The 72,089-nt window shown below is 47.1% G+C and overlaps 1 protein-coding gene and 2 pseudogenes across 1 annotated transcript; 1 reads left to right on the top strand and 2 right to left on the bottom strand.

Moving 5' to 3' along the window:
- The first annotated feature begins 29,670 nt into the window (after nucleotides 1–29,670).
- LOC149369536 (uncharacterized) lies at nucleotides 29,671–31,608 on the top strand (annotated as a pseudogene).
- Nucleotides 31,609–34,528: 2,920 nt separating this feature from the next.
- Nucleotides 34,529–70,229, bottom strand: LOC149369534 (luciferin 4-monooxygenase-like). The gene is made up of 5 exons (XM_089575859.1): nucleotides 70,218–70,229; nucleotides 69,284–69,565; nucleotides 65,044–65,188; nucleotides 47,077–47,346; nucleotides 34,529–34,665 (listed from the first exon to the last, which is right to left on the bottom strand). Exons 1-5 carry the CDS (start codon nucleotides 70,227–70,229, stop codon nucleotides 34,529–34,531), a joined length of 846 nt encoding a protein of 281 aa, XP_089431985.1.
- LOC149369535 (uncharacterized) lies at nucleotides 54,544–61,730 on the bottom strand (annotated as a pseudogene).
- Nucleotides 70,230–72,089: the final 1,860 nt, after the last annotated feature.

Genomic DNA, 72,089 nt, shown 5'->3' with positions numbered 1-72,089 from the left:
GCTGCGAGTCACGTGGTACGTCTCGCGGTTACTTACGCAGCCCCGCTCCACCGTTTCAAGGTCATTCGCGCAGACACGATGAAATCGGCGCCGCTAGGATAGTAAAGCTTTCAGCAAAGCCGAAAGCTAGGCAGTTTGGATAACGTTAAAATAGCGTAAAAAGAACACGTGATACAGAAACGGAACGAAGCAGACAAGCACTTGTCTGCGTCGTGCCCTCTCCGCCGCAACTGTTCCTTTTACGTTATTTTTTTTTACACCACGACAGTAAAGCTTTTGCTTGCAAAGCATGTAAAGCACAGAGACAGGCTATCAAAGTAAAAATACTTGTCCAGTTGTGTTGGGCTGAACAATTTTTCATTATGTGCGATGTGGTTTAACATATGAGGAAATGATTATTTAGTGACCCTGGTGGCACACAGGTTAAGGTGCTCGAGAAACTAGTGTGGGTTACAGATTTGTTCCCAGCTATTGCAGTTGGTCGCAAGGCCTAAGGTTGTCGAAGTGAATCGTGGAAGCCTTCCATTAGAGTGCCTATCGTAGCCACGCTTTTGCTTTATGATGTTAAGCCCTAGAAATATATGAACTGCGAAGTGTCATTGGAAGCTCCTCATATTGTGGAAATACTTATGACGAACCCTGTTTTTTTTTAAACTCGATATTCTGCTCAACGGGCACCTTAGTCTGTCTTGTCAAAAGTAAGTGCAATGGTGTTCTTCTATGCATCCCGTTGGACATTAAAGATTTATTAAGGTTAGAGTTATGGAAACAATTAGCCCCTCACCGCACTCTTCTAAACAGTGATGTGTTGGTCAAAAAGTTTTATTCAGTCGCTCCCGGCCAGCCAAAACGCAGCCGGTGATGGTTGTTGACGCTAACATTATTTCAATAAATATTGGTGGCCCACAGTGATGGCTATGTCCAGCGAAAATATTGCCATAGCAAGTTTGATAATTGTAAATACTGATTGCTTTCAGTCCATGCATATTGTGGTTCAAATTGCGTACACTCCCTGACAAGTCTTCAGGGTACAGATTTTGCTTTTCAGCCAATTAGTGGAATACGCAAATGATCGAAAAAGCTGTGAAAGCCTGATGCCGGTAAACACCCATATCTGAGTTTTTCAACGCTCGTTGGTCTTTAAGGTGCCCATGAGCGCTCAACATGCGACTGAAAAGAAAAACCTTGTGGCGCAAAAATATTCTGTTACCACTAGATATAAATGTGGTCTACCTGATTCCTCACTATAAAAACACACTACCACTGTCGTATATCAATGCAAAAATAAAGCCCATGCTGTGGGAAATTGATCTATGGCATGTCAGGGATACAAACGAGTACTGCAGTAAAATAACGTGTTCTCGTAACAAAAGATTATGTCGAGCTTGTTTCACTCACTCATCATTCATGGCTATTCACTGGCTATGCCGACACAGAGGCGAGTACCTCCGTTTGCAGAGCGTTGGTTGAAGATCTTACCCCCGTCACTGGAACCATGCTTCAGTACCATGGCGATGCAAAATCATCCTGCTAAATAGCAAAGGCTAGAGGTGGTTGAAGCAAACTTGATTTCTACTATACCGCCTCTCGTAGCCACAGTTCTGCCTAAGGATGATGAACATCCACAGAATATGTCAAGTCCTCATTCATGTGCACTGGTTAAACATTTCATACAAAGTCCCATAATGCTATTGCTTACATGATGGCACAGACGAACGTAAGAGCGTTAAGGCATTCTCCATGACACTTCAAAGCCTCGACACCAGTTATCTAAACAGTGCAAACTTAACAAAATGTCTCCACAGTTAATATTCACATCATGTATGCCATATCATATATGCATATGTAATACCGTGTATGCAAGCTGTGTTTACATGCCCGTGAGTAACCTGAATCACTTGAAAGCAGCTGAAGAGGGAACAAGAACTGTGCGAAAATCTTAATCAGCATACATAGAAAAATCGGAGGCAGCATGATACGAGTTGCAAACTAAAGAAGACACACAAGGATATATGCAAAGCAATCACATCTGCAGTTTTAACTCACCTACTTTTGCGTAAATACGCAACTTAAGCAGAAATATTCAAGAACAATTTAGAGCTAAAATTAGCATGCACATCGATGAGCGCACTTGTTCACATTTTCTTTTTTCTCATATTATCTCTTATACAAATGTCACCAAAACAAAAATTTACTTGCCAGGCGGCACTATGTAAAGATTTTGTTCCTGCTTCGGAGTGTACTTTGGGTGACATTGTCTGCTTCATGGTACGTCTGAACTGGATAGTCCGTTTTAGTTCAATGTAAAGTACTGCTTTAAACTGAGTCAGCTTCCTGAAGTTTCTATATATGACCACACAAGAAGCTTTCCACGGCAAGCTTGCTGGCCTGAGTCTGTATATTTATTCGCCCTCTGCAACACTGTGCTTTGAGAAGACATCGATTTTTCAATGGAGTTGTTATATACGCACATGACATTTTTCGAAGCGCTAAAACAACAAGGACGCAGAGGGAACAAACAGGGACCAGCGCACTGAATGAGAATGCGCAAAATGTCCAATGAGTCTGCAGCGCCGCCGTATGCGTGGGACCTACCGGAAACCTAGGGCTTAAAAGGGTGCGCTAGTGGCACGCACACGTTCACAGGCAGATGTGTTTGTCAGATTTGATTTATTGGGGTTTAACGTCCCAACTGTACAAGGGCCTCTGATATCGCCTCCATCGAAATTCAGCCGCCGCGGCCTGGATCGAACCGCGTCTTTCGGGCTAGCAGCCGAGCATCAGAACCACTGAGCCACATTTTTCGGAGATACAAAACATTTGCATAACACCTCGACGACTGCTCCGTACCGCACGCTGTACTGAATCACTGCTCAACTAACAGCGCGAATGCTGCCCAGTGAACACTGGCGGTCTGCAGACGACGCTGAGCAGTGCCACAGTAGGCCAAGGCCAGTACGACCGATGTTGCTCAACGCGCTTAAATCTGTGAAAGCACACTTCGGCGTTCACTCCCAAGAAAAAAAAAGAACATCTACAAAGGGCGATGACGACTGCTCAACGGAACATCGTGTTTTGAACCATCGATGAATGGTACGAATATCACTGCTAACAGAGGCGCTCTCCCTTGTCACGACGACGCCCAGCCATGACGCTGTCGGCTAAATGCCAAAGCAATCGTTGTAAACATGCACACAAATCACTTCATGCACACGCAACTAAGAGGTTTCACCAATTTCACCTTGCGTCATGAGTGAACAACACGAACGTTAGACTGCGAGACCAATTTTGTTGTTTCGCCGGCAGGCCGACGTGACCAGTGGAGACGGGGACCTTGGTAAAAGTCTCTGCTCCTCTGCGCAGTGCCGCGACGTCAAGCACTTGCGGCGACTCTGCTGACGGCAGGGGGATCGTTTTAGTGGTAGATGGCGCTGTGTTCTTGAGTTGCATCAGACTATAACTCCACAGTATTAACACCTGATAAAGACAACGATGCGTAATGCACAGAGCGAGACCCTGGTCCAATTAAACACGAGCCATCAACGGCGGCGGCGAGAGCATAGTGCTCACGTGTAGCGAGCTGATCGGCTCACGCCGCCGGTTCGAATCGCAGTTACGGCAATATTCATTTCATTTGTTTAATTGCTGTTCTGCCAAAGTCACCTTAAATATGAAGCTTCACACAAACTCGAAGAGCCGATTCTACCAAGAAAATCATTGCTTTCGCTCTAAAAGGGCACGTTTTGCTTTTCTTCTATATAGTGTTCCTTGGGACGAGTAGTGGGCTTTAAACATTTTCAGCCGCAGTGGTAAAACGACGGAATGCATACTTCTGCGCAAACTCATTCTTATCTTTCGCACTGGTGCTTCCTGTATGCCCATCGTAATCAACCAGGGGGAATATTTCAATATATCACATTCGTCCGAGTGACGTCATTTGCCAATGGAATTTGCGCCTTTGTTTCGTGTTCTTGTCACGCGCATATTGTCGTAGAGGAGTTCAGCAAAGTGCGAAAACTGGCGCCACAGTGAGCACTGAAATCTCTCTTCGGGTCCTCTACCGACCTCGGGCTCTGTATTTCTGCCGTTGAATACAATCCGCAATAGAATCTGGAACTGTTCTTGTGTACTAGGTGCAAACGCAATACAAGCCGACTGGCACTCTAGGTTGACCAGGAGGTAATACGGGCAGCCTTCGGTCTACGACGCTGTCTATCGCTGCTCTCTGTTACAGAAGAGGCTATGGACACAGGCGGTCTTGGCATTTCACGGCCCACATGACACAAAAGGGATTTGATCTGGTCTTTTCTGTGGCAATGCCACATTGTAAAGCCGTCCCTGGGCCTCTCAAACTACTGCACGCCATGTTACTATAGCCTGAAAGCTTATACGAGTTTTTCCCAGTGAACTCTGCTACATTTCGGAATACTGCGCGTTAGAAAATGAGCCCTATAAGTCTTACATATACTGCTTCAAAAGCTCGACGCCAGAGCTTACGTTTTTTTATATATTAGGATTATGCAGGTTATGTACATTTGAAAGTGATAAAAATCGCCTTCAGCATGTGCCACATAATTCAGCGCATTTTTAAAAAAAGAAACAAAAACATCGCCGCGCGGATGCCTCTGGCCAGCGCGCGTCGTAAAACAGGAGAGAAAGAAACCTCGCTAGCGACTTGCCTTGTGTGAGTGGACTCCGCCTGCACCACCGCTCACCGGTGCAACGCCAAGGTAGTTGCGTCAGCCACGGCGTCGAACCTTCTGAATGTCGGAGACATTTCTTCTCGATGTTGGTGGAGAGGGCGTAGCCTTGCGTGTGCTCAGAGATACCCCCTCCCTATTCACTCTTGCGTCGGCGGCGGCGCCAGACCAGAAAAATCTGGAAGCAACCCGAAGCCGGTCTGAGCGCGCAATCAGTGGGGAGGCGCGCCAAGCGCGAGAAGGCGGTGACTGCAAGCCGATACTGTGTGTATGAGCGCGCCTGCCTTGGCGCGAAGAACAGACAGACGGGGAGCAAGCCTATATGTGAAGGGCGTTATCCACTGTCTATCAGTCCGAGCCGCCGTTTCAGCATCAGAGAAACGCACCCGCTTGACTCCCGGAACACTACCATTCGCCCAGCCGCGGTCCAACAAGGAACGCGCGCCAGTCATCAGGACGGCACCGTCGTGAACCTCTGGTCGTAGGACTCTCGCAGTGCCCGGTGAACAAATTGTGTTTTGTTTGTTTGCCTCTCTCTTTTGTTAGTGCACTTTGGGTGCAATAATTCTTTTGTATTGTTATCTTTCTCGAGTGTAACTTTGTACAAATTGCATTGTTTTGTTAATCACTTTGTATGTGCTTGTACTAGTGACTGGGAAACCTTCTGTCTCGTCTCATTGCTGTATAAAGTTTCTTTTGTTTGTGAACCTTTGGCTCCTGCCCATTCTCTGGCTTGCGACCGGCGAAAGCTGGGCACCAAACGGCCAAACCTCTTGTCATTTGGTAGCTGGCCCCCCAGACCTCGCTACGCTGAGTCGAGGGCATCTCCTTTCATTCGGAGACCACTACCCCCCCCCCCCCCCCCCCACGGAAACGCACGCTAAAGTGCGCGAAGTAATAATGGCAGCATGTAAGCTTTGTGGGTAAGGTTTTTAGGGCCTTTTCGCTAACAAGGTGCCAACTGTGTACATTTCAGTAAAACTATCGGTATACTTGGTTCGTTATGCTATCTCCCCGCAGGGGGGCGTCTGCAGCATGCAGACGTTGGTGAGTGGCGACACCACGGGGTTAGCCCGAGCATCCGCAGGGACATCCGCCCAGGGGGATGATGGTGAACATTGCGTCACCCCGGACCCGAGCATCCGCGCTTAGCCGTGCGTGGCATCGCCGTGTCCGGGGAAAAGGGGATCCTGGTGGTTGAGCCGATACCGAGCGTTTGGACCTTTAAGGCCCCTCGGCGGAGGCAACACACCACTTTGGCCCCAGCTTCCTGTAGACGGCACCTCCGGCCTGACCCGACCGGGGGAAATCGGCAGTCGCCTTTTCCTATCCTCCCCTCTATCTTTCACTTTCCTACCTCTTTCTTACAACTCTTCTGTCTCCTCCTCTTTTCTTCGTTTTTTTCCTCTTTTTCCTGGCGGCGAGGGTTAACCGTGTGTGACCAACTACCCTGAGTTGAGTCATATTAGGTTATAATTAAGGTGTACAGCTGGCGTGGGCAGGACTTGCTCGTAAGTTCCTGTCCCGTCCCCTTGTTGGGCTCCATGGTGGGTGGCTGGCACCATGACCGAAAAACTAGAATTTTTATGGCTCCCCCTTTTTCGAAACCAGATTGCTCTCTCAAGAGAGGGCGGAACGAAGCAGAGGAGTTTTTTCAAAAAAGAAAAGTCAGTTTTCCTAAGTACCATGTGATTCATAGTGAAGTACAAGATAAGCAAGCTAGAATCCTGTCCCCCTTCCTAGTGTCAAAGTGTTTGACAGAAGCCTTGGGCATTGGCTACAAGGTATCTAAAATGGCCAGCGGTGACTTACTGCTCGGACTGCGTGACAACGTCCAACACTCAAAACTCGTAAACATTATATGTGTAGGGGATATTCCTGTCTCAGTGACGTCACACCGATCTCTGAACACCGTCCGAGGCGTTATATCCGAAAATGACTTTGTCCACATCACTGAAAAAGAGATGCTCGAAGGTTTGAGTGACCAAGACGTGATAAATGTTATCAGAAGCGAGATCCGGAAGGATAATAAGGAAATAGACACAAAACACATGATCATGACGTTCAACATCAGCACACTGCCAGACACAGTCGAAGTCGGATATCTGAAAGTTAACGTAAGACCATACATTCCCAACGCTCGCCGATGTTTCAACTGTCAAAGGTTCGGTCGCGGCTCACAAAGTTGCCGCGGCCGGAAAACGTGTGCGAAATGCGCCTCGAAGGTGATTCTGATCAATGTGACGCAGCCCCGCACTGCGCAAACTATGAAGGAGACCATGCAGCGTACTCCAGGGCGTTTCCGTCCTGGAAAAAAGAAAAGGAGATAATCACCATAAAGACAAGGGAAAACATTTCATTTAAAGAAGCGAGAATGCGTTTTGCACTCACGAACTCATTCTCCTTCACAACAAAACAAAATTTCGCCGATGTGGCGTGTGGGCGCGGCGCACTACACCAGGCTTCGGCACCCGTCCAGGTCAGACGCAGTGAGCCTGTGGCGGTACCATCCGCGCCCCAAGGCAGAGGAGCTAACGCTGCTCCGCCAACTGCAAGTCAGGCTGCGCAGACCCCAGGGTCGGCGGGCCTCAAGACCCCTTCCCACAGGTCGAGGTCAAACTCGAATGCGCACGTGCCTTCTGCACGGTCGTCCAGCAACTCCGCAGAGGCGACGGACACGGCCCCGGGCAGCCCCGCGCCGTCCACGTCGGACGGTCGGCGGAGCTCTCTGGATCGATCAAAACAACACAGGCCCCGAGTCACGGGGCCATCAACAACTTGATCTACCTTTCCACCCTATAGAAACACAAAATTACGATGGCTTTCATAATACAATGGAACTGTAGAGGACTTTTAATCAATTACAGTGACATAAAAGACATACTAGGAGCACACGCTCCTGTCGCCTTATGTCTACAAGAAACAAATTGAGGTCCCCAAAAAATAATTTTCTTAAGAATTACACTGTTTTCCACCGCTATCGGTGAACAGGTGAGCCGGCCGTCGGGAGGCATAGCCATCATAGTAAAAAACGGTGTCCCGGCTCGAGAGCTTCAACTAAAATCAAGACTCGAAGCTGCCGCAGCCACTCTGGTTGCCCATAAACCCATCACAGTGTGCTCACTATATATCGATCCGCACTTTAATTTAACACTACATGACTTAGAGGATCTTTTAGAGCAGCTACCAGAGCCACACCTGGTAGTTGGAGATTTTAATGCACATTCATGTTTTTGGGGAAGCGAGAAAACTGACGCTAGAGGCCATCTCGTAGAGGATTTTATTTTATGCAATGACGTCTGTTTACTCAACTCTAATAAACCTACATACTGCTCCCCAACCTCGGGGAAAATGAGTGTTTTAGATTTGTCTTTTAGTTCACCGTCTGTTTTTAACGATTTTAACTGGAGTGTTTTAGACAATCCATACGGAAGTGATCATATCCTTTTTGTAATAAGTCTCTCATCATCGCCAACAGTCGTTCCCACAAAACCACGGTGTTGGAAGCTACATTTAGCTGACTGGCAACTTTTTAGTGGAAAAGCCACATTAGAGAAAATAGTTTTAGAAAATACTGACATCAATGAGATCAATGAAAAGTTCACAAATTGTATCTTAGCTGCCGCACATTTAGCTATTCCTCAATCCTCTGGAATAGTAAAACAAAATCACAAAAACTGGCACACAAAAGAATGTAAAGATGCAAAAAAGAAACAAAACAAAGCCTGGGGCATTTTTCGGAGATATCCAACACATGAGAATCTCATAAACTTTAAAAAAGCAAGAGCAAAAGCACGATACATCTGACGCAACGCAGAAAGGGCATCATGGCAACAGTAGATATCCTCGATAAACAGCTCAATAACATCCAAACAAATGTGGGAGCAGGTGCGGAAATTCACTGCAAATTTTACTCCTTTCACATTTCCAATGCTAACAACACCCGGTACTCAAACAACATTAGAAGAGCAGGCCAACATATTGGGTGAGCATTTTTCTACAGTTTCAAGCTCATCCAACTACACACAATCCTTTCAAAAGCACAAAATAATAGTCGAAAAACAAAAACTTCCCTTCAGAACATGCATACATGAAGACTACAATCAGCTTATTACAATGCAGGAATTAGACGCAGTACTAACATCCGCTAAAAAGACAGCACCAGGCCCAGACAATATACATTATGCCATGCTTGCTCACCTCTCTGAGACTGCCATAGAGGCTCTCCTAAAATTTTTAAATAAAATATGGGTGAGTGGAGAAATCCCCCAAGCATGGAGAGAAGCAATCATAGTACCCTTGCTAAAACCTGGCAAACCACCAACTAGTCCCACCAGTTACAGGCCAATAGCACTCACTAGCTGTATAGCAAAATCATTCGAAAGCATTCTAAACATCAGACTAACCTTCATACTTCAGTACCGGCAACTTTTAGATATACACCAATGCGGGTTTAAAAAGACGTGTTCCACAACCGATCACCTTGTTCGCTTTGAGAACACAGTCCGGGAAGCGTTCATCCGCAAGCAATATTGTATCGGGGTCTTCTTCGATCTGGAGAAGGCTTACGATACCACGTGGAGGTTCGGTATCCCCCCTGACCTAGCGGACCTAGGTATCCGCGGCAGGATGCTGAGCTGTTTGAACGACTTCCTAACCAACCGCACGTTCCGAGTCCGCCTAGGCGTAACCTTCTCCAACACTTTTATACAAGAAACTGGCGTACCCCAGGGGTGCATCCTCAGCACGACCTTATTCATCATCAAAATGAACTCCATAGGAAAAGTAATCCCAAAATCCATAATGTACTCAGTTTACATAGTTGACCTCGAAATAGCATGTACGTCTTCCAGCATACCTACTTGTGAGCGACAGATACAAATAACAATAAATAAACTGGCTACCTGGGCAGATAGAAACGGATTTAGATTTTCTCCTCAGAAAACAGTAGCGGTTCTGTTCTCTTTGAGACGAGGCCTACAGGCCGATCCCACACTATAACTAAACCAGACCCCATCACCTGTCAAACAAGAGCATAAATTTCTAGGAGTAACTTTCGATAAAAAGCTCACTTTCTTGCCACATATAAATAGCTTAAAGAGAAAAGGTTCCCAGGCCCTCAATATACTGAAACTACTGTCAGAAAAACGCTGGGGGTCTGATAGGGCATGCCTGTTACATATATATCGTTCTCTGGTTCGCTCTAAGTTAGACTATGGGTCCATAGTATATGGCTCAGCAAGACCATCCTACATAAAACGACTGGATCCTATCCACAATCTTGGTTTAAGGTTGTCTTCCGGTGCTTACAGAACTTCACCAATAGCAAGTCTGTATGTGGAAACGAATGAACCTTCCTTAGAAGATCGAAGAACTGCACTAACTTGTACATACATCCTCAAAATCCTTTCTCAGCCCAAACATCTCTGTTACCCAATTCTGACGAAATGCCCATCCCGAATACTCTGCAACAACAAGCCTCACGCGATTAAGTTATTGCTCTTGCGCTTCGAAGAAAAAGCCAAGCTCTGAACATACTAAACTAAATTAAAAATATTGCCCCAAGACACGAAGCGCTACCACCGTGGTACACTCTACCCACAGTGTGTGACGTCACACTAACACGCCTCAGGAAAACCTGTACACCACACGACCATATAATACAAGAATATCTAGCACTACAAGAAAAATACAAAAATTACACTGCATTTTATACTGACGGGTCAAAACCTCATGCTCATGTAGCAAGTCCAGTAATACAAGGAAAAAATGAAAATGCAGTACGACTGCCCTCATGTGCTACAGTTTTCACCGTGGAGTGTTATGCTATTAGTGTTGCGGTACAGAAAATAACAAATGAAACCATCAAAAACAGCATCATTTATACAGATTCATTGAGCGTCCTTACAGCATTAAACTCCAAAAATGCCACGGAGCCACTGATTGGACTCAATATAGTAAAGGTCACAACACAAAAACATGTTATAAAATTCTGCTGGGTTCCCAGCCACATTGGCATTAGGGACAATGAGAGAGCCGACATGTGTGCTGCACAAACCAGAACCATGGAAATAAAACATGTGAATTTGCCTCCTAGGGATTACATGAAGTTAGTGCATAGCAGCCAAGTGGCAAGCTTCTTGAGAAAACGAAAGACACAACAAGCTGCATACCGTAAAGCCCATTTTAAAAGAATGGAAATCATGCCGCCATAAAGAGCGTTTCATCGAAGTAATTTTATGTCGTTTACGCATAGGTCACACACACATCACCCATAACTTCTTGTTAACAAAAAAAGGCAAACCTGTGTGTGAAATGTGGTGGTAAGGAGCTCACAGTAAATCACATTTTAATTTCTTGTTCGGATCTCGAAGAACTTAGAAAAAAAATCTTTACGGTATTTTAAAATGAACACATTCCATTTCATCCCGCTTTGCTTTTAGGCGAGCAAACAATTGTCGAGTTTTCGATAAATTTAATCCACAGTGCAGCAAATACGGCCGCCAGGCTCCGTACACCACATCTTTTGGGACTACCTGACAGATTGCCCACCATTATCGCTTGAAAGGTTCGCGCACGCTGGCCCATAGGAGACCTCGCTGCTCAGCTTTGACCTGCAAACACAAGTACAGATCGTGACAAGAGCCCAAAACTTCGTCGCCAGTGTCTCCAACTAATGCTATTGATTGTCCTATCCTGACCTATCCTATAATCCTACCAACCAATCCTTTTCAAGCTCAATCTAATAATAAAAGTTTTTCCATCCAAAACCGCGGCCTGCTCAGTATGCGCTGATGGCACGCGAAGCCGCATGTTCCTGCTCTTACGCTAAATCTGATCATTGTAGTACATTTCCAACTATAGCCACCAGCGCTTTGCGAGTCTAATTGCTGTAATAAATGTTCATGATATGCATCGCAATCGAAAAATGAACGATGTGAAATTGCCAACTTGTACAAACGCTTCAAAGCACAATTAGTATTCATTAAAAGAGGGAAACTAAATATTTTGGCTGCCTTATATTTTATATACACAACTGCAGAAAATTTTTATTGCTACCACCAGATATGTTAATATAGATTCCTCTTGGATGCTGCATGCATCGCGGGATCTAAAATGAACTATTCAGATGTCGGAATTGAAAAGACCGAGCTTTTTCGAGCCATTTTCTGTTAAAACAGAAGCATCCAATCACAAACCTCAACTTCATAGTGTATTAAGTTGTAGCTGTACAACTTATGTTAGATATTAAGCAGAAGATTCGTAAAGGATACTCCACAATAGGCCACATTCACACAATCAATCAGGTGATAGAGAAATGCGCAGAATATAACCAACCCCTATATATATAGCCATCATTGATTACGAGAAAGCGTTTGACTCAGTGGAAACCTAAGCTGTCATGCAGGCATTACGGGATCAGGGTGCGGAAGAGTGTTATGTGAAAATATTGGAAGATATTTATAACGATTGCACAGCTACTATAGTTCCCCATAAAGTCAGCAATAAAATTCCAATACGGAAAGGTGTCAGGCAGAGAGACACGATCTTGCCAATCCTCTTCACTGCCTGCTTACAGGAGGCATTCCAGGGGCTGGAATGGAAACAGTTGGGGATAAGATTTAATGGAGAATACCTGAGTAATTTGCAATTCACTGATGACATTGCCTTGCTAAGCCACTAAGGACAAGAACTTCAAAGCATGATCAATCAGTTAGACAGGCAGAGCAGAACGGTGAGGCTAAGAATTAACATGCAGAAAACCAAAGTAACGTTCAACAGCCTAGCAAGGGAGCAGCAGTTTGCAATTGGTAGCGAGGTGCTGGAAGTAGTAAGAGAATATGTCTACTTAGGGCAGGTAGTGACCGCAGATCCGGATCATGAGAGGGAAATAACTAGAAGATTAAGAATGGGGTGGAGCGCATATGGCAGGTTCTCTCAGATCATGAATGGTAGCTTTCCAATATCCCTGAAGAGAAAAGTATACAACAGCTGTATCCTACCGGTACTCACCTATGGGGCAGACACGTGGAGGCTAGCAAAGAGGGTTCAGCTTAAGTTAAGAACAACGCAGCGAGCTATAGGAAGGAAAATGATAGGTGTAACGTTAAGAGACCGGAAGAGGGCGGAATGGGTGAGGGAACAAACGCGGGTTAATGACATCTTATTTGAAATCAAGATGAAGAAATGGGCTTGGGCAGGGTATGTAATGGGAAGGCAAGATAACCGCTGCTCCTTAAGGGTAACGGAGTGGATTCCAAGAGAAAGCAAACGTAGCAGGGGACGGCAGAAAGTTAGGTGGGCGGATGAGATTAAGAAGTTTGCGGGGATACGGTGGCTGCAGCTGGCGAAGGACAGGGTTAATGAAGAGACATGGGAGAGGCCTTTGCCCTGCAGTGGGTGTAGTCAGGCTGATGATGATGATGATTTAGCAGAGATATTAAGTAATGTGGGGCTCGTTACGTGAGGGTACCCAGCATTCACTAAAACCAAGCAGATAATATGGGGATGTTATCGTGCATATAACTACATTTTAATCTTTTGTGGTGATAAATTCCAAATTAATAGTATAGTTTTTCATACCGGTAAGATATTTTTGTTAAAAAGTACAAGAAAAGCAACCACATGCTGTCAGTGCCAATTCTACCCACGAATATCTTATGTCGCTTGCTGTGCTCTGCCAAAATTGAGCGAGCGAAGCCGGCTGCTATCCGGTCCAACTTTATGGAGTTGCCAGAGAGGTAAGATATACTCGTGTGTTTTATCAAAAGGACTGTAATGGTGCATATCAGGAAACCACCGCAACCTGTCGGGGAGCTTCATCAGCAGTACATTTTCTGCTTCGAGGGCCTCGCTACATATCGTAAACTGCTGTTTTCTTCCCAGTCTGTTCATTATGGCTTTGGTTTTGTGCATATTGATTTTCAGAGTCACCGCTATGATTTGCGTTCCTAGGTCAACGATGGTGCTGTCAATTTGTCACCCGAGTTAATTGACAAATCAGAATTAGCGCCGAACATAAGCGGAAATTTCTAATCCAGACGTTTTATAGAGAGTTGAGAAACGGCGATTCGACCTGTTTTCTCTGAAATAACTGCCGCGCGGGTGCTCTTCCCAAGCTTCAAAGAAACTGCGAAACATTTGAAAATTTTCACGAGGCTTTGCGTTCTGCTCAAAAGCCCCTCAATTCAAGAAACTGAGTTTCGCAGAGCTGCACCATCTCTCGTGGACGGAAAGCACTCACTTCGTTTCAAAATCCATGCCATTAAAGTCAATGCAGCTCTTCTTGTAGAAACCCACGCATTCGCATCATAGTGGCTTTGGAATATCAAGTATTTGTGGTTATGCCTCGCCGCAAATTGTGCTCATTTACCTATACTTAGCGCAAATGTATCGGTATCGATTCGGTATCGGTATCGGTATCAGTATCGGTAATGTATGCATCGGTTCAGCCCGAACGCCGGTCCATTTGGGTATAGTAAGTTTCCGAAATACTTGCGCCATGCACTGTTTCTTTTTTTTACCCAGCGCCTGACTGCACCGCGTCTGCTGCATCCCAGCTCGCTGTCAGTAACAGCTACAGAAACGTATTCATAAAAATATCTGTCTTATACTACATAAGTGTTCATCGATTCAGTGAAACTTTTTGCAGTTTAACGCTTTCGTTTGAGTTCAATATACTGCCCTTTCCCCTGTTTAAAACAGTGGCGTGACTTCAGCCAGTAAGAAGCGCATAGACAAAGCAGCACAACTAATCGGCCTGTAAGGAGATAGCGCCACCCAGCGTCGTTCGTGAGGAGAAGAAGGAAAAAAGCACGAGGAGCGCGTGCGGAGGGGAACGCTGGGACAGGTACAAGAGGATTACGTGGCAGAGAAGAGAAGAGCGCGGTGGGCGACGGACGTGGATGAGTTCTGCTGGCTCCCCGAGTTCCGGGCTTGGGCCTTAGCCGCAGACGTCCGGGCCACCAGACCTGGACATCCATCGTCGAGAGCCTCAACCACCAGGCCTAGGCGCCACTCTTCTCCGTCCATCCGTCAGCTGCTCCACACAGGCCGCCTCTGGCGCCTACGTGGCCTTTCCGGGATACCAGACCTGGGAACCGTGCTGGGAGCCCACAGACGCTGACGCTACGGTAGCACTGAAAGCCAACGGAGAAACGCCGGCAACAGTTGCATCGACTCTGGAACGCCCAGAGATTCCCTGACTGCCCGACACCCAGGCAGTCCTCCCCGCTCGACGCTTGTTTGAGAGACAAGTAGTGTGACTTTCCTCTTTGACTTTCTTTTTCCTGTATTTTTCGTAAGCACTTTGTTCTGTTCCCCCGTGTGTTTTTCCCGTGTGTTGTTGCGTTGCTCTCTTGTTCCTTTCCTTTTTTCACGCCTTTCTGAAATTGGTTTCCTTTCCTATAAAAGCCGCCTGGTTTATTGTTTGTACTTTTGTGTTTGTGTAAAATAAGACCTGTAATCTCCCACAGATCCTCACAAATTTGCGTCCACTACGACAGGACGAGGTCGGTTTTTATTTCTTTGCCTGGTGTGTTAATTTAGTCACAGTATGAGTGCGTCAGATTTGGTTGCTTTAGGCGAGCGCATGGGCTTGTGCGGCGCGGAGTTACGAGCGTGGGTGGAGGACGAGCTTCGTAAGGCACGGGAAGAGAGAGCCGCTGAGCGTGAAGCTGCGAAGCAGAAATTGGAGTTAGAGGCACGGAATTTAGAGACGGAGCGTGAAGCTGCGAAGCAGAAATTGGAATTAGAGGCACGGAATTTAGAGACGGAGAAACAGAAATTGGAGTTAGAGGCGCGGAACTTGCAGCTACAAATAAGGCTCATGGAGGGTGGCGCAAATCCTCCGAGTGACCGTGGAGAGCGTAGCGTCGCACAGGCTAGCTCCATTAACCCGCACAGCCTCATACCACAGTTCAATGAAGCGCGGGATGACCTCGATGCCTACTTAAAGAGGTTTGAGCATGTGGCCATGGGGCAGGGTTGGCCAAAAGAAAAGTGGGCAACGGCGTTGAGCTTGTGCCTTGGTGGTGAAGCACTTAGGGTCTTCGGTCGGCTCTCGCCTGAGGATTCAGTGGACTATGACAAAGCGAAGCTTGCCTTGCTTCAGAGGTTTAGGTTCACCGCGGAAGGGTACCGGGAAAAGTTTCGCCAGAGCAAGCCCCAGGATGGCGAAACGGCCTCGCAGTATGCTGCCAGGTTGTTTAGTTTCTTTGACCGTTGGGTCGAGATGCGGGGAGAAGGCCGCACTTTTGAGGTGGTTCGTGAAATGGTCATGAGCGAGCAGTTCCTGAGCAACTGTCATTCCCGTTTAGCTCTCTTACGTGAACGGGAGGTCAAGACAGTCTGCAAGCTGGCGGAGGCTGCCGATCTATTTCTCGAAGCACAACGGCAAAATAACTTGTTGGTCTTTAAAGAAAAGGGGGAGCACACGATAGGTAAAGCCAAAGAGGAGATTTCAGGTCCACAGTCTCGCCTTCGGTGTTTTCTTTGCGAGAAGACTGGGCACAAGGCGTCGGATTGTCGGACGAAGCCGAAGCAATTGTATTGCACCTGGTGTCGCAAGGTAGGACATGATGCCCAGTCATGCAGAGCTAAGAGACCAGAAGACCGTCAGGCGTCCACATGTTGCATGACACCTCGGTATTCACGTCCCGATAACCCTGCGGAGGTAACGCGCATAGAGGGCCAGTTGGGGGAGATGGTCTGCCCTTCCACCCCTGTGGAAACTGCTATGCCCGTGGGGCACGGCGAGGTGTTCGGCCAGCCTGGTTCGGTATTACGGGATACGGGCAGCACTGGCATTGTTGTGCGTGAGTCCCTTGTACCGGCAGCGGCACTTACAGGGAAACAGGCTACATTATTCTTGGCCAATGGGACCCGTGTAGATGTTCCGGAAGCGGAGGTGGTGATTTCTTCACCATACTTTTCGGTTAAGGCCATCGCGCGGTGCTTGTCTACACCCCTGTACGACATCATAATAGGCAATGTCCCTGGCGCTAAACCTCCATTCTCGATCGACCCGCCAGTTCTAACTGATCAGGCAGTTTCCCTTGCCATGACGAGTTCGGTCGATGTTCCTTCCTTTACGGTGACAGCAAAGGTTTCAGAGAGTAGTAAAAGCCCCACTCTGAACACACTCCACTTGTCACGGCCGGAGTTTCGCCTCAAACAGGAAGAAGACCCGACCTTAGAGGTGTGTCGCAGGAAGTTGGGGCAAATATTTCGTGGCAAGCGACAGACCGCCCACTCTTTTGATACAGATGACGGTGTTCTTTTCCAGACATACCAAGTGTGTCCCGGCCAAGTCGTTGAGCAAGCGGTGGTACCGAAGGGCTTACGCACGCAAGTCCTTATGTTGGCGCATAAGGGTGCATTATCCGGCCATCAAGGAATACGGAAAACAATAGCAAGGGTGCTCAGTGAGTTTTACTGGCCCGGTGTACAGGCTGACATTAAGAGTTATGGCAGATCGTGTGATACGTGTCAACGGACTGTGTCGAAGGCAAGGGAGAACAGAATGAATAACATCTTAGGACGGGAACATGTAAAATCATGGTGGAGACCGAGGTCGGTTTGGAGAAAACGGTTTCACAAAAGAAAACGGAAGTACTACCTGAGAGAGTTCTCGTGACGGTGAAGTGGTTTGATGTGAACAATGGAATACGGAAGAATGTAGCCCACACTTGTTCTTGTTGGAATTGTTTTTGTTTGTTCATGTTTGTTTTTGAGTGTCGGCTATCTACTTTTTATGCCTTCCGTGTTTCTTCGCCCTCTATGGACGCTTTACGTTGACATTTCATATACTCTCTGTGCTGTGTGTGCGAATGTCTGTGGACGCTTGGAGCATTGACGACCATCGGATTATGTGTGGCGTGTAGTGTGCGCGCTGTGGTGTGGTGTTCTGTGGTGCGATCGTCGAACGCGTCTGGGGTCGCTCTCCTGAAGTTGAGTTCTTTCCCTTGGAAAAAACTTCCGAAGAGGGGGCCTTCTGTAAGGAGATAGCGCCACCCAGCGTCGTTCGTGAGGAGAAGAAGGAAAAAAGCACGAGGAGCGCGTGCGGAGGGGAATGCTGGGACAGGTACAAGAGGATTACGTGGCAGAGAAGAGAAGAGCGCGGTGGGCGACGGACGTGGATGAGTTCTGCTGGCTCCCCGAGTTCCGGGCTTGGGCCTTAGCCGCAGACGTCCGGGCCACCAGACCTGGACATCCATCGTCGAGAGCCTCAACCACCAGGCCCAGGCGCCACTCTTCTCCGTCCATCCGTCAGCTGCTCCACACAGGCCGCCTCTGGCGCCTACGTGGCCTTTCCGGGATACCAGACCTGGGAACCGTGCTGGGAGCCCACAGACGCTGACGCTGCGGTAGCACTGAAGGCCAACGGAGAAACGCCGGCAACAGTTGCATCGACTCTGGAACGCCCAGAGATTCCCTGCCTGCCCGACACCCAGTCAGTCCTCCCCTCTCGACGCTTGTTTGAGAGACAAGTAGTGTGACTTTCCTCTTTGACTTTCTTTTTCCTGTATTTTTCGTAAGCACTTTGTTCTATTCCCCCGTGTGTTTTTCCCTTGTGTTGTTGCGTTGCTCTCTTGTTCCTTTCCTTTTTTCACTCTCATACTGAAATTGGTTTCCTTTCCTATAAAAGCCGGCCTTGTTTATTGTTTGTACTTTTGTGTTTGTGTAAAATAAGACCTGCAATCTCCCACAGATCCTCACACGGCCCAGTATTGGAAACGTATTGCAAAGATATATATATATATATATATATATATATATATATATATATATATATATATATATATGACAGAGGCCAACAACCACAGAAAACAAGGGGCAAAGGGGAATTTTTTAAAATTAATTTATATTGTGGTGTTGATCAATTTAGAATATTACTGAATATGTAATCGCTTAAAGCTAATTGATTAGAAAAGCAGAAGAAAAAACAACCACGTGCCGCCGGTGGGATCTGAACCCACGACCTCCGAATTACGCGTTCGGTGCTATATATATATATATATATATATATATATATATATATATATATATATATATATATATTGTTACGTGCTTAGCATGAACGGGGGTCCATTTATAGAGGGGATGAATAGAAGCAGGGTGGCGACAAAGCCTACGAGATTCCTGATCTTTTTCTTCCCTTTCTTCCACCGGTCCGTCCTACTGTTGATCTGCTTTTTCCGTCGATATTCTGTGAAAGCACGTAGCACGTAGCACGTGATATTATATATATATATATATATATATATATATATATATAGCGAAGTGTACGCTTCGGTAAAGGAAACATATTTATTCGACTCGGCGTTTCGATCCGAAGACCGATCTTCTTCAGGAGTGATTTTACATTCTTAATGCATCCCTTTTTATCCCTTCCCCGCCCCTATAAAAGGGGATGCATTAACAATGTAAAATCACTCCTGAAGAAGATCGGTCTTCAGATCGAAACGTCGAGTTGAATAAATATGTTTCCTTTAACGAAGCGTATACTTCGCTATATATTCTTATAAGCTGTCTAGTACTTCACGCTTTCGCAACCTATATATATATATATATATATATATATATAGCGTAGCGAGTCAAATAGTCGGTAGCAACTATGATCCACTTATTGCCGCCCTGCGACAAGGGGAAAGGGCCGAGGAGGTCCATGCCGATCTGGTCGAACGGAGCACGAGGGGCAGTAACGGGCTTGAGAAAACCCGCCGGCTTAAGTGGGGGCGTTTTCCGGCGCTGGCATTCTCGGCAGCTTTTAACGTATCGTTTGACATCAGCAGAAAGTCCAGGCCAGTAATACATGTTCCGCACTCTGGCGAGCGTACGTGAAAAGCCCAAGTGGCCAGACGTGGGCTCATCGTGGCAGGCGAAAAGAACGTCAGATCAGAGGTCGGCTGGAATGACGAGAAGGTAAGGTCTATCGTTGCCTCTCGAGTTCTTCTTGTACAAGAGACCTTGCCGCAAACAGAAGGAGCCAAGACGTCGAGAGAAGTGGCGAGGTATAACCGTATCACTACCTTCAAGGGCGTCAATGAGAGGGCGAAGGTCCGAGTCCGCCCTCTGCCGAGTCAGTAGGTCGGAGGCGGTGAGAGTACCAAGGAAGCCGCTGTCGTCATCGGGCGCTGCGTCGGCAGGATCAACTGGTGCACGCGACAGTGTGTCGGCGTCTTCGTGTCTGCGGCCGGACTTGTAAACAATAGTAATGTCAAATTCCTGGAGCCGTAAGCTCCAGCGTGCCAGGCGTCCAGATGGGTCTCGCAAATTTGCCAGCCAGCATAGGCAGTGGTGATCGGTGACCACTTTGAATGGGCGGCCGTAAAGATAAGGGCGAAACTTCATGGTGGCCCACACGACTGCAAGACATTCTTTTTCAGACGTGGAGTAATTGCTCTCGGCGCGGGAGAGAGTACGGCTAGCATAGGCGATAACCCTCTCAAGGCCGTCTTGGTGTTGAACAAGGACCGCGCCAAGACCGATGTTACTGGCGTCGGTGTGGACCTCGGTATCGGCATCTTCGTCGAAGTGCGCAAGAACGGGAGGTGTCTGAAGGCGCTGGCGGAGCGTAGAGAAAGCGGTCTGTTGCTCAGTGGTCCAGACAAAGGAGGTGGTATTCCTTGTGAGGCGCGTCAACGGCTCAGCAATCGTGGAAAAGTCCGCAATAAAGCGCCGATAATACGCACAGAGACCCAGGAAGCGCTGGACAGCTTTCTTGTCGGTCGGAACGGGAAAACGTGCGACGGCGGCAGTCTTTTCGGGGTCCGGCCGCACTCCCTCAGCGCTCACAACGTGACCCAGAAATTTGAGCTCTTCGTAACCGAAATGACACTTCTGGGGCTTCAGGGTAAGGTCTGCCGAGCGGAGGGCTTCGAGGACAGCCCGCAGGCGCTGGAGATGTTGGTCAAACGTTTCCGAAAAAACTACGACGTCGTCCAAGTAAACAAGACAGCTTTGCCACTTGAGGCCTGTGAGGACGGTGTCCATCATCCGTTGGAACGTAGCCGGGGCGGAGCACAAACCGAAAGGAAGCACTTTAAATTCATAGAGGCCATCTGGAGTCACAAAGGCGGTTTTTTCGCGGTCCCGTTCGTCTACTTCAATTTGCCAATAGCCGCTCTTTAAGTCAATGGATGAGAAGTACTTAGCGCGCCGTAATCTATCCAGCGAGTCGTCAATGCGCGGCAACGGGTAGACGTCTTTTTTGGTCACACTGTTCAGTTTGCGATAGTCGACACAAAACCGGAGAGTGCCGTCCTTCTTCTTAACAAGAACTACAGGTGAAGACCACGGGCTTTGGGAAGGTTGAACAACGCCGTCGTCAAGCATTTCCTGAACCTGAGTTTGGATAACCGCCCGTTCTTTAGCAGAAACACGATAAGGCTGCTGTCGTATAGGGCGAGCGTCGTCATAGGTGATGATGCGGTGCTGCGTGATGGGTGTTTGACGAACCTTCGAGGAGGAAGCGAAGCACGACTTGTATTCCTTCAGCAGCTGTTCCAAAGCCAGGCGTTGCTCCCGAGACAGGTGGCAGTTTATGTCGACGTTTTCAAGGGAAGGTTCGTCAGTGCCGGCTGCCGCGGACGCAAAACAAACGGGAATATCGGTAACAGGTTCGGCAGAAGCAATAGCCGTTCCTGCAAAAAGGTGCCGGTACTCATTAGAAAAATTATTGACCAGGACCGCAGACCGGCCACTACGAAGCGTCAGTAGACTGCGAGCGGCGCAGATGCCTTGAGTAAGCAGGAGTGAACGGTTAGCCTCGGCGACTGCTTCTGCGTCATGCAAGTCGTTGCAAGTGACTTCAACCAAAACACTGCTCCGTGGCGGCAACGTGACACTGTCTGCAGAAACACGAAGGGCGGCACTGCGGTGGCAAGAGTCAGCGAGGTGGGTCGCGTTACTGGTCGAAAAGGTGATGATTCTTCGGCGGAGGTCGATGACAGCACCATACTCCCGCAGAAAGTCAATGCCGATAATGAGATCGCGGGAGCAATTGCACAGAACTACACAACTGACGACGAACGTAGATCCCTGAATCTGAACGCGAGCCGTGCAAATACCCTTTGGAGTAACGAGATGACCACCGGCAGTACGGAGATGCACTACAGAACAAGGCGTAAGGACTTTTTTTAGAAGAGTCGCCAATTTATCATTGATAATTGAATAGTCGGCCCCGGTGTCCACTAATGCACTGACTCTGTGACCGTCAAGAAGAACAGGTATGTTCAAGGAAACGCAGCTGTTTTGGTCAGATGACGGTACTATCTGTTCACGGTCGGAGCGTAGCGGCGGCGGCGGGAGGTCTTCAGCGCAGCGACTGCCAGCGACCTCGCCCCCGAAGGTCGCTGGTCTCAGTTTTCCCGGCGAGGGCTTGGCGAGCGACCCTGTACTGCTCACGGGGAGCTGTGCGGGTTCGGGGAAGAGCGCCGCGGAGAAGATGAGCGCGGCTGATGCGGCGCACGGGCTGAAAGTCGCTGTTCCGCGAGGAAGTCTTCAATGGCTGGAGGCCGGTGGCCAAACCGGGGTCTGGGCGAATCGGCTCGAAAGCCCTGCAGACCGAGGCGTCGATAAGAGCAATTGCGGTAGAGATGGCCTGGTTCTCCGCAGTGAAAGCAGAGTGGCCGATTGTCAGGTGTGCGCCAGACATCGGCCTTCCGCAAGTGCACTCGGCGATCGTCGAAATACGGGACTGGTGGAACTGGGGACAGCGGTGCAGGAGGGGTTACTGGAATCGGCGGTGGCGAAGCTGCAGCCGGGCGTCTCGCAACTTCGGCATAGGTGGGGCGGCTGTAGTCTCCCGGCAGAGGTGGTGTTTCGACGGTAGGACCCCTGAACGCCTGTTGCACCTCCTCGCGAACAAGAGCGGAAATCGAACCAAGTGCAGACTGCGAAGGGCTGCAAAACTTGAGGACCTCTTCACGCACGATGGTGCGAATCAGTTCGCGCAAATCGTCAGGGTGGCTCCTGGCGGTGGCAAACGATTCGGTGACTGCAGCAGCATGCACGGGCCGGTTGTAAGTCGCAGAACGTTGTTGAAGAACCTTTTTCATCGTCGCGGCCTCGGCAAGGAATGCAGCGACGGTCGATGGTGGGCTGCGCACGAGGCCTGCAAAGAGCTGTTCTTTGACGCCGCGCATGAGTTGACGCACCTTTTTCTCTTCGGGCATAGCCGGGTCAGCTCGCCGGAAGAGCCGAGTCATATCCTCCACGTACATGGCTACAGACTCATTCGGCATTTGAATGCGAGACTGCAAAGCCCGTTCAGCCCGTTCTCGGCGATCCGTGCTGGTGTAGGTCTCCAGCAGGCGTCGGCGGAACTCATGCCATGATGTTAGCGCATCTTCTCGATTCTCGTACCACGTACGTGCCCCATCCTCCAGGCTAAAGAAGACGTTTCGAAGCTTGGCTGCGTCGTCCCACTGGTTGAACGAGGCCACGCGTTCAAACTCGACCAGCCAGTCTTCGACGTCTTCGAGCTGACTGCCATGGAATGGTTTGGGCAGTCGCGGATTCTGCAAGGTATAGTAGGGTGCAGCTGGCATAACAGGTCGATGGGTGGGTGCTCTGGCAGACTCCAAAAGCCCGTGTTCGGGAGGTAGGCCTTGGTTTCTCCGGCTAGCACGGTGCACAGGGGTGTCCACCAGCTAAGGACTGGAGCCGAGGGTATGCGGAGGAGTATTAGACATATACAGGGATCTTACCCAGCACCTCCACCAGACTGTAACGTACTTGCTGACGAAGGGGGGCTTTATTAGCAGGCACGAAAGGGAAGGCCAGGCAAGCTGGGGCAACAACAGCGACAGACTCCACACGGCGCGAGCCCTACTTCGTCGTCGTCGCCCTACTTCGTATGCGCCACCTGGCAATACTAGGTGGCATTATATATATATTGCAAAATTTACGTATGTACAGCAATAAAGCACAATAAATCACAAGGTGGACCTGGCTAACAGGAAAATCATCTCTCCTCGGCACATCCGAAGATGCACAGCATGCGAACCTAGCCCACAACGACAGATTTGGCTCCCTGACTTGGTTTTATACTCTCAGGAGTCCCTCTCACATGCGGAGAACATTCAGTGGCAGCTCACATTGGTTCCTTGCTGCGTGCAACTTCCAAAACAGAAATTCAAAAAAATCATCAACCTAAGCTGAATTCCACAAATGCAGCTGGTTCGCCGAATCGCGTGTGTCGTCCTGCAGCTACAGTGCAGCCGCCATCCCTTATTACGGCGAATTGCTTTTTATCAAGGCAGCCTTGGCCTGCCTCTGGCCTCCACACACGGCCATCGATGAAAGGAGGCCGCGAACCGTCGCCGGCGACAGCACGAAAACATTTAATCGGGACATCGGGAACCATACGACTAGCGCGCACAAAAGGCGGTTCTTCGCCTGGTGCGGGGCTGCCTCAGTGTCCACAGGCACGTGTTCGGCACCAGCGCGCATTCCTCGGTGAAAAGGTACACCCGCAGTCGTCGACAATTGCAGGAAAGCCTGCCTGCAAACCGCTTGCCCTCTTACTTATGTAATTATTGCTACGGGTACTATCAATCGGCACCGCCGTCTTGGGATTCGCAGAGGCTTACTGCGGCCTTACACGAGCTATGGGAAAGTATTACATTCTCCGATAGTTATAACCCAACGAATGTTCTATAAAGATGCAGGGTACCAGTGACGCTTGCTGACAATTCGCAAAAAGATTCGGTGCATTTGGAAGTCAAGCAACTATAGGTATGGCTCTAGTGTGTTCATGTGGCAAAAGAATAAAAAGGTCAAAAACGCGCATTTGCCTTTTTCGTGCGTAAATAATATTTTTTTCCAGTGTTTGATGTGGCTTATTGGCGTCCTCTGCTGAGTATCTTGAGGTGGCTGGTTCGAAATCAGGTCCTAGCGCGTTTTTTCTCGTTTTTCTATGGCATTCTATTTATTCTGCAGGCGTATCCACGAGTTACCATGTAAACTGATATTGTATGGCCATGGCTTTCACATTTGCAAAATATACGCGCGCCATATGAACGATGTCAATCATGTGCCCTTAATGACATTATATGGATATGTATTTTTTCGAATATGAATCTGCCAGCACAAAATACGTAGCATAAACCAAGAGTAATACATTTCATTCACAATTTGGATCAACATAGTCGGCTTACATTAGTATTGGTTGGTATGGACACAGTAAAAAAATGCAGAACAGCCTCGTTTCTTTGGAGTCATGAGTAATTACACGGGGGATTCACGCCGGCAGAACAACATGGTTTTTGAATGAAATGCTTATTTTTCCTCGACAATGACCGCTTTCACAAAAACGACTGGAGCGAATATTTTTAGTGCAATTCAGGAAAAGCCACAACGAAGGTAAGATTTACTGACGTCAAGCTGCTTGCGTCCTTGACGTTAGATGAAGCGCAACGCATGTAGTTTATCGGAAACGTTTCCGGTGATGGCGTCAGTTTAGTCACAAAGAGAACCGAGGTGGATACATATTACACCCTGGAGTATGCAAGCTTTATACGTTGTTATTTCTACGAGCAGAAATTGTCTTCAGATAATGAAGCATGCGGCCGGTACTCACGCTACACTGTTAACAAAAAAAAAACGCCGAAATGGGAGTAAATAGCTTGTTCTCTAACGCATACCCAAAGGGTGGTTTTATTGACTACATATAAACAGTATATCTTATTTACCCCCTTATATAAGGGAGGTACTTGGGTGCACAAGGGAGTAAATTTTTTATTACCGACAGAAATGGAGCCAAAAATGGCTTCATATTTATTTATCGTCATTGAGGCTTATTTCAACAGCGTCAAAGCCGCTGAAAGGGGCAGCAGCTGCGCGGCCCGCCGGCAACCCAACTTGGGAAACTGCGCTGCCCTAATGTGACCCCGCGTCACGCATTCTTTTCGCAGTCCGCAAGCCCAGCGGCGGCCTACGTGGCAGGAGTCGTTTCCTTGTCTCCTCTTGCTGTATTAGCTCATTTGGTTTCTGTCTTTGTAGATAAAGGAATATAAAATTCGAAACAATGGTCTAAACTGAAAATGAGTCGCTTGGAAGAGCAGAATTCAGAGCTGAAAAGTTCAAAACGCCCATAATCGTAGTTTGGAATTGTAGTGTTTGCTTTCATATTCATTTCTTTAAGGCTTGGCTTTTCAATATGGCGGCCGCAAAATGACGCCTTATCAGCTCTATCAAGAGCTCAGCGTTGAAGCTATGTTAAATCACAGTTCCATGTTGGTGCCACAGATAATCTGCTGCAACACATCCAGAGAACCAGAATGAAATAAGCCTGTGAGAATTAAGCCTTAGCGAGGCCTGTAACGGGATGGCGACACTAACAAAGGAAGGTCAGGTATGGTTCGAGCACTGCTGGCTTCACGCGAGCTGCCCAGTTATGTAGCTTACTGTAGCAGAAAATGGGGACAAGCCGATATCTTGTACCCCAGCAGGGGCCCATGAAGTAGCAGAAGTGAGCAGAGATCCAGCGAAGATGGTAACCAAGCGGTCGTCACTCACCGCCATTGTTAGAGGACTGACAATAAGCGGGGCGGATTGCACAAAATGGTGTTTTTTTTACTTCTTTCAGGACTTCGGGGGCCCTGAGACAAAGAAACTCCTTTTAAAAATGGGAGTTATACGGAGGAGCATCCTCCTTTATACCTCCTTACTGAGTGCAGGCAGTAAAGCATGTCATGGCCTAAATGTTTCTGCACGTGGAGGGTGGACGCCAACCATTTAAACTCTCATTTGGGTTCATTTCTGTTTGCAGTGTACTGTAGTGAATATGGTGCTTATGGCCAAGATCATTGCTTATTGGGTGGCTTAGTGTATATAGGCCGAAAGTGGATCCCATGCAGTATTGCTATTTAAACAGTGTGCTCTCTTTTTGGGTTTATTTCGGAGAACTGTACACTTAGTCAGTTAAGAAGCATGTCTTAATAAGGCGAGCATTTCGAATCTTCTCACGGGTAATGCTCTTTCTGCATCAGTGTCTCTGTTTTGACGGTTTTCTTTCGCTGATAGGGTTTAAAGTTGAAAGAGCAACAAAATAACACCGAATTCCTTCAAATACGCGGGTGCGGACATACACGTACTTGCATTACTTTAGGAAGTCATTTTATGAATTCAATCTATGACTACTAACTATGAGTGAAAAGAAGCTTCTTTATCATCGGATATTGTAAGTGCCCGCAAGCAAACGTTGTAGGTCTCATAGAACATGCCCTCTGCACATTTATCGCTGTTTGCTACGTTCCTTCATAGATTTCGGGTGAAGTGTGTACTGTTGAGCAAGGCCGTCGAATATCAAAATATTAGATCCACTACATAAACCAGGACTGCGCCGGTCGTGCGACGCGTACAGAATATCTGCAATAGTCAGCCTCTTTGTAGTAACAAATGAACCCCTCTTGAAATTCGAAGAACCGCTCTGGCTGTGCACATATCGGTAAAGCAGGGTCTATACTAAAAGATATTGCTCTCCAGCTGTTACGAAAGGAAGGAAGAATCCAGCGCGACGGAAAAAGGACACGAGAAATCCCAAAGCACCAGACTGGTGCTCGTTCTATGTTGTGTTTTTGACGTGTACTTGCTCCATAGCTCTGGATAAATCTTTTGCAACAATGAACCTACCAGCCCAGTCCTAAATTAAGATGTAACGAAAGGACCGTCTAGAATAATATTCAAAATCAACCCTCAAGCTACCAGGCCACTACTCTTGGGATTTTAAATCCAATGCGAGAATATCGGCCTACTGGACATATTACCTGATCTTTCCCAAAGACAAGATCCAGGACCTCCATGGTGCAATGTTCCTGTACAGTTCCGCGAAAAACAAACTACACATTACCTTACTCAGGAGTTACTTGCACTGGACGAAAAATACGATTTCTTTACGGAGTTCTTGCACTGCAGGGTAAAATATGGATGTTTAGGTTGGAAGCGCAGTGGTAGGAGGGAATTGTCAAGAAACGGTAAGAATTTCACGGTGTGTCACTGTCACTGTCTTCACTTCATCTGTCTTCATCTTCACTGTCAAAAGCAGGCTATCTGTGAGCTCTAGCAAAAAAATAATAAAAAGAACTTAACGAACAGTATTTCTTACACAGACTTCCTAAGCGCACTCACAGCTCTTCACCCTCTAAATGTGATCAGTTTACACCATCATACAAAATATAAAGCTAGTCACAGCAAAAGGACGAAACATGAAACTGCTGGGTTGCGAGTCTTGTCGGAATAAAAGCAACAAGAGTGAAGACTTGTGCCCTGCTCAAGCTCATAGAAGAAAGCAAAGAAATAATTTGCCTTCAAAGCACTGCACGATCTTAGTACACCGTGTATTAAGTAAAAAAAAACTATAGTCTCTGGAACAACGAGGTCAACAACAAACTGTTTTTGGTGAAACCAGTTTTAGGTGAATGAAAATCTTGCACACAGCAGGAAGATGTCAATTCAGTGATTCTCTGCCATATTCGTATAAGGCGCACTTATACAAATAACTTCATACTGGGAAAACAAGACAAACCACTGTGTGAGTCATGCAGAGATGAGCTAGCAGTAAGCCATGCTCCATTTGCATAGTGGAAACTGAAAACACTAAGGAAAAACGTTTCTCTCTATTTTACAATGAACACATATCGTTCCATCCAACAAGCTTCTTTGGCGAAAATTATCTAGTTGATTTGTCATGTAAGTGTAGGTTTTGGACGAACTGGTAGCTTAAAAATGTTTAGATAGAAAATTTATACTGAAATAAATCAACACTTAATTTCGTGTTCTTGGCATGATAACCGTAGTTGCTCATGTGACATAAAACGCACTCAACGCAGAACTCAACTAACAACAAGCACAGAAACGTATGATTTGGTATAAAGCAGTGCATAGGAAGAGTAACAACGGCGTGCCACGAAAGAAGGTAGCTTTAGCTTGGCGCACCGGCACGGGACTGCATCAACCCGCAGCTGCTCGTGATTGTAGAAGTCTTGAAAGCCTGCTTTCACAAAAATCACTTTTGCATGGCAGTTCCACACAGCACCAGATACGTCTACATGCTGCAACAGGTGGCGAATTCCTCGACACGAGATTGCATGGCTGAATTCTGTTTTTGCTTCCAGTTGTTCTCTTAAGTGTGTTTAACAGGTATTTCGATATGAAAACCGTGACTTTCTCTAAAAATACACTTATTCCTTTCAGTGTACGGTCACCAGAATGCTTTAACTGGGAAGGACACTCTTGATTGAGCACACTGAATAGAACGTGATGCTCGATTGTCTAGTATATACAGTAGGTTAGGATTCGTACATCCAGAGCTTGATGGACATCGACTTGATATGAATCATTGCTTGGTGTTGTGTCAAGAAATCCATGCCCACTATAACATTACTGCCGAAATGTTGTAGCACTTTATTGCCTTTTTTCTAGTACACCTTCATCGGGGTGTAATGAGATGACCTCTTGCTTAATGTTTCTCCAATCCTTGCAAAGCGGTTTTAATCTTGTCGATCTCTGCGGCAAAAGTTGCGCTGATTATAGAATAATCCTCCCTTGTGCCGGCTACAGCAGCAGCGTTGGGGCACTTAATACCGACTGCAGTTCGGATGTTCTCGCTTTTCGGTTCGTTGTTGGAATCGGGTGACGGCTTCGTCGGTCATCGTAGCTTTCCTGCGTTGCGGCGTCATCTGGTAGTGGCGTCTTGTCTCATGTTCGCGCCCAGCGTCATTGCAGTGGATGCCGGGCTGTCATGCGCCGTCTTAAAGAGAAGTTTTTTTTGTTTTATATAACCTGAGACCCGTGTATGGTAATTTGTCCAATATATTGGACATTAGCTTTTAAGCCAGTACTCCCGCGCCGACAGATTCTTCTTCATAAAACGCGCTTGTCCAATACATTGGACAACTAGTAGGGCCATCTGTGCACCTTTTTTGAAATTAAACTGCTCACTTTCCCGCCAAACAGTTTGAAAATGGCGGCGTTCAGCGGCGCGGCGTTCTATGGCACCTGCCGGAGAAGTAAGTGTTGTTTCTGAGATTTTTACCAACTTTGAACGCGTAAATTTTGTTGGATATCAACAAAACTAGAACAGAAGACATGTAGATATCATAATTGTAACTCTGCATGACCTAACTTTCCTGCGCTTTCAATTTGATTTTACGTGTCCAATACGTTGGACGCTGGGGCTCAGCCCGGTTATTTTGACCGCGCTTTTCATATGGATTTCGCAATAACTGTAAACGAATACTGCTGGTATTTAACGGCTTGGGACGAAATAACGTCTTTTTTGTTGTAGGAGACAGGCCTCGCGTTCCTGATGAGATGGCCGAAGCAGTTTTACAATGAATTGCACAAGCGAACACATCAGACATTGACCTATCGGACAGCGACGGCGACACTATTGTCGATCCAAACTTCAGTGCACCACTTCAGGATGAAGGCACTGACGAAACCAGCGATAACGAAAGTCCCTCCACATCAGGCACTGAAAGAGCTGAGAAGACTTGGAAACACCATCAAGGGTAAGGAAGACATTATTAACGAAAATGTGTGTACAAAATGTGTCATTGATGACCTCAGTTATATATAACATAAATACTTGCATTGATACTTGCGAAATTTAATTGGCGCTTATTTTTTGCATGCAGTGAGATTACAACTTGGATCCCTGACTTTGGAGACAACATTGACAGCAGTGAACAACGCTTTTCGTGGGCACCAATTGACTACTTCGTGCAGTACAGCCCTACAAAGTTTTTGTGCACTAAATTCACTTCGGGTCTCAGGTTATATCGCAGTAAAGTAACCTCAAGTGCAGAAGTCCCTCTTTCATGTTTCCCGTAGGAGGGCTGGGGTACCTTTCGGGACTGAGCTCTCTGTAGCTATGACTTGGCGATGCGAAGCGTGAGGGTGGCGGCAATGAAAACGTTGGTAAACGGCTCGGGACACACTGGGCGTTGTGGAAGTAGTCTTCGAATTCATCTGGCTACTGTCCAGATCTAAGTCGGGGTTCGTCGTCGGAAAAAACGTGTAGGATAGGCAGTCAAGCAGACTTTGCTTGGCTTCAGCAGTGGAGATTCAGAGGACTGTTGTCAGCGGTCCTCCAGGCGTGGGATTTCCGGTGGCTTGCGTGTCGGTCACAAACAGGGCGCGTAACGCAAGCAGATGGGTGCGCTGGTACAATAGGTTGATATCAACGAAGGCTGGGTATGTCTTGCCCAGGTGCCGAGCTACGTAACCCGCCACTGTAGCTCATCGACTGCGGTTCTTGTGCCGTTGCCGTCGACGTCATGATGCGAAGCGCTTGCTGAACTTTTTCATGAGCGAATTCCAAAACAGACGCTCCTCGAGGCTTTGAAAAAGGCTGTAGCATCCAACGCAGCTCCTCCCTGACCACAGATAACTTCCTACCGCTGAGTCCTGGCGTCGGGGTCCTTTTGATGATGGTCGCTTTTTGCACGAATTCAGCGATGGTTTTCTAGAGCTTTCTTAAGAGCCCTGCAAAAGAGACTCATTAAAGCCTCATACGAGGAATCCGAATTTCTTTTCTTCTGCGATGTTCCCGTCCGCTCGCGTACAAAGCGCTTCGTCGTTTTTCGATACATGTTCAAAGTTTCATTTGCCCGTTGTATCCTTGACCACAGGAGTACCCCAGCCCATTATTTGTGCATATTGCTTGCGAAGGTCTTCTGGATCTGACTTCCTGAATAAATACAACGTTATCACCTTGGTTCCTTGGTTTTCTCAGTACTATCGTGGACACAAGTGTCAAGGAAGTGCGAGAACTGGCGAGCCTGTAGGATGTGAACTTTTTACCGCCTTATCTATTGCTACCAGAAAAGACGGTCGTCCGAGAATCTGCCCATAACTCATGTGGCACATCTCCTCTGTGGCCTCCCGCAGAAAATAACAACATAGTGACTGGATTATGAGTCCGATAGCCAAACTGATCATGAAAAGATTCTGGTCACCTCGAAACGGTAGGTACAAAGGCCTTAAGAACAAATAAGCACGGGTTTACGTATTTTTTCTTGTCTCCTTTTTACGCCCACTTTCTGTGACAGATCACAAGCTATAGAAGCTAGCGCGCAGAGCACCTTGTGCTTTCAGAATTCTGAGTGACCGAAACTGACTGAATCGACTTAGCTCTACAACTTACAGTTTGACGCTACCTGTTTCGCGGTCTAATAGTAATGTTATACCACATTTAAACATGCAGGTGATTCACACCCTTATAAGTCTTACCAGAGTAAATTCAATCCAAGGCCTCATGAAATCTCGTTTCATGTAGCGGCTTGGTCGGCTTGAGCAAAAAGGACGCTTCGGCTTACGTACAGTAGCCTTGTTTACTGAATACTAGAGGAGAAGCGACGCTTCAGTTGGCTTCTGTAAATGTCCAACGCTTTGTTCAATGAATACTAGGCGGGAGAAGCGACGCTTCAGAACATTTATACAAATGTCCAACGATTTTGCTTACTTTGGCGGCAGGTAGCCGTCGTTCCGATTAAGTGCATTTTGTGTGGTCTGTATTGCCAGACTCTAAATATTGGTCTTGAAAGCCTCTTCGTCTTCTTGGCGATAACGGAAGCATCTTCCGAGCAAAATTTCTTCACGAGGTATGTGAAGGATGCCGGTTGCGTCATTGTGTGTTTATAGATTTCAAAAAGGTTTTTATGTCGTTGATTATGGATTTCTAGTCTACGCACTGCGCTGTTTAAATGTGCATGCAAAGGTTGTACACTGGATCAGGCAATACTTAATTTTAAGGTTTCGGTATCTAACTTTAAATGGAGCCAATTTTCATGCAATATCCTTCACATCAGGCGCGTCGAAAGGGTCAGTTTAGGGATGCCTTTTTATTGTGTTTATTGATGATATATCAGGAAATATCACCTCTTGCAGGCAGCTATTCGCCCCTTTTGCCGTCTATCGAGAAGTGCAAAATGCACACGATTCGCATGCATGCCTTACAGAAAGACCTGGATATAGTGTAACAGTGGTGCGAACAATGGCACATGCAAGTTAAACTTCCAAAACACAGTGCATTTGAGTTTCACAGAAATTGTCCCCGATTTTATATACAACAGAAACAGACACGCGTTGCAAACTATCACCGAATATAAGTATTTAGGTGTGATTGTCAATTCGAAACTGGGCTGCCATCAGCCTGTTGATTATGTTTTTGCAGAAGCTTGCATAATTTTCTGGTTTTGCGGCGTAATGCGAAGATAGTTAGTCAATATTTTAGGCATTTACTGTATGGTTTAGGTTTACGGTGGTTTAATGCTCCAAAGCTACTCAGGCTATGAGGGACGCCGTAATCAAGATCTCCGAAAATTTCGACCACCTGCGGTTTTTTTTAATGTGCACTAACATCGCTTAGAAGCCAGCGCAGCAGGAGACTGCAGAGAGTTAGGTGTGCGGATGAGACTAAGAAGTGTACGGGGAAACCGTGGCCGAAGCCGGCAAAGGACAGGGTATTTAGAGAAACATGGGAGAGGACTTTGCCCTGCAGTGGGCGTAGTCAGGCTGATGATGATGATTCTGTCATAAGCTTCAAGAAATGAAGTAAAGTGCGCCACAAGTTGTCTTTGGAACAGTTAATCACATGGTGATGATGAAACATCCGCTTTTCCAATAAAATGTGCACTTACTAGTACCGCTTCCCCTCTCGCGCATGTATGTAATAGAACGTTGCTGTGGGGATTTTTTTCTGAGAAATTCAAAGGTGTACCTTTTTCGTGAAATTGTGACGAAGAAAAGGAAGCCAGCAGTGGCGCGGGAAGTAGCGCTCGCGCTAGGCCAGAAGCCATTAAATCATCCCTTGTCCATCGTTCATGGCGCCTCATTCTTCGGCTGGCCGTCACATAACATAATTTGGTGTGAGGTGCTGGGGATTCAATGGCATCCTGATCGGGGAGCTTCGGCGTCCTGCGTCACCCATTGTCATCAGCCTTGAGTTCTACGCCTGCGTCTCCCAGCTGTGCCCCAGCCTTTCAGACCTGTGCCGAACTAGCCGTTCACCCCATCCCCATCCTCAACCCGACCAGAAGAAACGACGAAATGACGACGCTCGCGCGACCATAACCTATGACCTGGCCGACCCGAGACGCTGCCCACACGTGACGACACCGTTCTCCTGCCTCGGCCGTTGTCTCCTGGCAACCTGCGGCCATGAAGCTTCGTGGACCGGGACTCATTCTCTCATCTCTGTCATCGTGGCGGCCAACACTTCACCACTTTCTCCTTACTGATCAGCCCTCTTCTCAAGCCCATCACCTCTTCGCGTGTCTGTCAACAATCGGGACGACCGCTGGGTGGCCCCGGGTAGTGTGACGAAGAAGACAAAGCCGGCAGTGGCGCGGGATGGAACGCGCGTGCTAGGCCACAGCGGTCATTAATTCCTCTCTTGTCCATTGTTCATCGCGCCTCATCGTTGGACTGCCCGTCAGGTAACAATGCGTAGATAAATTATATGGTTAAGGATATTTCACGTACACTGTTTAATTAGCCGGCCAATAATTTGTTAATGTAGGCCGGCTTTCGCTTGAAGTCTCAAGTTATAACTGATTGGTGCGTCGCGCAATAATCAGTAGGGGCGGCCGACCATAATAGGTGAGTGCGCGAAATCGATTGGTTTGATATTCTGCTCCTTGCCGTTTTAACCAACAACGAAGGAGTAATGACGCAAAATCCTAGTTCGAAAAGTTGCCGGTCCAAATCAGCTGTAATATAGTTTTTAGCTCGATGACTACTAAAAGAAGTTCTCCATTTTATTGCGACGAAGAGCACCAGCGCGCCAGTCGCAAGGTGCGAGTGCACGGCATCGTTCAATTCATGACTTTCTTCTCGGCTTGAAGAAGAGTGTGGGCGAGCACTAGTCGGTTAACATTGCCGGTCTCCGTCTTTGGCAACGAATCCACGAAGGAGACGCCCCCGTAGAGCTGTTTGTGAATGGCGAGGTTACCTGCGCAAAATAGGGAGAAATTCCTCGCTTATCAAGCGTTGTCGCGAGTTCTAGTGCCAGGTTTTTTTTTTAGCACCATTTACCAAGAGTTGAGAAATCGCAGTAAGAAGCACGCATCTCATGCATCAAGGAACCTCTAGAGGGCAAGGGCATCGGCAGGAGAATACGAGGAAAGTCCTATTCAAGAGCCAACAAAAGCTCGTTCAGTAGATGGGTAGGCCGACATTCTAGATGTAAACGCACGGGTCCGCTAAAATTGCAGAAAATTGGAAAGAACAACGTTTTTACGAAATTGTGCAGTGTTCCGGTGGAAGTTTTATCATCATCATCATCATTTATTTACCCTTAAGGGCCCTTGGCTTAGGGCATTACATAAGGGCGGGGGGGGGGGAAGGTCGTTTCATAATCAGTGTTCAGTAAAATCAACAAGAAATACAAAGTACAGGATACATGGTGAACATTAACATTATCAAAATATTAACATGAGAAAGACACAGCAGCTCAAGAACAACTTGAGATAAGAAAAAAAACAAAAAAAAACACATGCACACACTCAAAAACACGATAAAATAACTCAGCCCTTGAAATGTGATGATAATAACTGCCTGAATTTAATGGGTTCTGTTTCATTAACTATGAAATCGGGTAAGTCATTTTACAGTGTAATGGAGCTAGGTAAAAAAGATTTATTAAATGAGTTTGTGGAGCCGTGTATGCGCTGCCGACTTAAAGAGTTAAAAAGTCGTCGTGAGGTGCGAAGCGGCGGGTGCAATACAGAGTTTCTTAGCTGTGGGAAGGTGTAGTAAAATTTGTGAAACAAACAGAGCTGTGAAATTTTACGCCGGAGTGCCAGGGGTTGCAGATCAAGGGATGCCTTGATAAGAGTTACACTGTGTTGTCTGCCTTACTGCGATGTGATAAAACGGGCCGCGCGATTTTGGATGGCTTCAAGCTGATCGATTAGATATTTTTGATGGGGATTCCAGATCACCGAGGCATATTCGAGTTTGGAACGGATGAATGTTACGTAGGCGAGTTGTCGGACAGAATGGGGTGAAAAAGCAAGGGATCGTCTGATAAACCCAAGCATTTTGGAAGCGTCTGTACAAATTTTTGCAATGTGCTCAGACCAGGTTAGTTTGTTGTTTATGATGATTCCAAAATACCTGTATGATTCTGTTTCGGAGAGTGGTGTGGAACTTAATGAATACTGATAGCTGAGGTTATTTCGCTTTCTCGATACATGCATGAACTTGCATTTCGAAATGTTCAGTGGCATGAGCCATGATGTACACCAGGTTTCTATGAGGTTTAAGTCGCGTTGAAGCAGAGTCTGATCATCGGGAGTAGATATGCGGCGGTAGAGGACACAATCGTCTGCGAAGAGACGGATACGAGATGATACGGCATCGGGAAGATCATTTATAAATATGAGAAAAAGGAGTGGTCCTAGCATCGATCCCTGAGGGACACCAGAGAGGACTGTGGTTTTTGACGATCTATGGTTGCCTATTACTGTATATTGTGAGCGGTCGCGGAGAAAGCAGTCGATCCATGACAGGATTAAAGGGTCGATGTGGAGGCAGGAGAGTTTTGTCATTAAACGCCGGTGTGGAACGCGATCGAAGGCTTTGGAAAAATTCAGGTAAATGACGTCGGTTTGAAAAGAAGAATCTAAGTTTAAGTGAAGGTCTGCAGTGAATTCGAAGAGCTGGGACTCGCAAGAATGGCCTGACCTAAAACCGTGCTGTTTTTCATAAAAGAAAGCGTTATTGTCGAGGTGTGATGCGATCTGCGAATATAATATGTGCTCCAGTAGCTTGCATGGAATGGATGTTAATGAAATTGGGCGGTAATTAGAAGGGTCGGATCGGTTGCCTGCCTTAAATACTGGAGTTACTTTACTAGTTTTCCAGTCATTTGGTATTTCACCATTTGAAACCGACTGCTGAAAAATAATTTGCAAAATACGGCTAGAAATGCTCACAGTTCCCTTTAATATTTTTGCAGTTATGTTGTCTGGCCCAGGGGCGCTTGACACTTTAAGGTTGTCGATGAGTTTAGAGATGCCCTCATGGGTTATAAAAGCTGATGGCATTTGGGAAAAACTAGTGGCAGGTATTGAGGGAATATGGAGAGAAGGTTCATGCGTGAATACGCAGGAAAAATATGAATTCATGACATCTGCGCGCTCATTCTCAGGGACATGTAAGCCGTCTTGGTTAATCAACGAAATGTTTTGAGTACGGTTTTTGCAAGGAGTGACCAGATTCCAGAATTTTTTCGGGTTGACGCGCATTATGTTTCCAAAATCTTTGTGAAAAAATTTCCTTTTAGAACGCCGTAGTAAGGTAATGTATTCATGTAGGCACCTGCCGTACATTTCCCACTTTTCAACTGAATTCGTATGCTTGGCCGCACGATAGAGGCGCTTCTTTTTGTTTGCTAACTGTCGTAAGGCATTGCTATACCAGGGCTTGTTACAATCACCACGTATGCAGATAAGAGGGACATGTGTTTCGACAAGGGATAAGATTTTGTTCTTGTAGAGCAACCAGTTTTGTTCTACTGATCTAGAGGGTGCGGCTTGGTGGAAAAGGTGGAAAAAAGTTTCTAACTCGAAGTTAATAGCGCGAAAATCTGCTTTACTGTAGTCGCGAATGTACTTTAAGGAGCGTTGCTTGGTGTGGATGGAAACGGCAAAATTGAATACAAGCTCCTCGTGATCGCTTAGACCGGTGATGCTTGTTAATGACTCAATTAACTCAGGTTTAGAAGCGAAAACAAGATCGAGAATGTTGTCACCACGAGTAGGCACTTTAACTGTCTGTGTAAAGTTAAACGTGAGCACTAAGTCAATAAAATTGTTCGACGGACCGGAAGGTGCTGACAAGGTTTCCCAGTCAATATCGGGAAAGTTAAAGCCTCCACAAAGTAGGAAGTTGGCATGAACAAAGCGGGAGTGCAGATCAAGTAGGACGGAGTGAAGGTCGGTAAGAAAGGAGGAGTCGCAATTAGGAGCCCGATAACATGCAACAATAATATTTGTACAGGTAGGTAGGGATAGTTTAACGCAAAGTATCTCGCGGGAGGAACTAACATGGACGGGAGATGTGTGCAATTCAGATTTCGTGAGAACAAGGACACCACCCCCCCTTCTTCCCTCTCTGTCGCGCCTGTAAGCAATAAAAGATTTCGTTTCGGAAAGAAGCTCTGTGTCCTCGATATCTGAAGTCAGCCAAGATTCGGTAAAAATAGCAATATCCGCAGTGCTATCTTCAAGAAGGGATCCTACTGCTTCTTTCTTTGGGAGGTAACTGCGGATATTTGTCAATAATAGGGTCATTTTCTTAGAAGCCCGTGCATCTCTGTTTGCTAATGACGATTGAATCGAATAAGCTGTTCGCCAGTAGCTTTATAGCGGAAGCCTTAAGTTCATACTTTTTATTCTAGTGGTCCTGCCTTTAAAAGAGCTTTGAATATATGACTAGTGAGCAGAACAAGAGCGTAAGAAAAATTATAGTGAAAGCATCACGAAGTGACGCCTGATACAAAGTAAAAGCAATTTATAAATTTGGCCGTTATGCCGTCGCACCGGCAGACCAGTCATTATCCAGAATTTCACATAACTTCTCATTGCCTCGCATGTCCACAATAATTCTAGGCAGTATGTCACACCTGTGACACTCTGCTGAATAGAGATGAATTGTTTGGACACAAGGTTTTTATCAAATGATTATCAAGGACGGTCGCACACTAAGTCGCAAGAAGAGACTTTTTCTCAATCGTCCACTGTTATGTGGTCATTTGTCGAGAGGAGATTGCGCGCCTAAATTTTGTAGCATTTGTGTTCACCATCGCAGGTAGTGCATTAGACAAATATTTAGGTTGGTTTTATTTTCTTGCTATGACCTAAAAATTCCATGCCTTCTTTGAAGACTAACCATCACTTCTCCGTAGGTGAAAGTTTAGCACAGCGATTATGGCTTTTCTTACGTAAAATAAGCGCATTCAGCTACACTTCTCTTTATTTTGAAGCAATCTTCCCGACAGTATCGCATCCATCTCCATCCACGATACATTCGCGGATGAGCAACGTTTTGTATTGGCATCGTGATATTATCTTTAGTAACATTTACCTCTTCGGGTTTCTCATGTTTTTCATTTTGAGTGCATTTAGCTTATTTATGTGTGTATTATGACGAATTCATCTCATAGTTTGTATATTTTTGTTGGGGCAAATTTTACCTTTGTATTCTTTTCACGCTTTACGTACTTCCGGCAGAAAAAGTAAAGGAACCACAAAAATTTACTCTCTTTGCTGTTAGGTTACGTCTACAATGACAAAAATGACAAGCGCAACAACGCTGTCTGCCGCGTTCAACAGAAACTGACAGAGTGAACTAGCATTTGTGTTCGAGCATCAAGAAATAAAATTTTAAATCCACGTCTGAGAAGAATTTGCATTTCCTATGGATATTAGCTTGCAGTGATATTGTTTTGCCTTCGCGTCTCTTTCTTTTTGTTGTTTTTGTTATGGCTTCCATTCTTTGTGTTATATTTTTTAGTCTTAATAACCATGTAGCACAAAACAAGCTATGAAGTGAGGTGCCCCCATAGGTACAATGTGGCCAACCCATTCATTCTCCGCTGATCAATGGAGGTTTCGGAACGCGGGCCAAAATCGTCCCCAGTGGGCTGCCCATATAAGCCCAAATAGGTCCCACTTGCGACCGATTCAGGGAGCCCTTGTGGCGCTGCCCACAAACGGCCTGCATTTCTTGATGTCAGTCGCCCACCGAGCTCCCACATCGGTCCAACCAACGCAAGAGCGCTAACGACTTCGTGTTGCAAAAAAGCTTATGTCGCCGTTGTTGGCCGTTGGCATTGTATTGCAAAACATTAGAATCTCGAAATAAAAAAAATGTTGCGCAGATATGGGGAATGGGCCAAAAGCCCTTCAGACTACAAGGCGAGTGCGCGCAGAAAGGTTCGTCGTTTTGAAGCGAATAAAATGAGGGCCAGGTGAATGCGTTGTTGTTTTCGATTCCGTGAAGTGTCTGTGTGTGTTGATGGTACATGTGTAATTATGAGTATGTAAATTTGAAAACGGGACTCGACACAAATCGCGTTCTACTCTACAAAGCATTTCAGTACACTTCCTGGAGCTGTGGCAAGGCAGCGTCATCTATGTTGTAGCGATGAAAGTAAATGCGAATAGCTTGCGCGGAGGGACGAAAGGTTGTGTTATGGCCGCGTTTGGTTTGAGTTTGAGATTATGGAGTTGTACGTTCCAAAGCGACTCAGGCTATGAGGGACGCCGTTGTGGAGGGCTGTGGTAATTTAGGCGATCTGAAGTTCTTTAACGTGCACTGATATTGCGCAGGGGTTTTGCATTTGAATTTGGAGAACCGGCAGACTAAACCTTTGAAGACATCAACTGGTTCGAACGCGAAGCGCAGTGATAACACGAAAGCTTCGTCCTTGCGGGCGGCAACCTGGGCTGAACCCTTCCCGACTTCTTCGGGCTTCAGACGGTAGACAGTGGTGACCGGACCTGTGTGCGTCATGTTTTGTGCGGGTGTCAACCACTGCAATGTCATGAAATCCGTACCGCCCGAGCGCCTGTGATGCATGGCTCGCCTTTGTGGTGTGGTCAACGAATGCGACGCCGACGGAGGCGCAGGCCTCCATATACACCCTCTCTTTCTGTCTTTTCTCTTTCGCTACACACTTCCTCCCTTCCCTCACGGCGTGGTCGAGGTGTTAGCGATATGTGATAGGGGGCCCACCGGTTTTGTCTGTGAAGCCCGAGTTAGGCAAGTTTTTCCAGCACAGAGCACATATTCTGCTGCACGTGCGCTCAAGTACCCTACAAAGAAACAATGTGGTCAGTATGTGGGCGCACCGTTTACACAGCCCCACCACGGAGTATGGAGACCTGCAGCGCTGTCGCGTGAGCGACCCGATATGGGCTAGCAGAGGTTTTTCGAGCATAGAGACCACACTGATGTTTCATCTGGCCTCCAGTACCCGACAAAGGAGTGATGTGGGCTTGATGTTTGAATGAGGCGTTGGGTAGTCCAGAGAATACCGATATGGGATACGTGTAGAATCAACGGGGGAAGCCCAATTTTGGCTGCCCCACTTATTTCCCGCACGGGCCGACGTAGTTTCTCTAGGGGCTGGCCCCTCTCCACTTGCTTAAGTGGGCCCACTGGAGTCCCCATTGTGTGCTACCTGTATGATGACCTAAGTGTCACCAAATAATTGCACTTAACCTATATGATCAATGTATAATCCATGAGGCATAAATAAGTAGTAGTTTGGTGCCTCGCTATAGTTTGCTGGTTTCGAGTTAGTGGTAATGCGGCGCCTAATAGTGCTTATCTGTTGAGATTAGCAGCATTTGGAGACAAGTTTTCCTGGGAGATTGAAAAGAATGTTAAGGCTGCCCTTCCATGAGTGGGCATGGAATGGAAGCAGCAATGTTCGTCGACCAAAACCACTTCTGCTTTTTTGTCCAGACGATTATCGCCGTCGGCACGTGCGTTCCTGCCTGCGCTGGAACATTCGAAGGGGCGTCTGCAGCCGATGCGTGTCCGTTCCAGGATGCGATTCCTGCCACAGACCAAGGCCTGGCCTCACTTCGCCTAACCCATGGATCGACGCTGGAACATACAGCCGCTGTGACATCGACAACACCGTACCTGGCCTATATAAACGACTTGTCTAAGCCGGCACCCTTCAGTGGGCATGGAATGGCAGCAGCAATGTCCGTCGACCAAAACCACTTCTGCTTTCTTGTCCAGGTTGGTGCAGTTCCATCTCTTTTCGCAAAGCCATCGAACAACGTTTGTCTGCTGCTGTTCCCATGCCCACATACTTTGGTCCGTACTGTTTTTCCTTGTGTTCATGTTGCGAAAATGCTTCTTCTGGGCGGAGATGTCGAGCTAAACCCAAGCCCTTCTGAGGCCTGCGAAAAGCTTCACACTGATGTATTGTCTGCCATTGAACGCATCACAGCGCATCTAGACGACCGGCACGATAAGCTCTTGAAATCTATAGATCAGCTTAAAGTAAACTAGAAGCTGCTCGACTCCAAGGTGTCTGATTTGACGTCAAGATTAAAAACGCTAGAAGAAAAAGTAGTCAACCTTGAACATTTGCAAGACGAACCTCGCCTACAACAAATGGTTTCTACAGCAGTTCGCATCGAAACTGTCAATCTAGAATCACGACTAAATGAATACGAGGATCGCTCGCGGAGAGATAATTTAGTCTTTTATGGCATTTCTGATTGTGTTGATGAAATTTGGGCGCAATCGGAAAAAAAATTCGGCAAGTTGTATCAGATAATCTCAAGTTCCAGTTACCAGAAGATGGAATTTCTCGCGCGCATCGGCTAGGCTCGTTCGCTTCGGACAAAAGTAGACCCATCACAGTCCGCTTTTCAGCATTTAAAACGAAAGATGCAACATTCGCCCAAAGATCTCAACTGAACGGGTCGGGAATCAGCATGAGCGAATACTTTTGTAAGGCCACGCGAGCTAGTCGCAAAAAGCTGATTGATTTCGCGAAAAGTACTGGGCAGTATTATTCCATGAAATACAACAAAGTGGTCATCGACAAGAAAAGTTACATCTACTGCCCCGTCACGCACAGCCTTTGCGAGGTACACCCTCCCACTTTTTTAACCTGAACGCGCGAGCGTCGACTGCCCGGTGCAGCGGTGCACAGGCGAAGCAGAGCGGAAATTGGGAGAGGGGACGAGCATGCGCGCCGATCATGTCGCTGCAGCTATCGTCGTCTGCTTGGCTGTTCTGCTGCGTGCGAAGCAACCCCTGCGAAGCAATTTTTCAGGCAGGGTTTTGAGGGCGTTTGTTTCGTGTTCTGTCTGACGCGTGCATATGTCTCTGGGATGGTGCAAATGCGTAGCGTTCCAGGCACGACTCTGGACTCGTCTTGCATTTGCGGGTAGCGTCTCGAGAGCATTTGCTTTAAATAGCGAAATTAAAGCGTCAATAGCGAGGGTCCTCTTCAGTCAGTTTTTTTTAAGCAACGATTGCAACTGGTTTCTTGGACATTCTAGGCTGTTCCCAAATATATGCTCTTTTCAGAATCACCCACGCTACATGCAGCGGATAAATCAATCGCTCGCAGCTTCTTGGGGCTCCAATGCATAACAGCCGATGATGGGCAGGGGTTGCTTCGCACTAATCAGAACAGCCTAACAGACGAACCTTACTCCAGCAGCATGAATTGTGGGCGTGCCGTTGCCCTCGCAGGCGTTCTCCTCTCCTTCTTCCGGCGCCGCAGCGCCGGGCAGTCGACGCTCGCGTGTTCAGGTTAAAAAAATGGGAGGGTGTACATGTTGATAGCGCACTCTCCCCGGTCACGGCTAGCTATGATAATCCCGGCGCAAGCGCCTCCCCGCTGTCACCATAACTAGATAATATCAAAATCGATCCGTTGCACGCAGCTTTTCATTTCTTTTTTTGCGACATAAGGAGCGTTAGCAATAAACGCGACGCCCTTTCCAGTCGGATCGACACATGCACTGCAGACGTGTTGATCCTGACAGAAACTTGGCTCTCTGCTAAAATCAATGATAAAGAAATTTTGAATTGCGCACGTAAATACAAATTCCACAGTTGTGACCGTGGAACTCGACCTGGAGGTGGCGTTTTGATAGCAGTCGCGGACGGCTTGGTTTCCTTTAATGTTCCTATTCTTTGTTCGCTTGAATTGGTTTGTGTGAACATCCGCCTCAACCACAAAGATATTATTTTTTTCGCGTGTTATTGTCCTCCCAATTCATGTATTAGCTTTTCATCTGACTTGCATGGTGTTCTAAGTAAATTGCACACCAGGTTTCCCTCATCACCCACTTCCGTTTTAGGCGACTTCAACTTTCCTAACATCACTTGGAACGTACCTTTTGCCGTTTGCAAATGACAACTCCGCTGAATGCATTTCCTTTCTTGAAGTATGCTCCGACTTTAATTTGTGTCAGTTAGTTACTAGTCCAACACGTATTACTCAGTCTAGCGCTAGTATCCTTGATCTAGTACTTACCACACATCCGGACCTCGTTCAGTCACTTTCTCAGCTGCCTGTCTTGAGTGATCATTCCGTCATACATTTTAATATGCGGAATAATTCCCCACGCAAGCAAGTGAGCACAAAATTTATTAGGGACTACGGAAGAGCGGACTATGCGTCTATTAATGCAGGACTGGCAGAATTTACAAGTGATCACTTTTCTCGATTTTCTGACAGATCAGTAGAATAAAACTGGCTTGCTTTAAAATCGAAAATACTGGAGCTTACTAACCGATTTATTTCCCTACGTAGAATAAAAAACAGCTCCAATGCACCTTGGTTTACAGCGTCACTGAAGCGATTACTGAACAAAAAAAAGCGTATCTTCCGGAAGGCCAAGTTATCCACGTGCGAAGAATGATGGGAGGCTTATCATCGCGTGGCAGCAGCGTACTCAAATGCACTTTCAATCGCCAAACGCACATTTTTCGAACGCACATTGCCATCGATGCTTGCCTCAAATCCGCGCAAATTTTGGAATGTTGCCCGCGGTGATGACACTACGCAGATTGAATTACTCGCTGCTGATCAATCTGTCGTTCCTCCGGAAAGCTGTTGTACTGTTTTGAATGAAGTGTTCTCAGCATCCTTTTTGAAAAACGTTCCCTCTACCCTTCCTATTGTGTCTCAGATTGATCACCCATGTATGGATCCTGTCATTTTAGATTGGACCGGTATATGCAAATTAATATCTGGAATTAAACTTTCTTCCACACCAGGCATAGATGATATTAGTCCGAAATTCCTGAAAAACACTGAAGCGTATTCGGCAGTATTGTTAACAACACTTTTTTCGCAGTCCTTGCAATGTGGTGAACTTCCGGAGGACTGGAAAGTGGGGAAGGTGGTTGCTTTACACAAGTCAGGTGACGTTCATTCCCCTACCAATTGCAGGCCGATCTCACTAACAAACATTCCCTGCAAGCTACTGGAACATGTAATTTATAGCCATATAATAACTTTTCTTGAGGGTAACTCTTTCTTTCAGTATTAATCAACACGGTTTTCGAAAGAACTATTCATGTGAAACTCAACTTTTAGCCTTTACAAACGACTTGTTTTGAGCTGTTGATTCTAACTTAGTTATTGACTGCATTTTCATTGATTTCGCCAAGGCTTTCGATACTGTTTGCCATAGTTTACTACTTCTGAAACTAAGCAGACTTAATATTGATCCGAACGTCTTAAAATGGATTGAATGGTTTGTCTAACCGCACACAATTTGTAACTGCTAACGGCCATAGCTCTGATCCTTGCGGTGTAGCCTCTGGTGTTCCACAGGGATCAGTGCTGGGGCCGTTGCTCTTTCTAATTTATATTAACGACTTACCTAATAACATTTCTTCTTCCATAAAACTCTTTGATGATGATTGTATTATTTACCGTCAAACTAAAAGCTCTGCTGACCGCCTTACCCTCCAGTCGGACATTAATCACATTTCCTCTTGGTGTAACACTTGGTTAATGAAGCTGAATGTAAGTAAATGCAAGTTTATGAGAATTTCCCGCCACTCACCTACTCAGGTTTCCTGTGATTATTCACTATGTAATACTCCTTTAACACCATATTTCCACATACAACTACCTTGGTGTGCATATTTGCAGTAACCTTTCCTGGCAAGCTCACGTGGACTATGTCACAAGTAACGCTAACCGTACTCTCGGTTACTTACGTCGCAACTTTTCTATGGCACCCACTAACTTGAAACTTGTACTGTACAAAACATTAGTCAGGCCAAAACTTGAATATGCGTCGTCTGTATGGGACCCTATTCTTAACTCACTAATTCTGAAAATCGAAGCCATTCAAAATCGGGATGTCCGTTTCATTTTCTCTAACTATCATAGAACTGCAAGTGTAACTCAAATGAAAGCAAATTTAAACTTACCGGATCTTTCAATTCATCGAAGAATTTCCCGTCTATGCCTATTCCACAAAATCTACCATTCAAACCATCATCTCAGAGATACGTTGCTTGTACCACCATCTTACATTTCATCCCGCAGCGACCACCAGTTCAAAGTTGGCGTACCCAGCAGTCGCACCAACTTACACTTCGCCTCTTTTATCCCCAAGACTGCTAAGGAATGGAACCACCTTCCCGCTTCCATCGCCTCCATTACAAACGCCGACTTGTTTAAAAATGCTGTAATTGATTTTACATTGTAGTGCTGCGTTACCTGTTCTGTTTTTGTTGTGTACCACCCACTCCTCTCTGTAATGCTTCGGCCCTGAGAGTAAATAAATAAATAAATAAATAGAAAGGGTAATATACGTGAATATACTCGATTATAGATACCAAATATTTCTTTTCGATACTCTAAAATGGCTAGCACTAAAATCTTCGACAAGTAAAAACCGTTTTCACTCTGAATACACCAAAAAAAGAAAAAATGCCCTGAAGCGTAGTCAGAAAAACATCCCTTCATTGGTGCTTGGTTCTCTCACAAAAAGGAAAGGAAAAAGGAGTCTCATTACGAAGAATTTTATGGCTGTGGAATTGCATAGAAAGTCATGTTCTCGCAAAGAGATACTTGCGTGAAGCACGTGTCCGGCATAGATGACATGGAAATGTTTTTACTATCTGAGCACCTCACGTCACCATATATGACGAAGCTGAAGAAGAATCGAGGCGCTACTTTTTGTCCTTCCCTATTACACAACAGGGGGCAGAGCCACGTGACTGCCAATATGTGTGCCCTGTGAATGAACGTCATGCACGCTGTCTGACCTCAGACAGCACAGCACAGTTACCACTTGAAATAGAAAACTATTTTTAATAAAGATACTTCGAAGGACGGAAGGAAGGTTTATCTTTGGTTAACGCACAGTTTTCGGTGACTTCCATCAGTAGAAGTGCAGTATTCTTCATAAACAAGGATGTTATGTCTTTTCAGGTGCTTTTTTTAAAAGATTGGTTGCTTCTCTGCCTTAAATTGACATGAAAGCGATAGGTGATCTGTTTCAGAGTAGATATTTTTTATTCGATTGGTTTATTATGTTTCGTGCAACTCATGATGTCACTGCGCAGATGTCGCCTCTCGACGGCCTTCTGTGTATATCGGGGAGGAAGGTGGGTTTGATACCTCGTCGAAATGATATACCAGCTTGGAAATCACAGCGTACGCCTTTAATTCATTCGGTTCTGAAGGTGCGGTTTTAGTGAATGTTTGTTCGTCTCGCCTACTGAAAGGTGACCAGTACGTGCCTCGAAAGCAAGATGTCTTGAACTTTACCCGCTCCCCACCTGAGCTACATGTAGTGTCGTCAATGGTTACCGCCACACTGCAGCATGAAGGACTCACGTTTCACTGTGCCCTTGATGCTCTCTGCTAACCGCTGGCGGTCCTGCCTGTTGCCTTCCTCCGTGAGGATGACGGCCGCCGCAGGTGCCTCGCCCAGCTCACTGTGCGGCAAGCCTACCACGGCCATTTCGGCGATCTCGGCTCCGTGTTCACGAAGGAGCAGCTCTTCTAGCTCGGACGGAACCACCTGGTTGGCCATGCACTTTATCATCTGCTTTAGTCGGTCGGCGATGTAGAGCCTTCCGTCCTCGTCGTAGTAGCCGCAATCGCCTGCAGGCACCATTCGTGTTAATTATGGGTTAGCAGTTTCAAACCGTTGGGTTTGGATCTAAATTTTCTGCATGATCAAGAAATGTATTCGGAGTAGTAGCGGAAAGCGGCGCAGGAATAGATTTTTGAGTCTACAAAGAAGTCTTTTCCACCCTACAGACCTGTCGGTGTTGTAAACGACGTTGCGTCAATGGGGCGTCAAGCAATGTGGAAAATTATACACTTTCGTTTCTGAACTGGATTTTCATGTGTTGAACCTTTCCCTCTACGTTTCTTTTCCTAGTCGATTAGGTTGAACTGCTGCACGAAAGTTTCAGTAGCCGCATATTTTGTCCACCAGTCTACAAGTACATGTGCTGATGACGTAGACCTAGATAAATCTTATCGTTTTTTTTTTCTTTTCCCGGCGCATGGCCCTAAAAATACTCACGTGCTCTCTCCACTGGGCTACTGTGAGCACTTCCCCCAGAACCCTTTTGGAAAGGGCAGTCGCAGTTCGTGTGTCTTTGCCAGGAATTGCATTAGTGTATAAGAACGGACACATGGAAGCTGATGCTTCAACCACGTGGAGGAAGGACGGGCATCTGACACGTTGCCTTTGCTTTCCATTGCTGCAGTCAAGCTTTCGTGGCAGGTACGGCTTCCGCGCTTTGAACGGATTCGCTTCCATAGCAGCCAAGAACCCGTGTGGAGGTGCTGCCTTCAGCATGCAACGGGGACAATCGAATGCAATGAAGCACTATGTTTTCGGGGTTTCTGTTGCTCCCCGCATATTCTCCAGAGTGGAGCTTGCACTTCGTGCGCGGGATCGAATTGTTGGCGATGCACCCGGCTACAGAGTGCTGCTGCCCGCGCTTGAGAAAGGAGTGCATAGAAAAGCTGTTGCAATCACCCAATTTACTGTTTATCGCTTGCTACTTGGGGAGGAAGATTTGGAGATATTCGTTCCCTGCATCGCTGATGCCTGTGCGTGATCACCGCCTACCGTGTAATAGCTTGCTCTACACGTATTGTTTTGCGCTCGGCGTTCACTTCGACGGGGTGATTGAAGAAACGGTATTTGCGATGATGCTGTTGAACGCGAAAGCATCATTAAGTTTTGATGCCTTTGAGGTGTAGACATCGGAACACCCGGAATTCTCAGCGGGTATCGGGCATAAGGCGAAAGTGTCCCTCAAATGTAATTTTAGTAGGGGCCTTTCGGGACGGTATCATATCAGTGCCGGTGCCTGTTATCACCAGCTCATGTGCAACGTGCTGCACTGCCTCCTCTCTTCTTAACCCTGCCTTCTCTCCCCATGACCCTATATATCCAGGGACCGTAATGAACCTTGCCAGTTGTTCCCTGACTGTGCCGTTCGTCATTCACATCGACTTCACGATACATGGTGTCAGAAGTGGGATAGCCACCCTCGTCCGAGAGCAGCGGTGGCGGTTGCTGGCTACAAGCAGCAAGAATGGATTGCATCAGACCACCGGAACAACTGCGCATCACCGGAGACGGCGGTAAGAACTGGGCCCTCTTCAAGCAGAAGTTTGAAATATTTTGGCAAGCAACGTCCTGCACTGAAAAGCCAAGGTCCAGCGCCGTGAAAACTGCACAGTTTCTAAGCTTGGTGGGTGAAGACGCGTTAGAGGTCTTCAATAACTTCACTTTTGCCACAGGGGAAAGCAAACAGGACTATGATACAGTGGTCGCAAAGTTCGAGTCGTACTGCGTCGAGCAGCAAAACGACATTCACGAACGATACACATTTCGCACTCGCATCCATGATAAAGGGGATTCCTTCGAGCAGTTTCTTCGGGATCTCATGAAACAAGCCAGGAATTGCAACTTTGGCACAATGGTCGACGACATGGTGCGTGATCAAATCGTTTTTGGCACGAACTCTCCCAAGCTGGCAGGCGCGAAATTTTTCTCGCGTTTGGATGCGAATGCGGGGTTTCATCAAATTCCGCTGGATGAGGACTCGTCAAGAAAATGTACAATCGCCCAATTTTTTAATCTGAACGCGCGAGCATCGACCGGCCAGTCGATAAGCGCCGTATAACGGAGCACAGCGGCGAAGTGTGCGAGAATACGCGCGTGCGCGCAATGCACAGTCCAGTGCAGCTTCCCTCTGCCAGGCTGTTCCGGCAACCGGACCCCACCCCACCTGCTTTTTTGTCCGTTATCGCCTTTCCTTCTGTTTTCTCCACGCCACTGACAAAGGATTAGAAAAGGCAACGTGGTACCGCCTTCTTTTCTGTAGGAGAGGGAAGTGTGAATTGATAAGTGAAATAATCCGATCAGATGTCATTGCTATCGCGCTTCACAGTATATAAGGCCTTGCATCCGCTTTCTGGAGTGTTTGCTTCACGCAGCATCAACAATGCCTCCTCGGGTGCCAGAGGAAAAGAGAGTAGCTGCAGTACGCATGTCTTTGAGCGGCACATCCCAAAGACAGATCGCGATGGCTTTGGATTTACATGTAGCGACAGTGAACAGGATAATTTGCGCGTTTAGAGACGAAGGGCGCATAGGTGATGCAGCAAGGAACTGCGTTCGGAAGACGACAGCAGAAGAGGATGCCGCCTTGGTTCTCGTCGCCGAGACTAATCCCTTCATGACGGCTGGCCAGGTTAGAGATGCGGTTGGCCTCGATGTCAGCGAAGAATTGGTGAGAAAACGGCTTTTGGAAGAAGGCCTGAAGAATCGAAGTGCTGCCCAAAAGCCGCTTCTTTCCGACACAGCGAAAGCAAAAAGACTGGATTTTGCACAGGCCCATCTGCACTGGACAGCAGATGACTGGCACAATGTCGTCTTTACCGACGAGTCCACATTCTGCACGCAGTGGGACCAAAAACGCAAAGTATACAGACCAGACCTAACGAGGTTCGTTTCTTCCTATTATGAATATTTAGCTAGTTTGTGCCTGTTTCTATTTTCACAAATTTATTCCTGTGAGCCTTTTCTTGTTATTGTTAATTTAAGATACGTTTGTGGTGTAAATTGCCGCAATTTTAAATTGGCTTATTGTTCTCCTCTCTTGTAGGTATGATCCCCGATACGTCCACCAAGTAAGAGCCAGTGGACGCAAAAGCATCAACGTTTGGGGGATTGTAACCAAAGAGGGCCTTGGACCACTACACAGAATACAGGGCCGATTTTGTACCGCCTCCTACATTAATATCGTCGAACAGGTGCTCCTGCCTCATGTGCTCGACGGTCCTTTCAATGACGGCTGCTTCATCCTACAACAGGACTTGTCCCCCGTGCACACGTCTCGCGCTGCCAAAGGCCGCCTGGAAGAACTCGGAATCATGACCATTGACTGGCCGCCACAAGGAGCGGACATGAATGTAATTGAAAACGTGTGGGGCCTAATGAAAAAGAACTTATCAAAAATGCGGCTTCACAACGTGAGCTGCGATGAACTATGGCGCAAAGTTGAAGCCGAATGGGAGCTGTTGAAAATCGACCACAACCTCGTACCAGCGCTGTACGACTCTCTTCCGCGACGCATCGCAACGGTTGTTCAGTCTGCTGGAGCCTTCTCCAAATACTGAAGGGCAACAAGCGAGTTGCGACACCCGGGACCGCACAATTTCTCAACCAGCTGGAATTACCAAAATCTCTAATACCCCTTGGTAACCAGTGCGAGCAAAGGTATCCTTATTGAGGCGTTGTTTTTCTTCTGGTTTTGCTCTCGAGAAAAGCAATACATTTATTTCTGATCACACATAGGCATGGCACGCTATTCTTTGCAACATAGAAGTTTCTAATCAGCAGGACATCCAGCGGCAGATATCTTCTTGCCGCAGGAAATTGCCGCGTGAGCCGTAGGGAAAATAAAAATAAAAAGAAATGCTGATTCGCACGTAGTGCAATCAGCCGGTGTATGTCGCATTCCATCGAGCCCAAGCGGTGCCACTTGACCCTTTATTTATAGCGTGATGGCAGCGTTCAGAAAAGAAAATACGAAGACGATAACTGCTCGAAAGGGGGTGGGGCCCGGTTCCCGGAAGAGCCTGGCAGAGGGCAGCTGGACTGGACTGGGCATTGTGCGCACGCGCGTATTCTCGCACACTTCGCCGCTATGCTCCGTTGTACGGCGCTTATCGACTGGCCGGTCGACGCTCGCGCGTTCAGGTTAAAAAATTGGGCGATTGTACGTTCGCGACGCCCTTTGGTCGTTATTGTTTTCTACGCCTTCCGTTCGGCGTAGCCTCAGCCAGCGAAGTATTCCAGAAAGCCCTGAATGAGACATTTGATGGCCTCCCCGGTGTGCGAGTGTACTGCTGAATTCCAATGGCAGATTGAGACCGCTCCGTCGGATCGCGTACGGAGGACGTCGGAGCGCGTAGCTTTGCCACCTCCCATTTTGCGATTGGAATGCCAGTGCTCCCTCGGGAGCGCGACGCCAGCGCCGCAGCTGCGAGCCGCGGAAACTAGGCACGCCGCCGGAGCGGACGCCCTGCTAGCTTCGTGTTCGAGTGCGACAGGAGATGCGCGAGGCGCGATCTCCGCGTTCACAGACGCCGTCTCGGCGAAACAAAAAGGAGGTAGTACGAAGGCCGTAATGTAAAACCGAAACCAGAGCGTATGTACAGGATGGTCCACTCTCCGTGAACACGCGAGTATGCAGCCGCGGTCTTCGGAGAGCCAGTGAGCCTGTCCCTACCGTTCACAAAAGAAGTGCCGGACGACGCTCAGGCAAGTTGCTCGCTGCTCGATTTTCCAGCCTTGCGACTGCGAGACGCAAGCCGCTGAACCAATCAGGGAGACAGTCGAGCTTTCGGCAACGACGCCGCCCGCGGACACGCCGAGCGACGAACTGCGCTGCCCCCCGGCCAACGTTTCTCCCTGGCTGCCGTAGTCGTCGCTAAGCCTAACTGTTTTTCATCGATGCCGCTGCTGAGGGCGCTTCGGAATTGGCCAGCGCTGTAGTAAAGGGGCTACTCGCGTCACCGTTTTACTGTGTTCCTCGTCTCGTAATAAAATAAAGACATGATCCATTTCTGCGACGCCTCCAACAGCGGAGCTAGCAGACAGCAGGCCAGCCACACTGGTCATCAGGAAGAAATTTGCTTGTATCGCAGTTATCACTTCTACCAGCAACTCGGTATTGGCCAACGATCCTCAAAAATGATTAATTTTTTACATTCCTCTACTCCAGGGCTTGTTATGAACGCGAACAAAGAATATTAGCGCATTTTTCTGACGCCGGCGGCAGGCATATACAGGCCGGCAGCTTCACACTCGCTGTCCATTTCAGACGAATCTTCACTGCTGGACTCTGAGCCTTCAGTGCCCGAGTCGGAACTGTGACTTCCATGAAGCAAAATTAGTGCCGCACGGCTCGAAGCAAGATCATTGCCGTCCACTGTTGACTGGAAAGTGCCCGGCTGTCCCGGCTGTTCCGGCTCGCCCGGCTCACCACGTAGCGACGACAGGAACGAAGCGGCTGCTGCCGGTCGCGACAGGAAGCAGACGCGGCGGAAAAGAAAACGTCATGCGAGGTTCCGGTCAAATCCGCCGATTTCGGCGGATCAAGTATCGCTGCTCCACGGAGCAATCCGGGATTTACGCCTGATCCCGATCTGCCATTGGAGCATACAACTCGCGCTCCCATTTTGCCATTGGAATACGACTGAGCCAAACCGAGCAGAAAAACTTGATCCCGATCTGCCATTGGAATTCAACATATGTCGACGATGTTCTAAATTGGGGTACAACTAGGGCAGAGCATGACGACCGGCTGCATGACGTCCTAAGCGCGGCTGAAGGGGTAGGACTGACCTTCAACGAGGCAAAATGTGAGTTTGTCGTTGAAACAATTGCCTTCCTGGGCGACATTATTAGCAGCAAAGCCATAAGACCAAACCACACTCTCGTGAAGAGCCTTCTAAAAATGCCAAAACCGAAACATAAGCAAGCGGTGGAGAGAATGCTTGGCGGCTTTAGCAAATACCCACCAGGACTAGCTCAGAAGACGACAGCGCTGCGGTCCCTTATCAAGCAGAATTCGCTGTTTGAGTGGACACAAAATGATGAGAAGGACTGGCAGGACATTTGCAAACCATTGACCGAAGCACCGCTTCTGGCAATATTTGACCCAACAAAGGAAACGAAAGTGACGTCAAATGCATCACAAGCTGGCATGGGCTCAGCCCTGTTGCAGCGTCATGGTGCTACCGTCAGACCGGTAGCATATGCATCTCGAGCTCTGACAGAAGCCGAGCAACGATATTCGCAAATCGAGAAAGAAGCACTTGTCTTTGGTTGCGAATAATTCCATCATTTTGTGTATGGCCATCCGATACCTTTAGAAAGTGACCACCGGCCGCTGATGGATATCGCTAAGAAAGGGATTGGGGACATGCCACCTAGAGAGCAGCGTTTCTCTTTGCGGCTTTTGAAATACAACTACGTGTTTCGTATGTTCCTGGCAAACAGATGGAGCTCGCCGATATGTTGTCAAGGTCACTACTCCCTGCTGATGTCGTCGCTGTGGGTACAGATGATGTCGAAGTGCACGCTGTCAATGTACTATCGTCAACCGTGAGTGAAAGAACAATGACGCGCCTTGAACGCCAGACATCGACGGATCCCTATCTGCAGGGTGTGATACAGAGCATTTCGACAGGCGGGCCTATAGACGGGTGTTTTAAGCCCATCGCGGCGGAGCTATCAGTTGTGAACGGCGTACTCATGAAGGGCACAAGGATCATAATTCCCACAAGCGTGCGTGCCGAGATATTGGAGCGCATTCATGCAGGGCACCTCGGTATAGCCAAGAGCAAAGCAAGAGCTAGGCAACTGGTTTACTGGCCTGGGAGGAACTCTGACATAGAATCATTGAATCAAAGATGTGCAATCTGCAGGAAGTACGCTTACAGTCAGCCAGGAGAACCACTAATGCTTCGTTCAACGCCGAATCAAGCTTGGCAACGTGTTGGTGTCGATATATTTCAGTACGGGGTAAAGTACTATTTGTGCGTTTATGACACTTTGTCAAATTTTCCGGATGTAGAGGAGCTCTCTGATCTGAGTGCGAGCAGAGTCATTGAAAAGCTCAGTGCAGTATTTTCAAGATATGGCATCCCAGTTGAACTTTGCACCGATAATGGACCTCAATTTCTAGCCGCGAGTTTGCAAGCTTTTCGAAACTGTGTGACTTTCATCACACTACGTCCAGCCCACAGTTTCCGCGCTCAAATGATCTTGCTGAAAAGGGCGTACGGGTGATCAAAAGGATTCTTAAGAAGACAAGCGAAAGAAATGAAGACTTTGGCTTGGTGTATTAAATTACAGGACGAGACCATTATAAGACAGCCGGTCGCCTGCAGAGCTGCTTCAAGGAAGGAGTCTTCGCGCCCCATTGCCCGACTTCCGCCCGTAGCCGATCATCCAGGTCCGCAAGCAAAAGCAGTTGAGCTAGAACAGCCGCAACCTGCCATCCCTTACAGAAGGTGACGTCGTGTGGATAAAAGGGTCCTCATGTGAAAGAAAAGCCAAAGTGATATCACCTGCCGGACCGCGATCCTATCGCGTTCCAACCGGCGAAAGCATCTTGAGGCGCAACCGGCAGCATTTGCTCGCAACAAGGGAGCGATTCGCTTCATGCTCATCGGAGGGCAGTGACTCTGTTGACGACCTACCGACCGGAGCCCAGCATCAGCATGGCACCTCATCACCTCAGGATCCTACAGCCACTTCTCCGACGGCACAGCCTCCCCTGCCAAGGCGGTCCACGAGACCCACAAGGCAACCCATGCGTTTAGGCTACGACAAGAACTTTCAACAAGTCACTAACGGCTGATTCTTATTGTTAAAGGAAGGGCGATGTACCATATCAGCGCCGGTGCCTGTTTGTTATCACCAGCTAATGTACAACGCGCTGCACTGCCTCCTCTCTTCTTAATCCTGCCTTGTCTCCCCACGGCCCTATATATGCACGGACTGTAATAAACCTTGCCAGTTGTTGTTCCTTGACTGTGCCGTTCGTCATTCCGATCGACTTCACGATACAGGGACTAAAATGATTACCTCCGAACGTCCCTTTCGGTTGTCTTTATGCAAACAAGATTGTGGCAACCAAGAGCTTCGCAGGCGACATCGTTCTGTTCCCGTTATATCCATGCTTGTATTCCTGGAGACAGACATGACCGTGACACCAGATGTCAGATTGGGTACGTGAACCTTATTCCAGCGTTACCGTACGAGCAACTGCAGATTCCATCTCCAGAAATATTACAGACACAGTATTCAGCTGGCCCGTCATAAGCATCGTCGCAACTGCTCTTTCTGTCAATGTCGATTTAACTTTTCTGTTCTTTTGTTTTTGCCGTCCAGAGAGCATCTAAATGCGTGGACGTTACCCTAGCAGCACAGCCAATCGACCCAATACTGGTAACATATTGGCAAAGTGCGGTCCTGCGACGGGCCATAGTGAAACCATCCATTTACAATATTGGGCCGGTTACCTGTGCTGCTCGGGCAGGTTCTGTCCTTCGGCGTTGCGTTGGGCGCCATGCACGAAAAAGTTCTGCTAAAAATAGTCTTTTGTGTTGCGGATTTGGTACCTCCGATGGTGATCGTTGCGCAAGCTACCGCGGTGGCACGTTTGGAGCCCGTGGGCGGTCTTCACGGGCTAGGAGCCTGCCGGCTGTGATGTGTTGGTTGTTGTTGCGGCATACCTACGAAGCGCAGCCGGGTCCAAAAGCCGACTCGCCGCCATTATGGGCGATAAGTACTTTGTACCCAACTACAGTTAGGGGAAGCCAGCTTACGTTGATTGAATTCCGCATTTTAAGACTCCTTCGGTACATACTAACTTGGCCCTATTTTGTTTGAAGGGGTTTAACTTCCGAAAGCGACTCAGGCTGTGAGAACACCGTAAGGAAGTGCGGCGGATAATCTCGACCACCTGGGGTTCTTTAACATGCACTGATATCGCATGGTACACAGGTCTGTAGCATTTCGCCTCCATCGAAATTCTACCACCCACCCCCCGTCCTCATTTGAACCCGCATAATTCGAGCCAGTAGCCGTGCACCATAGCCACTGAGCCACCGCGGTATCTTTTCCTGGAGGTGCGACGCACGGTAAACCCCACTGCAAATAGGGTATTGCAACTTAGAGACTGTCCCTGTTATGTAGTGATTAGTTCGGCATTCAGATGATACTTGTGTCTGAGAAGTCTATACAGTCACCTTCCAAGGAGATGGATGCAGTGCCGGAACTGCTACGCCAGTCTGGCCTTCGGGCTACCCGAAAATTGCCCATCAAGCTGAGACTAAATGTGGTTTGTGCTTAATTTTGTGAATACAAGAAATCATATCTAACAGCAGGACAGTTTTAGCAAACTTGTCTGTTGCAGAAAATCGCTATTGAGGCTGCAGCGGATTAATAAATGAGAATGGTGCTGTTTACTTTCACGAAGCTATGTGAGGAAAGCCGCGATTAGGGCTCCGGATTAATTGAGACCGCCTGAGATTCTTCAATGTGCGCTGACATGGTACAGCACATGGGCGCCTTTTCCGTTTCGACATTTATCAGAATGGGCGAGAACAAGACAGAAAAAGAAAAGTGCCCTGCACGCACGGCCGGGTGGCACAACGGGCTTTGCGTTTCGATAGTCGCCGCAGCCTGAACTTTTTGTTTTTTTTATCGCGACACTGTGCCTGCTGGCATAACTGAACCCGTGTCCTACGGTGCACCAGCCCGGTACTCTGACCACTGAGCTATCCCGGGTACAGGAGAATATATAGACCTCACGATCATCAACATCATCACCATCAGCCTGACTACGCCCACTGCAGGGCAAAGGCCTCTCCCATGTCTCTCCAATTAACAGTGTCCTTCGCCAGTTGCGGCCACCGTATTCGCGCAAATTTCTGACGACCTCACGGTGTCAGCACACCAAACAATTTCGACTACTAAACGTTCGTATGCACTCTCCGTAGTCGATATGTATCACTCTTGACTTTCCGAAGAAGCTCCTAGTAGGCACACTAGATGCCAGATAGCACGGAAGCGCAGTATATATCGGTGCGTGACCTCGTGGCCTCCGGCAGTTTGCACCCGCTGCTAATTTTGGTGCCACAACTCGAGGTGTCATGAAAGGCATTATATACGCTGATAATTTATAACGAATATTTATTTATTTATTCACGTTGCCTCACAGGCTCCAAGCATGGAGTATTGTGTGAGGGGGGGATTACATAAATAGGGGTAATAACAGGAGCATGCATGACATGATTATATAATGCTGATTGACTGTTAGTACTCATTAAACACTAAGAACATCATTACACAATGCCAACTGACTGTTAGTACTCACCATAAAACAATAAGAACATCATTACACAATGCCAACTGACTGTTAGTACTCACCATCAAACAATAAGAACATCATTATACAATAGTTATTGACGCGTCAGTAATTAGAAAAAATGGCTGTTATTTCGGTCCTAAAAGAAGCTGGATCACGAATATTGACGATGTGTAGCGGAAGACCATTCCAGTGAACAATAGCCTGCGGCAAAGCGGATGAATTGAATGCAACGGTTTTACCTGAAAGGCGTTGAAAGCTGAGATGGTTGTTTAAACGGCGCGAGGTGCGGTGAGGTTGGGCAAGAGGGAGAGTCGAATGATTAGTGCTATAGACTATTTTGTGAAATAAGCAGACTAGGGCAATTAATCTTCGTGATTGCAAGGTACAAAGAGAGAGCGATAATTTAATGTTTGTGACGCTTGAGTGACGGTCATAGTTTCTGGAGATGAAACGCGCAGCACGATTTTGGACTGATTCAAGGGAGTTAATTAAATAAGCCTGGTGAGGTGACCAAATGGATGACGCATATTCGAGTTGCGGACGAACAAATGTTTGATAGGCGAGCTTACGGGTAGTAGCAGGAGTTCCATGAAGATTCCGTTTTAGGTAGCCTAAGGTCCGGGATGCTTTAGCTGTTATTTTCTGGATATGAGTGGACCAGGACAAGTTACATGAAAAATGGACACCGAGGTATTTGTAAGAAGACACCTGAGAGACTAAGCTTTTATCGAGCATGTAATTGAACGAAGAGTTAGATTTTTTGCGGCTGAATGTCATTAACTTGCATTTTTCAGTGTTAAGTGACATTTGCCATGATGAACACCAAGCGGTTACATGATCGAGGTCCCTTTGAAGTGCAAGATGATCTGCAGGTGATCGGATTTTGCGGTAAATTATGCAGTCATCTGCGAACAAGCGAATGGTTGATGTAATGTTGGATGGCAGATCATTAATGTAAATCAGGAACAGCAACGGGCCCAGGACGCTTCCTTGAGGAACACCAGATAGAACATCGCTAAACGGAGATGAGTGGCCGTTAACAACTGTGAACTGTTTACGAAAAGACAAGAAATTCCTTAGCCATGAGGTAGTTAGTGAGTCTAGGTTGAGGGAAGTAATTTTACCTATTAAGCGTGAATGCGCAACGCGGTCGAATGCTTTTGAAAAATCTAAGAATATGCAGTCCATAATTTGCACACGACTTTTGAAAGATTGGTGGAGCATTTTGCGGCATAACATTATTAAGCGCAGCATAGCAACTTTAGCAGGGGGAATGCAATTCTTCGGTACTGATGTCCAGCATGTCCCGTTTACAGCTTCAAGTATTTTATACTTCGCTTCCATGCCGCTCTAGCTATCTCTACAATCGTCAGCCGCTCGGCATCGTCGATTTCGGCGTTAAAGCTGAGCTCGGCGGGAGTAATAACGCCGAGGCAATTTTCGCAAATCGTTTTCGCGTCGCTCTCTTAAAAGTACACTACACTAACTGCACTCGCCAAGCGGCAGTGTTCTGCTGCCGAGCACGACAGTGCGGCGCTGATTCCCGGCTTCGGAGGCAGTACTTCGGACGCATGCGAAATGCGAAGTGCTCTTGAGATTTCTGTCCATATCAAGAAACCATAGCCGCACTTTAACAAGGACACCCACACGCGGGGGCACCTATCGATTCTGGAGTACCTGCATTAGGATCAAGGTTGCCGCTGGGCACAATTTAAAACGAGCCAAAATATGAGCTGGAATTTGAGACAGAAATGGTAATAGCGCTGCAATAAGACGTACACAAGAAAGACTGACACAGGACACGCGCTAACTTCATCTGATTTTATTTACTGCAAGGCCCGCAAATATATGGAAAATTCAAGGCATGCGCAAAAAACACCGGTAAAGCAGGCATCAACAAAACCGATCAAGATATGATATCTCAGTCTTGAAAAGGCGAACTGTGTATCACTCACGCAATCTAATCCCCTCTTCCTAATGTGGTATGCTTCCAAAAGCTCCCGCGCCTTCGTATCTCCACTCCTGCCCAGAATCTTTATCTCCCGAAGCCATGGCTCACACTTCTTGCATTGCTGGCATCTTTTTTGCCCCGGCCCATGTTCTGCCGCACGATTACACACGAAGCACTCAGCGCAGTGCTCCGAAAGATGTGCACCTCCTAGATTTGTTAGCGATCCTGCGTGCTCAGCCGCGCGGTCGTTAACGCACCGCCCCGTTTGTCCCACATAGGCTTTTCCGCAGGACAGTGCTATTTCATACACCACACCTGTGCAGCACTTCATGTACTGCTTGCCATGCTTTTTGTTGCAGGAACTCTTTTTATCGCTCCCAATGCGCGCGCATAGCTGGCCAAGCTTTCGTGGGGCAGAAAACACGACCGCCACGCCATGTCGCTTCTGCCACTTTCTCCACATTGTGCGCGACCCTGTCCACATAAGGCAGCACTTCTGGTCTCACGGACTGTTTGTTCGGCTCGGTCGACTTGTGAAACATCGCACACTTGATTTTTCTTAGGAGGGCTTCAGCAACTGCTGTGATAACCGTGCATGCGAACCCCGCCGAAACCAACCGATCAACTTGCGTATCAAAACTCGTCTGCATAGCATGGTGACACGACTTCACGAGAGCCGACTCAAGGCAGAGGCGAGCAATGGCGCGTTTTACAGTTTTTGAATGTGCCGATGCGTAAGGCAATAGCTCCTTCTGGGCTCGAGGGGAGTAACGCCAACAAAGATGATCCTCGCCCAGGGTAATATTAAGATCTAAAAACTGTAAGCACCCGTCTTTGGGTAGCTCATGAGTGAACACCAACCCCTTCCCCTCTTTTTGGAAGTTGGCTAAAACTGGGCTTACAGCATCCGTGTAGTTCAAGTTTTTTTGTTTTTTAAAAACAACTAAAAAATCGTCAACATACCTAAATACTTTTAGTACTCCCTTCCCTGTTAAACTTAGTTCTAGGGCGCGGTCAATAAATGCTAAGAAAATGTTAGTAAGAACTGGAGCTACGCAGGATCCGATGCAAATCCCTTGTCTTTGGCAGTAAAATTTGTTCTCAAATGAGACAAACATCACACTAAGATGAAATTCAAGCAACTTGATAAAATCACAAACTGACACGCCTGAGGAGTTCTGGAATCCAACAGCACCGCCACCTTCTATGGCATCCCTCACGGAAGTGAACAAGGCATCGTGGGGCACCGAATAAAACAAGTCTTCTACAGCCACAGAAAAAACATAACCAATAGAGGCATTTCCCTCCAGAAGCCTAACAACATCTTTTGAACTTTTTGTAGCAAAAGGATCATGAACACTAAGTGAGCTCAGATGCTCCTGTAAGAATTTGCTAAGAACCACCTGCCACGTACCATTCTCACTGACCACAGTTCTAAAAGGCATCGACGGTTTGTTCGTTTTTGCGGTAAAAATACAGAAAGAGCATTACAGTTACTGTTACTGATGTCGTTTGCCACCCTACCTAATTCTAAGTCCTTACACAACAAGATCGCCTCCCCTTTTACCTTCGTTGCGCTAGCTTTCAAAGGAACACAGTTCTTGGCAATCGCTTCACCTGCTCTTGTTCGGAACTCTCCTTCGGTGAGCACCACGAAGCCACCATCCTTGTCGGCTTGGAGAAGCCGGAGGCAGTGCTGTCTGAAGTAGGACACAACTTTTGCCATGGGATCCTTGCCTGGTCCAGTGGAGGAGCGACCTGTAGATCTGGTCAGTGCATCCACACCATCAAGGAGCCACCTTTCCTTGTTTTCTTCTGCAGCCTTTCCTGCGATGCGTCTGTTTAGAGCGAGGAACTCATGTGCTTGAACCCGTGGTTCATGGCTGAACTTCGGGCCATAGTGTCAACGTGTTTCTTACGTCGCTAGGAAGCTCTACTTCCCCGATGAAAGTCACACCTTTTCCCGTTGGCTTCTTAGTCTTCTGTAAGGCAGTAGACTGTAACACTTCGTTCAGAGTGTGACCCCACCAAAACTCTGTCAATCTTCCCGTAAGGCGACGAATCGACGAAGATTCTTCTCCGCCAGCCACCCCGGATCCAGGTTGTAACATAGAGCACGCACATGGTCTTCACATCTTCTAATTTCTCTCCACAGCTCTGTTTTCAGAAACTTGCAAATGCGCTTGAGTAGCCCTACGGGTGGTCGCAAATACCCAAACAGTGCAGCCACATCCACTGGAGCGTGACCCTTTCGAAGGCAAAACGATATATATATAAAGAGGGGAAGGGGTTGGTGTTCACTCGAGCTACCCAAAGAGGGGTGCTTACAGTTTTAGATCTTAATATTACCCGGGGCGAGGATCATGTTTGTTGGCGTTACTCCCCTCGAGCCTAGAAGGAGCTATTGCCCTACGCATCAGCACACTCAAAAACTGTAAAACGCGCCATTGCTCGCCTCTGCCCTGAGTCGGCTCTCGTGAAGCCGTGTCACCATGCTATGCAGACGAGTTTTGATACGCAAGTTGATCGGTTGGTTTCGGCGGGGTTCGCATGCACGGTTATCACAGCAGTTGCTGAAGCCCTCCTAAGAAAAATCAAGTGTGCGATGTTTCACAAGTCGACTGAGCCGAACAAATAGTCCGTAAGACCAGAAGTGCTGCCTTATGTGCACAGGGTCGCGCACAATGTGAAGAAAGTGGCAAAGCGACATGGCGTGGCGGTCGTGTTTTCTGCCCCACGAAAGCTTGGCCAGCTATGCGCGCGCATTGGGAGCGATAAAAAGAGCTCCTGCAACAAAAAGCATGGCAAGCTGTACGTGAAGTGCTGCACAGGCGTGGTGTATGAAATACCACTGTCCTGCGGAAAAGCCTATGTGGGACAAACGGGGCGGTGCGTTAATGACCGCGCGGCTGAGCACGCACGATCGCTAACAAATCTAGGAGGTGCACATCTTTCGCAGCACTGCGCTGAGTGCTTCGTGCGTAATCGTGCGGCAGAACATGGGCCGGGGCCAAAAATATGCCAGCAAATGCAAGAAGTGTGAGCAACGGCTTCGGGAGATAAAGGTTCTGGGCAGGAGTGGAGATACGAAGGCGCGGGAGCTTTTGGAAGCATACCACATTAGGAAGAGGGGATTAGATTGCGTGAGTGATACCTCGGTTCGCCTTTTCAAGACTGAGATATCATATCTTGATCGGTTTTGTTGATGCCTGTTGTACCGGTGTTTTTTGCGCATGCCTTGAATTTACCATATATTTGCTGGCTTTGCAGTAAATAAAATCACATGAAGTTAGCGCCTGTCCTGTGTCAGTCTTTCTTGTGTACGTCTTATTGCAGCGCTATTACCATTGCTGTCTCAAATAATGCACCATCTAGTCCAAATTGACGTTCTTCTAAACTATGAGCTGGAAGTAGCCAAAATTGTCCATGCCATCCAATATTAGCGCCAAATTTCTAGCCAGATAGAATACGAGCGATATTATCAATACATCTCTAGTGCCTAGTATATTCTAGGCACGATAATGCCACTGTTACCTGAGAAGAATAAATGTTACCTTCCTGAATCAACGCAAGAAACAGAGTAAAGAGCACAAAATTTCCGCCCTTTTTTCTTGTTCTTCAAGGCACATGGACGTTGCAAATATATAAGCGAATTATTGAATGTTCAATGCGTGTACATAGTGTGATCTTGCGGTAGTAACTTTGTCACGTTCTAGCCACCAAGTCAGTAGTGCAATAAAGGAATTTTATCTTGAAGCCGTAGATCAACTGAATTTGATTGCTGGAGTCGCCATTAAGTGGTCGAGCTTCATATTGTTGCGCACCTGCTTTTTGCCAAATTTACACTGGAGAACACGCACTCAGCATCAGAGTTAGAAACTCAAAGCGGCAAAATGTTGGGCCTTCTTGCGGCAAGTGGGGATAGAGCACTCGCTGCAAGTGTCTTTGTACAATCCGGCCGCTGCTCGGCATAAATCCACACATGATGTGTGATAAAGTTCACGCTGTTTGTGTGCGGTTGCCGCATTTCTGGCGCCAGTTCGATGGAAGAACATTAAAAACTACAGCGGAAACTTCAGTATGCGTTCACGGCTCTTCTCGCTTTCGTTGTTATCAGGCATGATAGCATGTAGCCTGTGAATCTGGAAGCCGCTGAAGGATTTGTGTCTCTAGCGGAAACTTCAGTATGCCTTCACGGCTCTCCTTGCTTTCTTGTTATAAGGCTTGAGAGCATGTAGCCTGTGAATCTTTTAAGCCGCTGCAAGATTTGTATCTCCATTTTCCTCAAGAACTGGAAGCAGCCCTCTAGCACGGCTCCTCTGTGCATTTAAAGTTTTTCTCCGGAGATGTCATCTTCTTTCAGGTCGCGCCGTTGGTGCATGTAAGCTCCCCAGCAATCCTAGCCGCCCCTAGGGATACCTTCATGCGCACCAACCCTGCCGGCGGGGATACTGTGATTTAACAAAATGCGACAAAATAAAAGCTCAAAGAAGCCAGAAAGTACCCAGGGTGCCGACCTGGATTTTTCATCGCCAGACAGGGTTAAAAGTAGCCAGTTGGGCGCAAAGTAGCCTCCAATGGCAACCCTGATTAGGACCGCCCAGCTGGGAGACAACAAAAGCCTCCGTTGCGTGGGGCTTCTTTCTGCTTTCTAGAAACGCACAAGTAGCGGCGAACAAGATCTGGTTGTGCCTCCAGGCGCAGTGTCAGGACGCAGATATATTCTTACAACGTGGTCTCACCACACCAATGCAGGTGTATATTAATCAGATTAAGACCGGACCGATTATATATTCACAGGAGGGGATGACGGCCAAGAACAATAAATGATGTACTGTGCGATGTCAGTGCACGTTAAAGAACCCCAGGTGGTGGAAATTTCTGGAGCCCTTCACTAGGGCGTCCCTCATAGCCTGAGTCGCTTTGCGACGTCAAAGCCCTATAAACCATAAAACAGAAGAATAAATGGGCTTCTAAGGGATCTATGCTATGCGAAATGCAGCCTGAAGTTCGATGGCTTAGTGTATTTGCTGCCATAACACATATCTTATAACAGGCTAGTTCCATGAGGAGAAATTACTATGCTATGTTTGGGCAGGCGTTAGTGGAAATTAAAAATTGTCGCCTAAGAATAAGTTCTGTCACTGAAGCAGAAGGCGATACACAGACCGCGCTACTTGCTGGAGTCGCAATTCAAAAATACATGGAGATGATTTTTCGGCGTCAGCAGATATTGCCTGATAAAAGTGCACTGTTCCCTTGTTTAGCAGGAAGCGTATAATTGAGCATTGACTGCAGTTGTTCCGTGGCTGCAATAAGAATAATAAAAAAAATAGTGCCAGGCCAGCCTGTCCTCTTCGCCTCTTCCTGCTACCGCTCTATTCAGTTTTTCTAATCAGTAATTATTCGAAAACAGTTGCGTACCTGACTTTAGCCACCCTTCTTTGTCCAAGAGCTCGGCGTTTTTTCTTGGCATCTTGTAGTAGGTTTTCACCATGGATGCACTTCGGTAGCAAATCTCCCCTGTTTCATAAGGACCTAGTTTCTGGCCAGTCGAGACATCAACGACCTAGAAAATTTATGATTGGCAGCACGAAGATTAGTGGAGACGAAAAGATTGTTTGAGCTGTACAAAATTTTTTCATAAAAAAAAACAATTAAGGCTACATGAACTAATAGCGGATTTTGGCGCTGCCTTGTTGTGGGTACTTCTCGCTCATTAAAGGCACCCAGTGGCATATAAATGTTTGTCTTGGCTCGGTGCAATAATGAGATGACGGTAAGGAGGTGTGTATGTTAACCCTTTCTGACCCGAACTAATGTTGTTCAGTATAAAAATTGTTATCCAGACGCAATCCAGGAATAAGGTAATCCAGCAAGACCACAAAAGTTGCATCGGTTTGTTATCCGTTTTCTTATGATTCCAAATGACTGAGTGGGTGCGAAATGCTTAGTCGTATGTTTTCTTTTAAAATTTCATTTAATATTAGCTGCTTTGAAAACGCGCTTTCTTTGCAAAGAATAGGTGTGTGTCACAGCTCTTACTAAAAATATGCTAGCTTGACGTGCCACACAGCTTCTACCCCTGCTATTATTTTTTTGCTGTGTGAGGGCCGTTGCGCAGCCTTTTGCAAGCGGAATTCTTGATTTGGTTAAAGACAACCACTAGTTGGTTCTTTTGAAACACGATGTGTAAGAAGAGGACGACTACATTCCTAGTATTCTGATTTACAGGCTCGAGCTCACAGCGTCTTTCAGCTTTTAATAAGTATTTGTAATATGAAATTCTCAAAGATCGATTTGGTGCAGAAAGTTTTGAAATATTCTTGAGGTAAAGGTGCACCTTGCAGGGCGATTGTTACCTGTGATGAAGGGTGATGGGTCCAGGATCATTACCGTGCTCGGAGGACAGGCGACGGCTAGCTAGACTCGACTGTCGGTTCGCGTCGCTGGACCCGGTAGAGTTGTGGAGACAATAGACAACTTTAGCATACCGTGTACCGTGTTTACGTTACCGGTACCGGAGTACCTTGAGCCCGCGCGGAGCCAATGCGCATGCGGAAATCGCGTTGATCGCGAGCCACGTACCTGGCAGATACGCACGCTCCTGCAGCATCGAGAACAATCAGCGCGTGACCACCGGCGGTGGGTGGGCTCTCGGTAGTCCAGTAACGATAACGGTAACACGGTACACGGTATGCTAAAGGTGTCTGTTAGCTACAGCGTCGCGGCATTCATAAAGCTGGTTCCCAGGACTGACTCGACGCGTTACAGCCCGCAGCGAAAGACAGCCCCCGACATTTAGGACAAGGTTTTTTTTTCCCTTCTCCACTAGCACTCCTTCTTACACTGCTCGCCCGCACTACTCTGCTATCAGCATCATGACACTATCCCCCCTTTTAAGATAGTTTTTTGCAACTATTCTGCACCAGGTCCTGGAGGATCCGATCACGCAGGTAATGTACGCTTCACGTACAGTCCCTTCGCAGGAAAAGTTTACGGGAACCAAGATCAAATTTTTGGTCACAGGCAAGCATGACAAGCACAAAAATGAAATTTTTACATCCAATGAGCATTTGAAGATAACATTACCGTACACGATAAGAAGCACTGGACGGAAAAACGATGCATAGTAGGAGTCCGCAGTAGCTCTTAAACGCAATAACTCCAACTAATGCCCGCAGCAGTCATGCAATACTGTCCACAGTAACCTCTACTAATCGCCTCATAGCTTGATGGACCTCATTCAGAATTGATGCAAGCGGAGTATAACGCTGCATGAACAAGGCCTTTGTAGAATACACACAAAATGAATATAACTCAGCGACACGATGAACCGTTGGTATGGTACGCGGCTTCCCAGCCTCTTCCCTCCTCCCCGCCGAACTAACAAGTCCCAGATGCGCGTGTAGAGAAAGCCACCGCCATCAGCAGAAGCCTAGCTGACCGGAGGCAATAAAGAGGAGAAAATTGGATAGTAGACGACAGAAGGCTCCAAATAGTATCCTAGTGAAGTTTCATTACCGTCCCACTACAAACTCTGCATAGTGCCCCACGCGCACAGTTCAGTGCAGCACACTGTGCCATACTCTTTCGCGGTGCATGCTTTTCATTTGAGTAGAAACGCACCTTCGCCTGCGTTTGCGACAAAAAAGAAGCCAATTGAAGACACCATGGGGTTGCGGATCCCTCTCTTAGGATCTGGACAGAGTTCGGACTTTATAAAGTTACCAGCCGAGCTCGAAGGGAAGCTCTTCCTTCTTTTCTGAAAACGAAAATATTACATATATCTCACTGCTGCATGAGACCTCCTAGCCATATATGTAAAGCTATTTGCGTAATAATGGGCCTATAATGCGTAAGGACGCTAAGCATCGTAGTGCCCTTACGAGGGTAATATGCGACACTTGCGCTAATGGCGTTGTGTTCAGAAATTTCTCTCCTAAAGTGTTGCCTCACGAGCCACTGAATAGAATGCTTGCAGTGCTTACCTCTTTTATCCACACCCTGTGCCAGCGGCAGCTACGCTTTCCCGACAAACCTCCTGTTCCATCTACACTTATGATACTCCGCTGCGCCATCTACCTTTTTTACATCATGCAAGCCCTTCGCTAACTGAGGAATCATCGGTTTTCTGCGTCACGCATTAGGTTCTCTGCAATATTCATTTCATCTCGCGTATTTCTGCTTCGATATCGTCAAGTGACGTCAGTTTTCTTCTGTCCACTGTCCCTTTTGTGTCTCTCAACTTAACCCCTTTGTTTATTCTTCCATAAGTTGCTGCCTTGGCGTTTAGTTTAGTTTCACAGCTATCGTCGATCTCAGAATTTCGGTGTCTAACATGAGCCCTGTCAGGATACAACTTTTACATTCTCTCCTTTGGCATGGAGACTGGTGAGCTACTTTACATTACCTGATGCTATCTTGCAACACACTTCATGAGTTAGCACAAGTTTCCCTCGTTTAAAAAAAAAACTGTCCATCGGCAGTGTTCCCAGAAGCCTCCATCTGTCACAGTTGGCAGGTGCGAAAGTGGAGAAAGAGCGAGAGCGATACCTGTGAACGATTACAAGTGCGGAAAACCCCCCACTCTACTTTTAGAGTTGAGGATAGACTGGCCGGAAGGTGGATGGCACAGGAAAAAACCCAAAGAGCTGCTACCGTGGAGGAAGGAGGTTCTGCCGCGGACGCAGGTAAGTGCAACCGGTGGTTGGATACTACGGGAGCATCCCGGCAGGTGATATCGTGGAGAGCAAAGTGAACTGGAAAGTGGAGCGGAAATAGCGGAGCCGCGCACGCGAGCCGTGTGCAACGCTTTTGTCGAAGCGGTTGTGTGCGAGCCACCTCCAGAAGCGAATTTGGATAGGCACTGGAGATCAGACATTCAATTGAAGCCCGAGTGTGTGAGGTAGTCAAGTGTAAAGAATAACAAAGAAGGCTAAGTGTGGAGTAACGGTAGTCGTAAAAACACAAGCGTCTTATGTGTAGCGTCATGCAAAAGCAAATGAAAGTATACTGCCACAAATTTCTGTTGAAATGGGCCACCAGTCGCCTATCATTCGTTTCTGTTCTCTTTCAGTCCGAGGGATCGGACCCGCAACTCGCGCTGAGTAAGTGCATGTTCATACCACTCCGAAACCTGGCTGCCTATCTTAGCTGCTCTTACCCTGCCGGACTGTTACTATTGCTTCAGGATTGTGAGCAGTATTTCAGCCCCACATTCCGACTATGCACGTTTAGATTTTGACCAGCTCCGCTCTTATTCCTTCATTGAGCCGCAGAACGGAAAAGTGTCGACAAATGTGAGATTACTAAGGTATCTCTAGTGAAATTTCTTCCTAGGCCTTCCCAATGCAACACAATAAATGAAAATGTAAACACTCGGCGAATAGCACTACGGATAATGTCTCTCTTCGACTGACACTCGTACTGATTTGTATTTTAACCATCTTCCATGTGCAGGACTCCGGTCACTCGGTACTTCCTGGAGGTATAGCATTCCATCTTTAAATATACCGTTTCTGCACCCAATTTAGGGAGTATCATCCACTCTATTGGTGGTACAGTCTAAGTGTGCATTTTTCACTGCCATGCAGCCGTTAAGTTCCACACCATCCTTAGAATTGCCTTCTTGAAATAACATTTAGTATTCTTCGTGGTATACCTTGGCCTCGACCATCGTTGCAGGCGCACCCACGTCACTTCCGGTGTGCGGCTTTCCGGTTTTCGGCGGACTGAAAATGGCTCCACAGGACTCTGTCATGCCGTAGATGTTCAGCAATCTTTCGATGCCAACGAAGGTCTTGCGAGCTGCCTGGGCCACAGAGGCTGGGAGCACGCTTCCAGCCACGGCAATGCCCCGCATGCTGGGTAGGCGCCGGCCCGTGCGCTGCATCTCGTGCACCAGGCCTTGGAGCTGGGACGGGAAAAATAGTGCCGCTGTAGCCTGCACGAAAGGGAGACACAAATACCCGGGCCGTGACTCAGCTTGCATCGAAAATAACCCTTTCGGAGGTGCATGAAGCAGCACACCCCCTCTATTTCAAATGGAGGCATTAAAAAAATTTGCCTGTGAAATTTTCCTGAGTGGACGCGCGACAGCCCCACAGTGTGATGAATGAATTCATTCACTAAAAAATTCTAATGCTATTACCGAGACCATCGCTTACGGGTGCGAGCCATACCTAGTCGCATCACGTAAGAAAGTCATGTAAGGAACCCGCCGGCACAAACCGTTGGCCCAATTTTGGGGGAGAGTGGGCTATGTCTGGCCCTGTATAGGACCAATGCTAGCTTCATTGCCCTCATATTGGTATTGCTATTCAGTTTCATATCCAACAATTGCCCTACTTATTCCCTGTTCTCTCCATACTGGCTACGCCCGTTTGTAGCATCTCCATCAGTAGCCTTAAATGTCCGCTGTTGTCCCCGTATTGGCAATGCCGCTTCATTACAGCTTCAACGATGGCCCTACTTATGCGCTGTAGCCCCCATATTGGCAACACCGCTTCATTACACCTCCAACGACGGCCCTACTTGTGCGCTCTAGCCCCTATATGGTCAATACCGGTTCAATACACCTGCAATGATGGCCCTACTGTAGCCCCCATAATGGCAATGCCACTTCACTAGACCTCCTACGATGGCTCTGCTTGTCTCTTCTTATCCCGTACTGGCACTGCCACCTGTTTACAACTAAAATGATGGCCCTACTTGTACGCTATTTTCCCTGCAGTGGCAATGCCACTCCATTACACATCCAATGATATGCCTGCTTATTTAAATGGCGATTTTCGTCAAACATTTTCTTTTTTATTTTCGTTCACGTTCGGTTATTAATTGCCTTGTTTCTAGGCGCCCATCTAGGCGCCCTACCGAAACTTCTTTCTACTCACCCCAGCATTGCTTGCATTAGACTTGCGCTTGTCGATCTGCCCCCCGCCTGAGCGATTAGTGCATTTTCCTGGCGCATTTTTTTCTGTTTACTTAAGTACGGTACAGCAGAAAGTTGATATGATGCGCTGTTTATTGCATTCATGTAAACGCGGCCTATCAGCCGCTCTAGTGCTATGCACTTTTCTTTCAGTTTATTTAATGCTTTTACCCACTAATTTTGACAGTTAGACACAGACTAATTCCCAATTTCTTTAGCGTGCAAGTACTTTCGCGTAACTGAAAATACGGTTGAACTTCACATCGAGTATATTTTTCAACTCCATCGTCTGGGACAAGGTACAGAAAAGAAAGACTGTCAAAAGAACAGCGGTGACAAAACTGTCTTGTCCGCAGCTTAAACCTATACTCATAAAATATGATAGCATGTTACTACCTTGAGCCAGCCGCAGTTCAGTACAAAATATGTAGATGCCATCGACAGCTCATAACGCAGTTTAAGCCTTCATAGCCTTCTAAAAGATTGCTTCTTAGAGTGTTGAGAGGGCTTAGTTATTCACAGCCTGAGAAATTATGAAATACGCTTTTAGCTCCCACTCTCGTCAAACACAGAAAAGAACATTGTCGCGATAAAATGCCTGACCCACAGGATGCTCCCCCTAGAAAAAAACAAATAAATACCTTTTTCCGTTACTACAATTTAAATAGGTCGCAAATATATGCATGAAGCATTTGGAGAGAAGACATGATCTGATTAAAGCTGGATTTCGGTTTTATTGCAAATAAACAGCGGACGAGAACAATTTGCTGCACATTTGCACCGTGAAGAAGCAGGATACCTGAAAGAAAATACAGATATTGGTTAGATTTAAAAAAAAAGCACAAAAAACAGCTCTTCCTGAAGCCGCGAAGCTAGGGTGGCTAGCTTTTCTAATGTCATAAATTGTTTTGTTATTCTACTGTGCTTTTTGGTACTCTATCTAGATGGATCTTTCATACGTTTTTTGCCTTTAAATATGACGTGCAATAAATTAAAAATCGGCAGTTTTTGCAGATTCCAAATCTACTTGTTTTTGTTTGCTTTTTCATTAGCGCGATTCCTTATACCAATGAAACGAACTGATGCATTGCTTAGTAGCGCGTCGCATCGTTTCTAGCTAGCGCAGACACGCACGGGTGGGCCACATTACTATGGCTCTGACCGACCTGCCTACAATGGTGCGTATAAAATGTGGGGCATTCGTCCATCTACAAGCGAATAATTGGATTGTATTGATGAATGGTGTTGCTTGGACATCTGTTATCCTGCTTTCTTCGCCATGCGTATCAGAGCTCATTGTCTATGCTAACTTTATGTAATGTTTTATATTTTCGGTATTTTCATAGTAACACATTTATCTCAGCTTGGACCACAAAGGCACGCGACCACAGTCATTACGCTAATGTTGGAGCCTTATTGACGAAATCCATGCCCAAGCTCCACGTTTCCATTTTCAACGTTTGGGGCGCCGAGCATGAGGTTCGCTCTTCATTCTTGTTTTTCCTCTTGAACGCAGACAATTCTTTTACATCTCGGC

The sequence above is a fragment of the Amblyomma mixtum genome, chromosome 1, assembly GCF_055824585.1.
Source record: "Amblyomma mixtum isolate Tamu chromosome 1, ASM5582458v1, whole genome shotgun sequence".
Lineage (NCBI taxonomy): Eukaryota > Metazoa > Arthropoda > Arachnida > Ixodida > Ixodidae > Amblyomma > Amblyomma mixtum.
Note: the sequence above shows the minus strand (reverse complement) of the source record. Positions and strands in the feature narration are given on the sequence as shown.

Bases quoted from the DNA above. Each gene is read 5' to 3' on its own strand.
- LOC149369534 (XM_089575859.1), bottom strand. The intron at 47,347-65,043 runs GTACGCAACTGT...TGGTGCCTGCAG, and splicing joins AGAAGGGTGGCTAAAGTCAG to GCGATTGCGGCTACTACGAC. The intron at 34,666-47,076 runs GTGAGTCCTTCA...TATTTTGCGCAG, and splicing joins CATCAAGGGCACAGTGAAAC to GTAACCTCGCCATTCACAAA.